Source organism: Urocampus carinirostris, chromosome 2, assembly GCF_059441175.1.
Source record: "Urocampus carinirostris isolate Australia breed hairy pipefish chromosome 2, RoL_Ucar_1.0, whole genome shotgun sequence".
Taxonomy (NCBI): Eukaryota; Metazoa; Chordata; class Actinopteri; order Syngnathiformes; family Syngnathidae; genus Urocampus; species Urocampus carinirostris.
Window position 1 is genome coordinate 60,285,001 of NC_142350.1, and position 61,784 is coordinate 60,346,784.

Here is a 61,784-nt window from a genome sequence, read left to right on the forward strand (position 1 = left end):
CTTCGGAGCCTCTGGGAAGCCTCTCTAAAATCCTCCAGCCTTTTCCCTCTCGGCCTACGCCTCTCCGCAAGAGGGTGTGCCGGCTTCTCTCATGGGCGTGGTAATGAAGCCCAACCTGGGCGTGCGATGTCTGGAAAACTCAAAAACAACACCAAGCGTTTCTACGTCATCAGGGCCTTGTTCACAAAACATCGCCTGCCGTCCTCCGTCAGAGTCATGTTATAAACAGAACTAAACAAAATATTCTGCATTTGGAACGGCGCGACCTGTCATTGAATTATAGCCTACTCGGTGAAAATCTTCATTGCACTCAATGAATGTAACTTGTATTCAATCGTATAAAATCCTTTATAGTTAAATGTATAAAATCCTTCAATACCGAGGGCATTAGGATTTCAGTGTCTTGCCCAGGGACACTTTGATATTTACCCCGGAGGAGCCAGGAATCGAACCTGAGACCTCTTTGCTCTCGTCCTAAGATACTACCGCCCCGAAAATAAAAGAGACTGCGCCGTTTTCCTTCTTATTTTGTATTCTTAGCCTCACAAGGATTTTTGATTTTCTGGATGTACCATTGGCAGCAAAATTGTACACAAGCCTTATGAAAAATAAATGCAGTTGTTATTTTCGACAAGGACTATTAAAAAAAATGCATGTTTATATAATAGTTGATGTATTTCATCTTATAATCTAAATCACTATTATTTTGATTTAATAAATCAAGTTTTTTTTGACCACAGTTTTTTACTTTAACACTAACCCTAAATAATACACATTTTTAAATAATAATAATAATAATAATAATTTCCTTTGTATTGTCATTCTTTGTAACAATGTACACAGAACGAAATGTCGATACACCTGACCCGTTGTAGCGAGTCGATGCAGCCGCAGCCAGAGGGCGCCGCCATTATACCAATTAGGTATGTCTCGGTCGAGGCGCGAACCAGCGACCTCCCAGTCTTAAAGCCCCAATGTTTAATATTTGAACACTAGATGGCACTGTATTGTCTTATAAAAACGAAAACAAGTGCCACAGAGCACAACGTAGCAGCAAGTTGCCAGAAAAATAGAGCAGTAACCTTAGATAGTGATTCCAAAATGTAAAAGAAATACATATTTATCGACCTATGCTTTCTAAAAACAGCAAATTAACATTGGTATAATATTTTTTGTTGTTTTTTTACTGAATGAAAGCTTTTTTGTACTGTAAGGAGGCACAAAATATTACAGGACCACAGAAGGAAACCTTAAAACTGCCCTCTCGTCTAGAAAGCTCTATTTCCCGAAGCATCCCGCTACGCATCATCCGATGCATCGTTTCGAAACTCTGGCAACCGGCCTGACATTTGAGCCGGCTGATAAGGTCTGAAACACAAAGCTACTTGGACAACGGGAACAAGAATAGAGCGAGATATTTAAATTTGGATTGGTATCCATTGATGAAGACAAGCAAAATAAAGTTGGAGAATATAATTATGGTTTATAGTAGATTATATGAGACTTTAAATAAAGTATTGCCTTTATTTCTTTGTACTGTAATTATCTTTAAAATATTAAATTTTGGGGAACTGAAAATCACAGACTTTATTGAATGTTTCGGGATTAACAATATATTGATTCTATTTAAATAAACAATAACGTCAAGTCAAGTCAAGTCAAATCATGTTTTGTACAGCCCTTAATCACGAGAAGTCTCAAATGACTGTTATTACACCTTCCCCTGATCTAAAACCTACATGAGGGCAAGGAAAAACTCAAAAACCCCAGCACGAAGAAATGAAGAAACCTTGGATGTTGCAAGGGTATAAACAAATATGTAGACATTATCAATGTGAATATAGGTCATGTGTCATGTCCTGCGCGGTTGTCATGGCACCCACTGAGACGAATTGGACTGATTGCACCGGCTGAGACGAATTGGACTGATTGCTTTTGGAGTACTTAAATGCTCCTTTTGGGACTGCCCGTTGCCAGACCATTGCTTTAACTTGTTGAAGACCTGTTCATGCCTGTTTGATCTGAGTAATGCCTAGTTTGTAATTTTGATTGCCTTTAAACCTGTTTTGTTTTGTCTTTGGTCCGTTTGTGTGTTGGACAACTTTTATTTCCTAATTAAAGTGACAGATCGTCTACGCATATGAGTTCCGACTTCCTGCTTCCCGGCCCGTTTCATGACATCATGAATAAGCTATAGAAAATATAGTGTTATTTTCCATCAATTTTAGAAAGCTATTTTTAAATAATTCATATTTTGGTCTGGATTTCAAGAAAATGTCAAGTTTAAGTAATGTAAAAAAAAAAGTAGGAATGTACAACTAAAAGGTTTAATTCTTACAAAACTGTTTGAAAAAATGTTTCAATGTTTTTTTTTTTGTGATGAGAAATCCATTTTTTCTTGGAGAGGGAAATATATTTCATATACTGTTTCCAGACTATAAACTGCACCTGATTATATGATGCACTCTCAAGATATTCCTTTATTTATTTTTTTTCCATACACAAGGCGCACCTGACAATAAGGCGCACAAAATTAAAACTACATTAGGAATAATAGTTGTGTTAAAAAACATCCAAAAATAAAATTTATATCATGAAACATAATTATTAGAAAATCGGGTTGCACAAGTAAAATGGCTTGATTCATTAATAAACGGTGATCGTATGCTGAAAAATGTTATTGTAATATGCGTTTTCGATTTTATCTAGCGCATTTTTCAGTCCATGAGAAGAATTTCCAGTTTGGAGGCGCAAAAAGTCCGGAAATTACAGTACTTTTTAAAACTGTCTCTATTCATTTTGCGGTTTTTTTCATATAGATTTATATTTTATCAAGAGCCACTGTTGGGATACAAAATTATTTAATCAATAATATATTAAAACTAGAAGGAAATCTTCAATTTTTTTCCAATCTTGTAAAAAATAAACAAAATATTCAATACATTTTCATCAGGAAATTCTTTTAAAAAACACATTTAAATATGATAACAAATGTATTGATTGATTATCAATTGATTGATTGATTATCTTTAAATAAGTATTTTTACAAAGAATATTTGGAGGATACACACTCTTTGTTATGACTTGGATGACTGGATAGATTTGAGTTTATTGTGAATTTTGAAAAAACATCTGTGTTTATTCGAGCATTTAAAAGATATGTTGAATTTGTTTTAAGGTGAGAGAACATGGAATGTTGAATATTAGGAACTTCGGATGATTTAGTAAAGATTTGATTTGCTATGCATTCATGGCGTAATCAGCAATGTTTCACGTGGAGAAATGACTCCCAAGTATAAATTTTGTGCTAACTAGTCCCTAACTAAGAAATTTTGACAAAAAGGAACATGGAAAAAAACTTTCCAAAGAACGAAAAGTCTCTATGAATAAAATCCATCAAAAACAATAGAAAATCCAGTCGGCGAGGTGATCATCAACCTTACCTGACTGGAGGACAAGGGCCTGCCGGAGGTTGAAGTGCACGTGGAGAAATAAGATGAATTGGAAGTAATGAAGAGGAACAGAAGGACCCCGTCTTAAATATGCCACCCATCCTCCTTCCACCTGTCATTCATCTCTTCCTCCTCCTCCTTGTCCTTTGTCTGGACACCTGCTAGTTGTTTATTGGACACGTTGATGATGTTAGGAGTCAACCTAACACCTCTTCGAACGGGGACACAATGGCTGAGGACAGCAAGGGATTAAAGGTAAAGAAATAAACTACAAGGGATATTGGATTAAGCTGTACGAAGATCCATAACCAGGGTTGGGTAGGGTTACCCTAACTTGATTACTTTCAATTACTTTTGGATTACTCCAATATCAAATATGCTAATAAAAGACCAAATAAACTAAATATGACTACAATTATGACTCACAACATGTGCTAAGCTTTCTCTCCTGGCTTTGATCTCTTTGATCTCCGGCAAAACTATTATAAAATGCGACAGAAACAAAAAGAAAATAAATCCAAACAGCTTGCCAACATCATTTTTGCCGTTCCATGTATTCCGTTACTCCCCAAGCCTGCACAAAATTTAGTCATTTTATTCATATTTAGTTTCTTTTGTCTTTTATTAGCGTATTTGGTATTGGAGTAATCCAAAAGTAATTGAAAGTAATCCAGATAAAGTAACTTTACCCAACCCTATCCATAAACATGTGGTTTATTCTGTTCTGGTATTGGACACCTGCAAAGGAAATTTCACATGATGCCAATTTGTTATTTGGACACCATTGTCACTATTGGCCAATCATATCGCTGTTCTTTAATTTCCACTCCCTTTTTTGTGGATCTGCTTTTGTATTAAAACGAGAAGGCAGACAAAAGGGCCTTTAGAAAAAAGAGCTTTTCTCTCTGTCCTCCTTCCGAGTTCAAAATCCATTGATTTCTTCTCTCCTTATTTCGAGTGTCTACGTGTCTTTATTCTCAACACCAAGCCAACAGAAACAACTTGAAACTTCTCTGTCATGATTGCTGATGCGGGGGAACCCGAGGCTGCCCCGTTGGCGCCAACAGCCCGGAGATGGCTGGGATGGGCTCCAGCCCCCCCGCGACCCTGATTGGCTGTTGGATTCTTTTTAAGCTCCCGTCTTCCTGAGAGAACCCGTTAGATCCTCTGCGAACCTGTGCTCCCAGCTAGGCAAGCTTTTGTGACTCTCCGACTCTATGATGCCCTGTCTGATTTCTGTCTGATACCCGTTGCCGACCTCTTTTCTGGACCCGTTTATGTTTTTGCTCCTCCGCCCCGGCCATCGACCTGTTTTTCTCGCTGTCTTTCTTCGCTCGACATGGAAGTGCCACTTCCGCGTTCCAGCTATCTGCTACCTGTGACTAACGATCATCGGATCATGGATGCAAGTCCTCTTTTCTTTTCTAAATAAAACGCACGCAATTGGGTCCCGTCTCCGTTCCTGGTTCTTAGAGCTATTAAAATATTAATACGCTAATGGCTAGAGTGATCAGACAGAAATGCAATTGCAGTTTCAGAAACCACTGCGCAGCGGGGAGAGAGAGAGAAGTGGTATCTCCCGTTCCAGGCGGTACCAAGACTTCCCTCACACCGTTTGCAGATAGCGAACGAGTTTTATTCAAAGTTCGCGCATGCGTGGAAGTTATCAATGACGTCACAAATACGTCTTTCCATACATACAACGAAAAATAACGGAAGTATATGTGTGTATTAAAGTCAGACTATTTGTGTGTGTTTTAATGATTACTCACACATTCAAAATGTAAAAATAGTAAATACAAATGAGAAAAAAACAGGTTAAAATGCGGGTTAATTTCATCAGGATCATTTGTAACCTAGAACACAGAGAAATACATAATTACCGTATTTTCCGCACTATAAGGCACACCTAAAAGTCTTATTTTTTGTCAAAAGCTGACCATGCGCCTTATTTATGGATCAACATTAAATCACAAGGTCTCGCAACTTACGCAACAGCCGCCGACTCGATTTTCCCCCGAACGTGGAGTAGTCCGCGGTGTATGCTGGGATTTATATACTGGCGTTTCATTGGCTAACCAATGTGTCAATCATCATTTGAATCGATCACTATTGGCTAAAGTTATTCGGAGCCTCGGATTGGCTAGAGCGCCAAAACAAACCCTGCAATTGGCCGAAAAAGATGTGTCAATCATCCGTTAAATCGATCACTATTGGCTGAAGTTATTCGGAGCCTCGGATTGGCTAGACCGCCAAAACAAACCCTGCAATTGGCCGAAAAAGATGTATCAATCATCCGTTGAATCGATCGCTATTGGCTGAAGTTATTCAGAGCCTCGGATTGGCTAGAGGGCCAAAACAAACCCTGCAATTGGCCGAAAAAGATGTGTCAATCATCCGTTAAATCGATCGCTATTGGCTGAAGTTATTCGGAGCCTCGGATTGGCTAGATGGCCAAAACAAACCCTGCAATTGGCCGAGTTTAGCAATGGCGTAGCAAGCTTAGCAAGCTTGCTAAAGTACACCATTAAGAAACATGTTTTATTAGTCTGTATTTGCAAATAATTTACTCTCCTGGATTTACTACACTCACGGTTGTAAGACGACCATGATTGCGTATCATTATTGAAGGTGAGAACTTAGGTGAGCTTTGCGGCTTTATATTTTCCCGGTATCTTTTTTTAGAACGATCTAGATGTTGCTGTGATGAGTTGAGTGAATTAAACTCAATTCCAAGTGTTTATTGTCATATGCACAGTAAAGTTGCGAGCGAAAAAGAAAATAGAAACTAAGAAATGTTTGGCATTTCTTGAATTCCAAGACTTTAACCAGGGATGTGATTTTTCCGCTAATTCGCGGAATTCCGCTTTTTTTAATCTCCAAAAATAAAATTTTAAAATTTCCGATTTTTTAATTGGTAAAAAAACCGATTTCGTCTCGACACCATTCCATTTTAGTGTTTCCGTAACTGAAATGAAACGTACTTGCGATTGGTTGAAGTCTCCGTGTTGACCAATAAACGTGCTTGTTATAAAGGTGTAGGAGTATGCCATTGTTCATTTCTCACACGTTTTTGCCGATTGTTTAAAGAAAGATGTCCGAGATCGAACGCAAAGATGCTCCGCGAGTTAAAGAAATTGCTAAGATCGTAAAAACAAGTTTCGATCGGACTGGTTAGAGAAGGAATTATCTACAAATGTTGGTGACCCCGACGTGATCCAATGTAGCGAGCAGAGACGGGAGTCGTAGGCGGAGTGTCAAACAAAGGTGCCAACGAAAGCTGCTTTAATGACATTTAAACTGGCAATAACAAAACAAACACGAGAGTGGCCAGAACCGGCCGAATTAAGAGCCCCCCTCGGAACTCGCTAACTAAACAATGGTTCCGTGGGTGAATTGTGTACAACCCGCTACAGTACTTTCATTTATAATTAACATCTTCTGCTACAACAAAGACATTTGTGGTTTGTTCTAATATGAGTTACTTTTCATTTGGTCATGATACAATTATTTGTTCATGAAATTTGAACTCTTCAACATGATTTATGTGTTAACTTAGTAATCACATGAGTTAGATATGATGATATTCTCAGTGATAGTTTTTAAAAGCAAAGGCAGTCCAATGTTTTTTAATGTGAGTGATTTTGAGTTGACTTAAACTGTAATTTTATATGGGATAGTTCAAAATACATTGAACATTTATGCTGTTGTTTTGTCTATTTCTTTGTCATCTGAGTGCATTGAAAGTACTTAAAAACACGGAAAACCCATGAGCTCCGGGGGGCTTCGCCCCACTTGTCCCCCCACCAAGGCACTGCCCTGGACCTAGCTGGGTGCCCGCGGCCCCCAGACCCCCGCCTAATTTTCAGATAATTTCACTTTGGTCAAATCACATCCCTGTTTAACCTTCCGAATGATATTTGAAATGACGCATTTAAGTGACATCGTACGGACACCGCATCCGCACGTGTCTACGACACGTATTGGCTTCTTTGCAAGCTTTGGGAATGTTAAGGGGGTAATCAGTTGGACTGAATCATCTGACTGTTTTGTCGTCGTTCCCATTGTAGCGCCTTATAATCCGGTGCGCCTTATCTATGGAAGATATAGGACCAAAAAGTATTTTTGGGGGGTGCGCCCTATAACCCGGTGCGCCCTATAGTGCGGAAAATACGGTAACTAAATATGATCTACTTTACACTGGTCTGAGACATTCTTGGGATCTACAATGAAATAAACTTTACACACAATTATGGTGGAGGAAGGTGCAAAGTCACCAGAATTTGCAAAAAACAACAACTAATTTTTATATCACAATTTCCTGTCACAGGTTACGTATCCTTAATTCTACTGTAGCAAGCCTAATCAACTTTAGCAGGTTATATTGGTGGTAATGTTGCATGCCTTTGTTTTTTTGGGCACCTTTGGTTATAGGCTCTCATGCCTGGTACAAATTTTAAGAATGTTTAAAAACCCTGTCAATGTGTGACATATTGTATGCATGTTATGATTGCCCATTGCCTTCACCAGTGCCAGCTCGTTTGGATCCAGCTGCTGCTCGTTTCCTGATTGGTTCCCCTCCTATTTAAACTCTACGCTCCCATTCACTCCTTGTCAGTCTGTCAGCAAACCTCTGCACATGCCAGGCAAGCACTATTTGACTCTGGCTCCCGTCTGTACCGTCCTGACCTGTATCCTGCTCGTTTGCCCCTGGCTTCCCGATTGTCTCCGGCTCCCTGACTTTTTCCTTCCTTTGACCATGCTTCGATCTCCCGTCCCGGCTACTGGACCTGTTTTTGCCCATTGACCACGCTCTGATCTCCCATCCTGTGTCATGATTACTAACTCTGATCACCTGGAGCAATCATGTGAGTGCCTTCTGATTGGCTGGCACTTCGCTCTTAAGCACGCTACGCCCAGACCTCCTCGTCAGAGTGTACTGTTGTAACTCTGTGTGACCTTCCTGATTTCCCGTTCGTCAAAGTACTCAGCTTACCTGTTTCCGCCTGCCTCTGATCCGACCTGTTTTCCGTCCCACGCTTCGATCTCCTCTCCAGCCCCGGTAAACTCGACCTGCCTGACTTCCGCACTCCGATTGGCCACTTGATTCGAAGCTATCTCTCCGGCTCTGCTGCTGACGTCTGACGGCCATCATGTCTCCCGCAAGCCCTGAACGCTTCCTTAAATAAAGCACTGAAACGAATGCTCTGGGGTTTCCTGGTCTGTTCTGGTCTCTTGATATCCTGGGTACTCAACTTGTTTCTGCCCATCGACCAAGCTCCGATCGCTTGTCCTGGCGACTTAACTCGTTCCGTAATCAGAATATCATGAAATTGTATATGGTCTTCAGTGTTTTTTGTCCCGTTTAACAACTACACCTTGGATTACTTTCTATCCTATCGTTATGGGTTTTAACTCACAAAAATGCGTTTATTCGAAGAATCAACTCCTTGCCCTGAAGAATACTCGTGCCCGCGTGATGAGTGGGCCCTATCGTGGATGCAGAGCCGGAGCTAAGGTGGGGCAATCATTTATACAACTGCCTTGAATAACGCCACTGAGTTGTTTACATATACAAATCATAACCTAATTTTAAAATGAATCATGAAAGAATCGACTGAAAGAACTGGTAAGGCAGAGAGGATGTGTTTGAGATCCACCAAAATTCACAGGTCTGTGAATGATAAATGGGCTGTTGCTGGACAACATATGCGAAATATGCATCCATAAATATTGCAAGACTTTTTTTGCCATTACGCAGTTGACATATGAATAGGTTCTGGACACATGACAGGGCATCAAACATTTCTGTCATGCCTTGCAAAGAAAAAACATGTGTTCATTCTTTGTATGTGTTAAGAGACAACGGTCTATGGCTTGATATAAGCTGAAGCTGTCGATAACATTTCCCAAATTAATTTGACATTTTTATTCTTTGTGAAGTATTAACCCAGTCTGTCTTCAAATGCCTTTAAATGTGGAATGACTTTATGAAATTAATGCATGGATATTAATATTTCAAGGCACTTGGTCATCCATCTATTTTTATTGTGATACCCTAACTTTACTTACAGTAATTTACGAAAATATTTTTAAGGGTAACGTTGTTTTTCTTTATGTGAAATGTGCAGGCTTTGCAAATTGAAACAAATAAAATCTTTCCACCTAGAAAGCTATTGAGATACGAATCAAATTGTCGTTTTAGGGGAGTTATTTCTTAGAACAGGGATCTCTGATCATCTTCCTCCCTCCACCTCACTATACCCCCTGCCCGCTTCAGCTCCATGGGGAGCAGAGCTTTCAGCCGCTCTACCCCCCAGCTCTGGAACTCATTGATGCCTGACCTCTGAAATTCTGTGACCCTGTCCACCTTTAAATCTGGACTCAAAACTAACCTCTTCAGACTTCACCATATGCCTCACTCACACCCCATATGTACAGGGACCTTGGGTGTGCTGAAAGGCGCTTCAAAATACTATGTGTTATTATTATTATTATTATTATAATTATTATCTTTAATCAGTGCAAGGGACATCCAGTTTGATAGACGTTAAAAAATAACAACTAATCAAGTTATTACTGTTGTCACTATGTTATTACTATGTTATTAACAGGTTAATTAATGGAAGTCAGGTTCAATAGACTCATTGGACCACACACAAAAAAATGCCATCGCTCGCCAGGGAAGTCCCACTTCCGCGTTCAGAGCGACCTGCTTCCCGCGTCCAGCAATCCCCTGATCGTGCGCGCAACCCCCTCCCTTTCTTCTAATAAAACCTGTAAGAAACGTTACGCGAGTGGGTCCTGTTTCTGTTCTGGTCCTGACAGTAGGTTTGTCAGAGTACAAAGAATTTGACATATAATGTTCCTGCGAATAGATTTCTGCCCTATCCAATTGAATCATAAGGTCACTAAAACGTCCTGAATTTAAAACATTCCTGTTTCTTATCCAACCGCCTTTGCATCATTTTGCAACAAACGTTTTAAAAGACATATTGTATCAAATTTTGTTGTTGTTGTTGATATATTTACACTGTTAGTATTTGTGTGTGTCGCGGTTGCCATTGCGCCCAATTGACCCCGCCAGTGTGGCGTCTATTTAAGCTCAGTGCTCTCACTCTTCCTTTGTCAGTCCGTCAACGAACCTCTACCCCGCAAGACGTGGGTTTTGACTCGGTCCTGTTTCCTGTTGGTATTTCCTGTCCGGTATTGTTCCCGTTTATCTTGCCCTGTTTAATATCGGTTTCCAGTTTCGTTTCGGGAAAGTAAAACCAGTCCATTGTTTTTTTTGGGTGGTGTTTTACTCACCAACTGTCATGATTACCCACGTGAATCACCTGTGCCCGCTCTGATTGCAGGCTCTGATTTTAAACCCAGTCCTGTCACTCTCCTGTTGTCAGTCCGTCTGCGAACCTCTGTTGATACAAGGCAAGCTTTTTTGACCCTGACTCCCGCCTGTCCCGTTTTTGCTCCCGTTTGTCTTCGGCTACGACCTGTTTTGATCCCGACCACGTCTGCTCCCACGTCCCGGCTTACGACCCATTTTTTACCCTGTCCTGGGTTACGACTCGTTTCCGACCCCGACCACGTCTCTGTCCAGTTTCCTCCCTGTGTCTCCTGTCCGGTTATGGTTCCTATTTATTTTTGTCCTGTTTAATATTTTCTCCAGTTTTCGTTCCAGTCTAGTTTGTCCTTTTTAATTTTGATATCCTGTTTCAATATCGATCCTGTTTGTCCCGTCATGTCCAGTATCGACCCCATCTGTCCGATATCTGCTCGGGCAAGTGGTATCGATCCCGTCGGCCTCTGGCTTCCTGTCAGTCCACGCCAGACTTCTGCCTAACGTGCAGTAATCCTAATTTCCCGAAAAATAAAAGGCTTGTGTGAGAAACGTCACACATTTGGGTCCTGATCCTGTTCCGTTTCATGATAGTGTGATGTTATTAATAAAATACCAGGAAGTAGAACAAAATAACTTTCTTTCTTATCTAAAATGATGCATTCGTGAACAGATGGTAATTTCAGTGCTGGGCTTAAAGGAATAATATATGTATGACATATATTACATATTGATAAGATAGGAGTGAAATGCCAATGCCTTAATCATATCGCTTGTGTCAATTTTTTATGGAGATGGTCACCTTCGTGTAAAAAGAAAACCTCTCTGAAATTAATTTCAATTCATCTAAATCGTCCCTCAAAGGTTTATTAGACACAATTAAAGGAACACTGTGTAATATTTGATCACTAGATGTCGCTCTAGTGTGTAGTCCTGAAAATACAAATACCAGGGGAAAGAAACAAAATACGGTACGGGGACTCGAAGTAACCAAACTACATCATTTTTCTTCTGATACACAATGTCTCTTTAAATAAAGGTGAATCGTTTCCTAAACTTGAAGGGGGATTATCACTTGTGAGGCCCCTTCTCAAGGTTTCTTATTTTCCTCGTGCGGAGGTTTTGAATTTTTCCTTGCCCGCATGTGTGTTTAAGATCAGGGGATGGTGTCATTGGAATCCTGTGCAGTCCTTTGAGACATCTTGTGATCAAGGGCGTCACAAATAAATGTGACTTGACTTTACTTTAACCTCTCAATAGGAAAATCATCTTTGCTTTGTTGTAAAAGTTATATATAGAGTGGAACCTTGGTTCTCGACCATAATCCGTTCCAGAACCCTGTTCGTAAACCGATTTGTTCGATCACCGAAATCATTTTTCCCATTAAAAATAATGTAAATCGTTTTAATCCGTTCCAACACCCTGAATGTTTACCATGAACGTTTAACGTAAACATAAAGCTAACCCAGGCTAATCGCGCGTTATCGTAATCTTCCGTACGAAAGATTACGCTAACATGAACGTGTAGAAATAAAAAAATCAGGTCGTTTACAAGTCATTTAGCACCCGGGTCTCCACAACAAGTGGTGAGCGGTTTATTGGAAAGGGGGCTCAGTTCCAACACCCTGTCAGTTGGGCTCCGTTCCAACACCCACATAAAGCTAACCCAGGCTAATCCTACGTTCGCGTTATCGTAATCTTATGAATAGGATTTCTTATTTTTGTGGTGGTCAGCAGAAGGCGCTCGCACACCTCCTTCATATTTGGCAATTATTTCTTTCTTAAATGCAATAGTTGTACGCACTACTTTTCTTTTTTCACCTGTAGCAACTTTGCTGCTTGCACTGCCTTTCTTCAGAGGCATATTTAGGGGCTAAAACACCCGTTCGCATTACCGGCGTTCGAACTCCGTTTTTTTGACCGAACAGCGAAGCAAGAATTTCTCGGAATTTTTGGTCGGACTCCGATTTGTTCGAACTGAGAGGCGTTCAAAAACCGAGGTTCCACTGTATCTCAGAAATTAGTTTTTGGGGGTAATGATAGTGTTTTATTTGTCTTCTTTTGGAGCTACAGTGCCGCAAAAAAGTATTTTCCCCCTTCCTGAATTCAGGTTTCAATTTTCTTTCTTTTTTAAATAAAAAACTTAACTAAATAAAGGTTCCGGTGTGGCCAGGTCAAAGTCCGGATTTAAATCCAATTGAGATGCTGTGGTGTGACCTTTAACTGGCAGTTCATGCTGTACTAAGCCTCCAATATAGAAACAATTTTGCAAAGAAGAGTGGGCCAAAATTCTTCTACAGCATTGTAAAAGACTCATTACCATTCATTGTAAAAGGTGGCCCAACTTGCTTTAGGTTCAGGGGGCAATTACTTTTTTACATAGAGCCAGATAGGTTTAGATTTTTTTGGAGCCCTGATAAACGGAATCAACATTTCAAAACTGCATTTGTATTTCTTTGGGTTGTCTCTGTTTAATATAAAAATTGGTTTGACGATCTGAAACCTGGGTTAGTCATAAATATGCAAAAACACAGAAATCAGTGACAAGCAATGTAAAGCAATAGTATCAAGATTCACTTGATTTAATTGGAAATTATTTGAATGCAACACAAACTTTTTCTTCTTTTTTCCGTGTTTTTTTCTACGTTTTTTTTAAATACCTTTAAAAAAAATCTCATTGTGTTTATTTTTTCCGGGCTGTTACTTTTTTCTGTTTGTTCTCTATTTAATTTTTTCCTACATTTCTTTCTTTTCTTTTTTTCTGGCTTTTTTCTAAAATTTTCCTTCTTTTTTCTTTTCCTTTTGTTTCTTTTTTTCTCAGCTTTTCACTACTTTTTCATTTTGGTATTTTTTTCTTTTTTGTTCTATTCCCTCCTTCCTTTAAGTCATTTTGTGCATAGTTTTACATAATGTTTGGTCATGTTGGGATTAAAGAAGCAAAAACAACCCGAAGAGCCATTTAGGACCCGAAAGAGCCGATTCCTTTTAGTGAGCCGAGCCGAAGAAGCCGGTTCCCCGACAAACTCTACTAACTTTACTCAACTTCGTTCTCCTTCAACTCCACTTCAAAATACCGCATTTACGACACAACGTCAGGTGAACCCGTGCATTTTACCTTCATGCACTGTAACTTTAACGTGAGTCGCTTCTTAATTAGTAATTTTGAGCCCTCATTTTTGTGCGCTGGCTAGATTTTCTTGTGCGCTGAGAATGTGCGAGCAGTGCGCAATTGCGCACGTGCGCAGCTTAGAGGGAACACTGGTGACAAGGTAGATACTTCTTCATGGCACTGTATGTTTTTCACCACACAATGACAATTAATTCCATTCATCCATTGTCTGCACCGCTTATCGTCAGTAGGGTCACGGGAGTGCTAGAGCCCATCCTAGCTATCTTCGGGAAGTGGGCAGGGTACACCTAGGAACAGACAACTCACTCGCCCATTCGCACCTATGGAAATTTGGCCCGGCCAGTTAACCTGACATGCATGTTTTTGGATTGTGGGAGTAAACCAAAGCGCCGGGTGGAAACCCACGCAAGCAAGGGGAGAACATGCAAACTCCACACAGGAAGGATTGATCCCATGACCTCAGAACTGTGCCGCACACGCTCTAACCACTGCCGTGCCGCAGACGATATTTTTTATTGTACCCTATATATTTTATTTAATGGAAATTTTGTTGTTAGATTGTGTCTTTCTTCGGACGCGATATGGACCTTGAAGGGCTCTCATACAGTGACCTCGTTGTAGTTTTTGTCACGGTTGCCATGGCGCCCAATTGGCCCCGCCCGTGTGGCGCCAGCTGCGGCTCATTAACAGACTAGCTTTCTGTCTTTTAAAGCTCAGTGCGCTCTCTCTTACTTTGTAAGTCCGTCAACGAACCTCTGCCCCGCAAGACGTGGGTTCTGACTCGGTCCTGGTTTCCTGTTGGTATTTCCAGTCCTGTATTGTTCCCGTTTATTTTTGTCCTGTTTAATATTGGTTTCCAGTTTCGTTCCCGTCTATTTCTGTCCTTTTTATTATTCTCTCCAGTTTTCGTTCCCGTCTTGTTTGGACTGTTTATTTTCTATATCCTGGTTCATTATCTATACTGTCTGTCCCGTCCTGTCCGGTATCGACCCCATCTGTCCGATATCAATTCGGGCAATTGGAATCGCTCTCGTCGGTCTCTGGCTCTGTCTTTCCACGCCAGACCGCTGTCTAACGTGCATAACTCCCCATTTCCGTAAAATAAAAGGCTTGTGTGAGAATGTCACGCGTTTGGGTCCTGATCCTGTTCTGGTTCTTGACAGTTTTGTTAGCCACCTGCTACTGCGTGTCATGCACATAGAATATTGCCCTCTTTTTTGAAGAATGAAGTTACCGTCCAGCAAATGCTAATATTTTGAGGGGGAAAATCCTGCCAACAATGATTTGTCTCTCAAAAAATGGTACAACTGAGTCACCAGGGTTGGGTAGGGTTACTTTAACTGGATTACTTTCGATTACTTTTGGATTACTCCAATATCAAATATGCTAATAAAAGACAAAAGAAACTAAATATGAATACAATTACTAAATTTTGTGTAGGCTTGGGGAGTAATACATGGAACGGCAAAAATGATGTTGGCAAACTGTTTGGATTTATTTTCATTTTGTTTCTGTCGCATTAGTTAGTTTTGCCGGAGATCAAAGAGATCAAAGCCGGGAGATAAAGCTTACCACGTGTTGTGAGTCATCATTTTATTCATATTTACCGTATTTTCCGCACTATTAGGCGCACCGGGTTATAGGGCGCACCCCCAAAAAAGAGTTTTTGGTCCTATATCTTCCATACATAAGGCGCACCGGATTATAAGGCGCTACAATGGGATCGTCGACAAAACAGTCAGATAGTTCAGTCAAACTTATTACCCCCTTAATATTCCCAAAGCTTGCAAAGAAGCAAATACGTGTCGTAGACACGTGCGGATGCGGTGTCCGTACGATGTCACTCAAATGCATCGTTCCAAATATTATTCGGAAGGTTAAAGTCATGGGGATTCAAGAAATGCCAACCATTCCTTAGTTTCTATTTTCTTTTTCGCTCGCAACTTTACTGTGCATATGACAATAAACACTTGGAATTGAGTTTAATTTAAAAAAAGACCCCTCACACAAACATCGAGATCACTCTGAAACAAGATACTGGGAAATATATAGCCGGAGTAGCTCACCGAAGTCGTTGTGTTCAATAATAATGTGCAACCATGGTCCTCTTATATCCGTGAGTGTAGTAAATCCAGGAGAGTCAAATATTTACAAATACAGAATGGTAAAACATGTTTCCTCTATGCCGTACACAACCAAACTTGCTATTCACATTCATCTTTTTCGGCCAATTGCTGGCTTTGTTTTGCCCCTTTAGCCTATGCGAGCCTGTAAATAATCAAAAGGATCCGCCCCCTTTACCTCCGAATAAGTTTAGCCAAAAGTGATCGATTCCAATGATGATTGAATACTTTGGCAGTTGATGATATTGAATGAGATAATGCCAATAACGTCCATAGCCGTCAATGGCGGTGACTAAGATAAATGTGGCATCGTAACATGTCTTTCCGTGTAGATATCGCGTTGCAAAGCGGATCAAGGAGCACAAAGGGACGATCTCCCGTGCGTCAGGATCCAGTTGCAGTACTTGATGCTCATCAGGGAAACCGTGAGCAGCTAATTTTAGAGGTGCCTGTTTTGTGCAGTCATGGGAGGCAGATGAGGCTGTGCCTCACCTGTCATCATGGAGAATGTAAAATCGGAAATAAAAAAAATGGTAAAATGTATTCAGTGTTACAGTTATTATACATACCGTAAATTCCGGACTATAAGCCGCTACTTTTCCCCCTAACTTTCAACCCTGCGGCTTATTCAGTGATGCGGCCAATTTATGTAATTTTTCTAACGGCCGCTAGCGGCGCTCGAGTGTTGCTACCATTAACTGCCCTGTCAAAGCTATATTATTATTATTAAAGCTTTGAAAACTCTCTCGGTGTACCGTCTTTCTTTGAAAATATGTGTAACCCATGTATAATATGTATTTGCAACTGTATATTTTTGTAATGTATTTATTTTAGACACTAATTCTGATATGTTTTTCACGCATGAACGAAAAATGAGGGGCGGAACAAACGCGGGGTGCCGAGTTTAAGTGGGGACCGCTAAAGGTGAAGGACAGACAAGGAAAGAAGAGGGGGTAAAAAGAAAAGGAGTTGCGTGAGTAAATGTGTTCATCTGATATATTTTTCCCACCCTTACCTTTTGAAATATACACTTTTTTCCTTGGATTACTTTCAACGGGACCCGGACTCTGCAGGTCTGCATCAAACCTTAAGTACCGGTATCATTTTCTGTTCATTTTGCCGGCTGGGATTTTTGGACTGTGGACTTTAATGAAGGACATTTAGTCTCAATCGCGGGACTTGAAGTCGGGTTTGTGTTAATTTTGTGTTTGTGTTACATGTTTAAATGTGGGCGCCTGCGGCTCATATACAGGTGCGGCTTGTGTATGTACAAAATCGGTTTTCCTCTTAAAATGTGGTGGGTGCGGCTTATAATCAGGTGCGCTCTATAGTCCGGAATTTACGGTAATTTCACAATTTTCGGATTTTTCTTCTTCAAAACGGATGCATTTTTATAACATATTGTGAATATTATTAATAAAATGAGTATGACACATGTTATGAAATGAAATGATCTGCATTTAATTAGCGCTTTTCAAGTCACGACTTCCCAAAGCGCTTTACAGTGTGCTTCACATTTCCCAATAGCGGCCGTGCAGCCATGTAAGGCGCTAACCTGCTTATTGGGAGTATTAGGGGTTCAGTGTCTTACCCAAGGACACTTCGACACGTAACACGGAGGAGCCGGGATTCGAACTGCGATCTCTTGATCCCAAGACGAGCGCTCTACCTCCTGAGCCACTGCCGCCCCCGTTACTGTGCTGATGGTCAGCAGATGTAGAGTGAGGTACGCAACTAGAGATTTTGAATTTTGCGGCACACATCAGGCCCAAACAATACATTTTAATGATAGAATAAGCACATGCTGTTCCCACCTTGTTCATGCAAGTGGGAACATTGGTTAGCCCTGATTAGCTGCTACTCTTGCACTCTTTGCACTATTGTATAATTATTTAGTATATCATTAGTACTTCAATACTCCAACTCAATACAACATTTTATTTATATCTGTACATTCAAGGAAACTGTGCGGGTCAGATGTATCGACATTTTGTTCTGTAGACACGTGTACTAGAATGACAATAAAGTAGATCTGAATCTGAAATTGTTTGTTGTGATGCTCTTTTGAGTCTGCAGTTTGCAATAGTCTTTGATCTTTGCAGCCCTTTGAGACTCTTTGATTAAGGGCTACACAAATGAACGTGACTTGACAAACGTTGCAATGTTCTATTTCTCGTCAAGTACCGTATTTTCCGCACTATAAGGCGCACCTAAAAGTCTTGTTTTTTTTCAAAAGCTGACCATGCGCCTTATAACACAGTGCGCCTTATATATGGCTCAATATTAAATTCGCAAGGTCTCGCAACTACGAGAAACAGCCGCCGACTCCATTTTTCGCGCTGTGCATACTGGGAAATATTAAACGATTGGTAGTTGCCGGGGCTCGTGTTGTATTTGTTTACTAAGTGGCAAAATGGCTACCCCATTAAACTGCTTAATTCATATTCAACAAATACAGTATTTGTCTGAATCCAGGGTTATGACTGGTGAAGATGTAAAGCACAATTTACCTTAAACAAACGCAGAATTATTCAGAATGTCACGTTTGAGAGAGAGAGAGAGAGAGAGAGAGAGAGAGCGAGCGAGATTCTCTTTCATACGTGCATTTGTATAAAAAATGGCTCCTGTTAAGAGACACGCGTACAACGCCGAGTTTAAACTCAAAGCGATCAGTCACGCAGCACAACACGGCAATAGAGCGGCAGCGAGAGAGTTAAACTTAAATGAATCGATGGTACGGAAGTGGAGAAAGGATGAAGATAAGCTCCGCCAAGTAAGGAAAACTCAACAAAGTTTCCGTGGCAATAAAGCAAGATGGCCAGAGTTAGAGGAGACACTTGAACAGTGGGTTGTTCAACAAAGAGCGGCAAGCAGAAGTGTCAGTACGATAACTATACGTATGAAGGCAACAGCGCTGGCACAAAAACACCGGACGTGTTGGATGGCCCATTCACTGAGATATGGTCAATTCGAACACAGCAGAAGAAGAATTCGAGGGATTCGTCGATGAGGAGCTTATAGAGTGATCTTTGTTTTTCTTTTGTGTGTTTACGTTTTACATTTTACAGTTATTATGTTATTGCTTTGCACTCGTTGTTTTTGCACATTACGAGTGTCACTTTATTGCGATTGCACTAACGTTTCATTTAAAATAACAGTATCAGACGTTTTTTTCTTTGCGTGTTGACTAAATGGACAAAAAATAAAATGATATGTCGATGTTGTTCAAAGATGTCAAAGATGTGTCACGAAAATGCTTTACCTCAGAGAAAATAATAAAACGGCTGTTTATTTATTTTGGGAGTGAATGGAGTTGTGGAAAGCTTGTTTGTTAATAAAGTTTGACCTTTTTGAATATTTTGTTGACATTCCCTTGAGCGTGGCAACATCTAGAGGTTGCATGAAGTAACTACATTCTCTACTGTAGTCAAGTCGTCACATTTATTTACCGTAAATAGCCCTTAATCCCAAAAATGTCTCGAAGGACTGCACAGGATTACAATTACAAAATTGCACAATTACCTGATCTTAAACCAGCATGCACTTATAGCGCCTTATAATGGGGTGCGTCTTATGTATGGCATAAGTTTTAAAATATATCATTCATTGAAGGTGCGCCTTATAACATGGTGCGCCATATAGTGCGGAAAATACGGTAAATTAGTGTTAGGGCATTGAATGACACACTTGCACGTTGACTCAAAAATAGTGTTTATTTTGAAAACATAGACATATTAAAATAGATATTTACTCAGAAATACTGGAAACTGTGTGTGTATCTCTTCTACACAGCAGCTTGGAGTTACTCTCAAGTTCCCTGACCGTGAGTCTATGAGAAGGTAATTTTACAAATGTTTAGCAAACAAACTAAGCCAATAAAGTGAAGAAAAATTGTGGATTCTCATCCTTCACGTGTTTGTTGATTTTCGGGTGATGAGAATTTTGGTAATTTAAGCGGCTCAAGATAAACTGCTTCTCAAGAAGTTTCTATTGGAAGAATATACTATGGAGACCACCGCAATACAAGTCTTCAATCGGACAATCTTAGCAGTAGTCTCTCTATGACATTCTAAAGCAAGAATATAATACCTTTTTTGAGGCGTTGTATAGGTCAACAGAAAACCGCAACTTCAGTTTACTGCTAGCCATCTGTTCGCTCATTTTTGTGTTATTAGCCAATTCTCAAAGATTCAGTTCAGTTTTTGAGGCGTTGTATAGGTCAACAGAAAACCGCAACTTCAGTTTACTGCTAGCCATCTGTTCACTCATTTTTGTGTTATTAGCCAATTCTCAAAGATTCAGTTCAGTTTTTGAGGCGTTGTATGGGTCAACAGGAAACCACAACTTCAGTTTACTGCTTGCCATCTGTTCCCTCATTTTTGTGTTATCAGCCAATTCTCAAAGATTCAGTTCAGTTTTTGAGGCGTTGTTTAGGTCATCAGGAAACTGCAACTTTAGTTTACTCTTGCATCTGTTCGCTCATTTTTGTGTTATTAGCCAATTCTCAAAGATTCAGTTCAGTTTTTGAGGCGTTGTTTAGGTCATCAGGAAACCGCAACTTCAGTGTACTGCTTGCATCTGTTCCCTCATTTTTGTGTTATTAGTCAATTCTCAAAGATTCAGTTCAGTTTTCGAGGCGTTGTATAGGTCATCAGGAAACTGCAACTTCAGTGTACTGCTTGCATCTGCTCGCTCATTTTTGTGTTATTAGCCAATTCTCAAAGATTCAGTTCAGTTTTTGAGGCGTTGTAAAGATCAGCAGGAAATCGCAACTTCAGTTTCCTGCTTTTACTTTGGTCTTGTGGTTTCTTGACATGAATCTGAACTTGATTATTTTGCTTTCCTTGGTACTATGTGTACAGCAAATGAAAGGCGCTTTGAAGTAGAATGTATTATTATTATTATTATTATTATTATTACAATGATGGGGGAAAAACATCCCGACAAGGCTAAGCTAACAAGGCTAGCCTTTGAAATTCGAGGAAAAAGTTCCTGTTTGGTCACTGGCCTCTCCATAGTTAGTTCTTCATTCTTCTTCTTTGTAGTACTCGTTTACGGTCGCACTGTACGATAAGTGACACCTAGTGGTCAAATATTACATAATGTACATTTAAGGTAAGACCATAAACATTTTTGTCTATGCTACATTTTATACTGTTTGTTTGCTCTGCCAATAAAATAATACATAAGATATAGGTTTATTTATTTGTAAATCTAACCGGTCATCACCAGACCGAAACCTCACACGCATGACTGCTACAAACGTAGTGGAAGCACGCCATAATAAAACAAACAATATGGTTTTGGTATAAAGCTTTATTCGCAATAGCAACATAGACATTTTAAATGTTTTCTGGTGATTAGTTTGGAGGGAACTTGGAATACAAGATGGACGTTAGCAGTTGAGCAGGACAAAGCTGGGCGGGCTCCGAACGGATTCCGTCTACGACGCCGCCGCGTTGTTGGGACACTTGCTCTCGCTGACCGATTTGGCGATGTAGCCAATGAGAGTGAGGTATTCTTGGAAGCTGACCTTTCCGTCCTTGTTCTCGTCCAGGCCGTTTTGCATTTCCTTGACGGCCGCGGAGCTGCTCGCGTCCTAAGATGAATCACAAGACGAGATGAAAGAGAAGGGAAATTTATCACTGTCCACGGAATCAAAAGGGTCCCGGATTACTAAAACGAAATGGAATGAAATACGCGGCAAACGCTCTGAGGTTGTTTTCATTCATTAAACATTGAAAATGTGCAGTTACATGTACTTATACCCATAAAAAACTCTAAAGATTTGAATTTACACCCTCTAGAACAGTCTTTCTCAACTGGTAGGTCGCGGGCCCGTTTTCAGTGGGTTGCCGGCAATGTTCCCTCTAATTTTCCACTGGCCTGAGCGTTCACACAAAGTCGGTGAGCAACGCTTGAAACAACAGTGAGGAACAGCAATCCCAAGTGTGGCAACTAAATCATTATCAAACATGTCCAAAACTTGACATCACGTTACATTTTGCTGAGTTTCCGGCAATGCAAAATTATTTTTCACTTTTGAATGAATTGACTCATGTACGATTGCAAAAGTTGCAGGGCCTACACACGTCATTTGTTTTTACAATTCTTTCACAAGATTCCCATTTCTTTATGCCTGGTATCTTTTGTCGCAAAATATAACATTTTTGGGGGCTTATTTAGTCGGTTGCACGATACACAACTGTATTTAATCACATTTTTAGTGGAGGTACAATGTTGGCAACAAGATTGACTTGGTATAATTGGAAATTATTTGAATGCAACACAAACCTTTTCTTCTTTTTCCCTTTTTTTTAATTCCTTTAAAAAAAAATCTCATTGTGTTTATTTTTTCCGAGCTGTTACTTTTTTGTTTTTGTTCTCTATTTACTTTTTCCTACATTTCTTTCTTTTCTTTTTTATGGCTTTTTTCTAAATTTTTCCTTCTTTTTTCTCTTCCTTTTGTTTCTTTTTTTCTCGGCTTTTCATTATTATTTTCTTTTTTGTTCTTTTCCCCCCTTCCTTTAAGTCATTTTGTGCACAATTTTACATAATATTTGGTCGTGTAGGGATTAAAAAGCAAAAACAACCTGAAGAGCCGTTTGGGACCCAAAAGAGCCGGTTCTTTTTAGTGAGCCGAGCCGAAGAAGCCGGTTCTTGAAAAACTCTACTGACTTTACTCAACTCCGTTCTCCTCAACCAGTGTATTTTTACCTTCATGCCATGTGCTGTAACTTTGACTTAATTCGCTTCTTAATTAGCAATTTCGAGCCCTGATTTTTGTGAGCTTGGCTAGATTTTCTTGTGCGCAGAAAAGCTCTGGGTAGTGCGCAATTGCGCACACACGCAGCCTAGAGGGATCATTGCACTGGATAGATTTTCTTGTGCCCTGAGAATGTGCGGGCAGTGCGCAATTGCCGGTCTTTTCCTTGGCAAAATAATGCTAAAAAGAACAAAAAACAGAGGGTCTATTACACTCCTTAACAGTAGATGGCAATAATGCCCTGCTCGATCTTTTCTACTTGTTCAGTCAATCGGAGCGTTTAAGAGGGACCACATTTCATTTTATCATGATTTAGTTGTTTTTATTTCCTTTTTTATGCCCATAATAATAGGTTCCAAGGAAGTGTGTGATATGGGTTAGGAAAAGTGGAAAACAGTGAAAATAAAAATTGAGTCGAGGAAAGAAACAACTGCGAAATACAAAAATGGTGTATGAGTGAAGCGCTGTTAGAAGGTACAGTTAAATGGCTTAAAAGTTTCATATTTTTTGCTGTTGTTCCGGTGGCGCAATGAGGTAGACGGCAGCAAGGAAAGTAGCTCTGACAAAAATCACTAAAGAGTAATGTTATACTTACTTGGAGAAAGACAGAAAAGGTATAAATTGTGACTCATATTAAAGACAAATTATTCAACAAAACATGGTCAAGAAGGGGAAACTTGTCGAGGAAAAGGGCGCTAAGGAGAAAAAGATCGAGGGAGCAGAAGGAATGGCGTCGATCGACGAGGGACGTGACTCGGCCATCCTCCACGAAATCCGTAAATTACGGCAAGAACACACTGAAGCAGCAAAGGAGAGCAAGAATGCGATGACAAGACTAGAAAAGAGCATCGAAGAACTTCTGGAGCGCACTGTGTTGCTGGAGCGGAGGGTGGAAAGCATGGAGGAGCTACATGCTAACACGGAAGAGCGAACGTCAAAACTAGAGCAATTAACGGTCTCCTTGCTCCAACAAACCACCAAACTAGCAACAAAGTGTGAGGACTTGGAGTCGAGATCACGACGGAACAACATTAGGATACATGGGATTCCCGAGGGTGCCGAGAGAAACGACACAATCGGCTTCATAACAAACTTTATTAAATCGAACATTCCGACAACCGAACATATGGATGTGCGCATTGAGAGGGCACACCGCTCACTGGGGAACAAGTTTCTAGGTAAAGCACTGCCACGGGCAATTATCGTACGTTTCACCGACTACATAGTGAAAGAATCCGTAATGAAAGAAGCATGGAAGCAGAAGACAACGTACGAAGGCAAGACCGTTTACTTCAACCAAGATTACACCACAGAAATCCAAAAAAAGAGGAAACAAGTAAGGGACGTTATCAAAAAGTTAAAGGAAAAGAACGTAAAGGCACAATCACCATATCCCGCCCAGCTGAAGATGTTTTTGGACTCAGGAATAAGAACATTCTCTACACTGATGGAGGCAGCAACATTGCTAAAAGAAATGGGGATCGAAGTGGAAGAGGACAACACGGAGACACTGCAAAAGATGTTGTCAAAGAACGTTTGGACCACAGTGACCGGAATCGAGAGGAAGACAAGGGAACACCCCCATCATAGAAGGTGACTTACAAGCTCCTATGGAGCAAAACGAAGCCATATTCGGATTTGGGGAGAAAGAGTAAGGACCATATATGCCCTTTCTATTATAAATTCAATAAGTTAGAAGTAAGTAAAATACCAAGTAAAATTGTTATCTTTAAATTAAAACAATGTATGTATATATATTGGCATAGAGCTACTTTAAAATATTTAGTTAGTTATAACTATGGACGACGGTACAAAAGTTGTTCACGCACTGAGTGCATATTTCCAGGAGGGTAGCCACAACTCTCCAATTGGACTCTTGGAAGACATGGGTTTTTGTTTTTTGGGTGTGTTTTTTTTCTTTTTGGTGGGAAATTATGTGTGCTTGTCAATATGTTTGTTAGTAATTTGGTTTGTTTTGTCAATGGAGGTGTTAGTAATTAATGTAGTGTTTCTGTATGCTTCAAAAATCAGTGAGACTCAATACAAAGCATGAGCAATCTAAATATTGTTTCATATAATGTACATGGGCTAAACCACCCCATCAAGAGAAAAAAGATATTGAATCAACTCAAGACATTGCAGAGCTCAATAGCCTTATTACAAGAGACACATTTGACCGAGATTGAACATAAGAAGCTAAAAAGAGAATGGGTGAACCAGGTGTTCTACGCATCCTATGGTAAAAGGAGGGGAGTAGCAATTTTACTTGGAAAAGGGGTGGCGTTTAAAGTCGAAAAAGAAGTGAAGGACAATCTGGGGCGATATATAATGATTATAGGGTCAATGGCCGGTAGGGAAATATCAATAATGAATGTTTATGCACCAGTGGAGGAAAAGGGGACTTTTTTTCAAGTATTAGCTAAAGTAATAACCAACTGTGCGAAGGGAATGTTACTTATAGGAGGTGACTTTAACACTGTACAGAATTGCAAAGTGGACAAGTATCCTTCAGTACATGGAACAAATACAAAGACGTCGAGGATGTTAAATAACATAACTAAAGAATTGGGATTGATAGATCCATGGAGAGAGAAGAATCCCCAAACTAAAGACTATACTTTCTATTCAAACCCGCATGGCAGCTACTCGAGAATTGATTACTTTTACATTTCAAGACAACATATGCATACAGTAGTAGAGTGTGGTATAGAGAATATTACTATAAGTGACCATTCTCCAATTACTTTGAAATTAAGTTTAGACAATGAACCCCATTTTCGGTATTGGAGGATGAATGTATCTCTCCTCTCAGATAAAAACGTAGTACAGGAAATAAAACGGTGTATAAAAGAATATTTCCAAATCAATGACAACAATGAGGTTTCTCCAACAATATTATGGGAAGGAGGGAAAGCTGTAATAAGGGGGAAATTAATAGAAATATCGTCCCGGCTGAAACGAATACGCTTAAAGAATCAGAAGGAATTGGAGGATAAGATTAAGGAACTAGAAGAAGAACATAAAAAAACACCAAATGAATCCAGATTACAGGTATTAAAAACAACCAGAAGCAAATTAGATGAACTTTTGACAAATAAAGCAGAAGGGGCTCTGCGCTTTGTGAACCAGAGATACTATGAAATGGGCAATAGAGCCAGTCGACTGCTAGCCTTCCAACTTAAAAAGGCCCAAACAGATAGAATTATATCACAAATAAAACATCCTATCTCTAAACAATGTTTAGTAAAACCCAAAGGTATAGCAGAAGCATTTGCAGATTATTATAAAGAATTATACAAGGACTCAGAAAATGACTTAGATAACTACACGGCACAAAACTTTTTAGGAAAACTACATTTACCAACACTAACAGGGGGGGATACATTAGAAATTATTCGCCCCATTACAAAACAGGAAATACAAGATACAATAAATAACTTAAAAATAAATAAATCACCAGGAACGGATGGATTCCCGGGGGTGTTCTACAAAAGCTTTAAGGAAGAATTAACACCAGTACTGCAGAAAGTATTTAACTATGCTCTAACAAAAGGAGATCCCCCCAAATCATGGTCGGAAGCCATCATAACAGTCCTGCACAAAGAAGGAAAAGACCCAATATTGTGTGAAAGCTATAGACCAGTTAGTTTACTTTGTAATGATCTAAAAATTCTTACAAGCATACTGGCAAAAAGAATGCAGAAATTTATAGCGAAATTAATTAGAAATGATCAAACAGGGTTTATTCCGGGAAGGCAGGGTGCAAACAATATTAGGAGGATACTAAACATAATTACGAGCACAAAATCTAAGACCCAACCCTCGATGTTACTGAGCTTGGATGCACAAAAAGCTTTCGATAGGGTGAAATGGAGCTTCTTACATCAATCACTTATAGCTTTTGGCTTCCCTCCAATATTTGTTGAATGGGTGAAAATTATCTATAAAAATCCGAAATCTCGTCTTAGAGTAAATGGTCACTGTTCAGATTTCTTTGAAATCAAAAGAGGAGTCCGGCAAGGGGATTGCTTAAGCCCACTCTTGTTTGCAATAAGCATAGAACCACTCGCAGAATCAATTAGACAAAATGAGCAAATAAGGGGGATATTGGATGAAGGAGGAACAGAACATAAAATATCATTGTTTGCAGACGACCTGTTGGTAATGCTGAAGGAACCTTCGTTATCAATACCACCACTGTTGGAGAGCCTTAAAATATATGGAGAAGTAGCTGGGTATTCAAATAATGAGAGCAAATCAATAGCAATGATGATATCAGGAAAATGTCCAACAGATGTGATTGAAAGGTTTGATTTTAAATGGACAAATAAAGGGTTTAAATATTTGGGGGTGACCATTACACCACATTCCACACAGCTGTTTGATGCAAATTATGGAATGTTGATAAAAGAAATAAGGAAAGATTTGGAAAAATGGGAAATTTTGCCCTTAAGTCTTATCGGCAGGATAGAAACAATCAGAATGAACATATTACCAAGACTATTATTTCTGTTTCAATCCCTTCCAATTCTGATCCCGGCATCCACATTTAAAATGTTAAATAAGTTAATAGCAAAATTCCTTTGGCAAAACAAGAAACCTAGAATAAAATACAAAACCCTGTTAGCTCCTAAAGAAAAGGGGGGCCTAGACCTACCCAATATTAAATATTACTATTGGGCAGCTCAAATTAAAGCACTCATCTTGTGGATTACTACAGACAAAGATGCGATATGGGTGGACATGGAGCAACGATCTTGTCCAAATATGCTGGTGGAATCGTTACCATACATATCAGTCACGAGGTGGAAGAAATTAAAAATCCAGAATGAATGGATTAAGGGAACTATTAAAATTTGGTCAACAATACAAAAAAAATTAAAAATATCAAGATCTGTGAATAGGGCTACCAAAATAGCGAAAAATCCAGACTTTAAACCTGGGGGTATGGAGGTAGGGTTTCAAAAATGGGCCCAAAAAGGACTGATGTTGATTACCCAAGTATTGGAAGCACAGGCAATGAAATCATTCGAACAACTCCAACAAGAGTTTGACCTACCCAGAAATGATTTTTACAAATATTTGCAACTAAGGCATTACCTCCAGAAACACGAGGAATGGGGGAAAATATGTAAGGAGCCAACTAAGGTAGAGGAATTATTAATATCGTATACAAAAGGACAATCAATAAAGGGGGTTATATCAAAACTATATAAAGCCCTGAGAATGGATCTCAGTAATGAGGACATGGCAGTTGAGGAAAAATGGGAACAAGAAACTAATGTAGCGATAAAAGACAACGAATGGGAAAAAACATTGAAAGAGGGACACAAAATAACCAACAGCCCGACATGGAGGGAGTTTGAATGGAAAGTAAAAATGCGATTCTTCTATACACCCTCTATCACTTCAAAATATAAAAATACCTCAAATCTATGCTGGCGTAACTGTGGGGGGGTCGGTGACTTTACGCATATTTTCTGGAATTGCCCTGTAATATTAAATTTTTGGAGAAGTATCCAGAGAGAAATAAAATTAATCACGGGCTGGGAGTTGCGGTTGGACCCAAAGGCTTACGTAATAGGAATTTTGCCAGAAGAATTACTATCTGGTCAACAGAAATATATACTAAGGGTAATGCTTCTGGTAGCAAAGAAAATGATCACAGTGTCCTGGCTGAAACCACAACCTCCTGACATAAAACAATGGAGAGACAAATTAAAGCAAATGTACATTATGGAAAAAATCACTGCAAAACTTCAACTGAAACTTGACCAATTTGAGAAAAGATGGAAGCCTATCACACAAATTTTACTTGATGTCTAAACACCTCCCCCTATTTATTATGTGTTTTTTTTTTTTTTTTTTTTTTTGGGTGTATATTTTGATTTATTATTTTATATATGTGTATATATATATATATATATATATATATATATATATATATATATATATATATATGTTTCTTTTTGTATGGATGTATTGTATGAATATTTATTCTTCCTTTCTATTAATAGTATTTTTTTTCTTCTTTGTTGTTTCTTCTGTTATTTATGAGTGTGTCAAGTGTATATATTTTGTGTTGATGTATGATGGAGGAATCAAACCTCTGTCAAAATTGGTGTGAGAAATAAAAAGTTAAAAAAAAAAAAAAGTTTCATATTTTTTGTCTTTTACCAGTATATCAATTTTTATTAACGACATTATTAAATAATTATTGATGTTTAGGCACAAGTTTTGTTAATAATTACAATTTATTTTAGTATATGGCTATGTTAAAGCAGTTTTAGGGGGTCACTTGTAAGCATTGCACGCTTATATTCAAGTATACGGGGTACCTAAAGTCTTGGTTTTGCTGGTCATTTTATTTTTTGAAACCATCGGCAGGGGACTCCCTGAACTGGTTGCCAACCAGTCGCAGGGCACACAGGGACAGACAATTCGCTCGCTCATTCGCACTTAGGTACAATTTGGACCGGCCAATTAACCTGAAATGCATGTTTTTGGAATGTGGTAGGAAACCGGAGTGCCCGGAGGAAACCCACGCAAGCACGGGGAGAACATGCAAACTCATGACCTCAGAACTGTGCCACACACGCGCTAACCACTGCGTCGCCGTGCTGCCCCACCCAAAGAAATTTTAATAATAAAAATAATCAAAAACCAAAATTAAGCTCAGAAAGACAAGCAAATCTGACAACCTAAAGCAGGGGTGTCAAACTCATTTGAACTCGGGGGCCACACAATAGAACAAACATTCTGTCGGGGGCCGGACTAGTAGATTAAAGAGAAAGAAAAAGAGAGATAAAGAAATAAGAGAAAGAGGGAGGGAAAAGGAGAGAGGGCGGGACAAAGAAAGAAAAAGAGAGAGAGCAAGAGAGCGTGAGAAACAAAAGATAAAAAGTCGTGAGAGAGGGGGAAAAGAAAGGGAGAGGAAGAAAGAAATCCAAAAAGAAAAAGAAAGACAGAAGGAGAGAAAAGAGAAAAGAATGCGCAAAGGGTAGGAAGAGAGAAAGAGAAAAGAGAGAGAAGGAAAAAGGAAGTTAAAGCAAAAGAGGTTAAAAGACAGAGAGAAAGAGACAAAGAGCAACAAATGAAGAGAAAAGGAGAGACATAAGAGTGGAAGAGACAGAGAGGGAGAAAAGGGGTGGAAAAGAGAGAGAGAGAGAGAGAGAGAGAGAGAGAGAGAGAGAGAGAGAGAGAGAGAGAGAGAGAGTAATAAATACAAGTACAGTGTCTTTGTGAGAGACACCTGGCTTTGGCAACATCAAGTTGACATATTTCAACCTGCAGCTTGTTTTTCTCTTGCGCTTCTCTGAGTGTTGTTTCACGGGCCGGATTCAATCCCTTAGCGGGCCTGATCTGGCCCGCGGGCCGCCTGTTTGACACCTGTGACCTAAAGGGACATTGCGTATTATTTAGCCCCTCCCTGGGATTACAAAAAAAACTTCCTTCTTTATAAAAACAATTGATTAGAATAATAGGCAATAATACATTACTTTATTCTAAACATGCATTTTTCTTTTAAATACTTGTAGGTCCAGAAAGTTGTTTTGTTGTTTTTTACATAATATAAATCTCATTTAAAGCGCGCTGACATGATTATCCAACATCTTGCTGCTACCGGTACCCCCAAAAACCTTGTCAAAGGTCGAGCGGAAAATTGAGGAGACAAATGGTGCAGTTTGTTCACTTTCAGTCACTGTAGTTTGTATTCTTCCTTGTACTTTGTAGCACTGGTTTTATACAATACAGCCACCTCTAGTGGCCAAATATTACACAGTGTCCCTTGAACTCAATTCTGCTTGCAAGTGTCCAATCAGGTCTGGGATACATGTCATGATTACTGATGTGACTCAGCTGTGCCCGCTCATTTGGCGCCAACTTTCGTGGGTTCTGATTGGTTCCCTGTCACTACAGTATTTGAACCCAGTCCTGTCTGTCCCCTGTTGTCAGTCCGTCTGCGGAACTCAGTGAATACTAGGCAAGCTTTTTTTGACCCTGACTCCCACTTGTCCCGTTTTTTGCTCCCGTCTGTCCCCCAGCTTCAACCCGTTTTGATCCTGACCACGTCTACTCTGCCGTCCCGGTTTTCGACCCCTTTTTGTCCCTGACCACGTCTTTTCTCCTATTCTGGCTTCCGACTCGCTTCCGACCCCACCCACATTTTTGCTCTCCTGTTCCCGACACTGCCATCGCTCGCTACGGAAGATCCACTTCCGTGTTCGGATCACAATCCGAGTACGAGAGCGACTTGCTTTACACGTCCAGCGAACACCGGATCGTGGGCGCAGCGCTTCCTCTTTCCTTCAATAAAACTTGTGGTAAACGTCACGCAATTGGGTCCTGTTTCCGTTCTGGTCCTGACAATACATATTGATTTCAATAAATAACCCACCATAGGTGCTATCATTCTAATTTGTCACTTTTATGAAATGTGTGTGAGCACCCCATATTTATTGCAAGATGTTTCAATAATTTAATAAATTCCGCAATGAGGATTATTTGCAAAAAGAGGATTTATGGTAATTTAAGTATTTCTTTAATTTCCTTTTTGAGAGGCTGCTGGTTTAGGATCTGAGGCCATGCATGGCTGCTTTAGAACGCCTCATTGTCACGGTCCAAAGAAACCCCACTGAGATCAATTTCAGCCAACAGAGGCTACAAGAAGATATAATTTCACACCTCCATCCTGTACTATTTTAATTGTTGATGTTGTGGTTGAGAATTGCTGTGGATTAGAAAAAGGGTTGTTGTGAATATACCTAAAATAAACCATCTATTTGATCTTTCGTAGGCAAGCTTCTGAATGAAACAAAAGGATTTTGGAGTTTTTATGTAGTTTATTTTTAGTAACGTGTTTCGGTCCCTTTCGTTTTTTTAATTCAGTTTCACTATAACGATTCACAGCCCTGCTGTCTTGCTCAAGGGCTCAAGTCAGGGATGCATACACCAGAATTAATTACCAGGAATGAATGCACACAAACTGATACAGTGGAACCTCGGTTCTCGACCATAATCTGTTCCAGAACCCTGTTCGAAAACCGATTTGTTCGATCACCGAAATCATTTTTCCCATTAAAAATAATGTAAATCGTTTTAATCCGTTCCAACACCCTGTATGTTTACCACGAACGTTTAACGTAAACATAAAGCTAACCCAGGCTAATCGCACGTTCGCGTTATCGTAATCTTCTGTACGAAAGATTACGCTAACAAGAACGTGTAAAAAAGAAAAAAATCAGGTCGTTTACAAGTCATTTAGCACCCGGGTCTCCACAACAAGTGGTGAGCGGTTCATTGGAAAGGGGGCTCCGTTCCAACACCCTGAAAGTTGGGCTCCGTTCCAACACCCACATAAAGCTAACCCAGGCTAATCCTACGTTCGCGTTATCGTAATCTTATGAATAGGATTTCTTACCTTTGTGGTGGTCAGCAGAAGGCGCTCGCACACCTCCTTCATATTTGGCAATTATTTCTTTCTTAAATGCAATAGTTGTACGCACTACTTTTCTTTTTTCACCTGTAGCAACTTTGCTGCTTGCACTGACTTTCTTTGGAGGCATAATTAGGGGCTAAAACACTCAGCATCGCACCCTAGCGTTCGAACTACGATTTTTTGACCGAACAGCGAAGCAAGAATTTCTCTAAATTTTTGTTCGAACTGGGAGGCGTTCGAAAACCGAGGTTCCACTGTATTTGATTTTCAGCCGGGATCCAAAAGTTATACTTTATCAATAGTTATTAAGGTTTATGATCTGACCCAAGATCAAAATGTCTTTACCTCCATGACACCACCAAGGTGCTTCTTGACCATCTTCTGGAAGGACTTCCCGTCCATGTTATCCTTGCCCCTGCTGGAACTAAGAAATGTGGTGACTAAGGTCTTGATGGCGGACTCCATGTCTGCAGAGAAATAAAAAACATATTCATGGGAATAAATACCAGTGTCCATTTGAGAAACATCAGTAACCAACATGTTTTTAAAATGAATTAAATTAGTCCTGATTGTTGATGATTCTTCAGGTAATCCAAAATACATTTCACAGAATAACACCTCATCTCATCTCATTAGCTACACCTCTTATCTTCAGTAGGGTCGCGGGGGTGCTGGAGCCCATCCCAGCAATCATCGGGCAGTGGGCAGGGGACACCCTGAACTGGTTGCCAGCCAATCGCAGGGCACACAGGGACAGACAACTCACTCGCTCATTCACACCTAGGGACAATTTGGACCGGCCAATTCACCTGAAATGCATGTTTTTTGGAATGTGGGAGGAAACCGGAGTGCCGGGAGGAAACCCACGCAAGCACGGGGAGAACATACAAACTCCGCACAGGAAGTCTGGAGCTGGATTTGAACGCAGGAGGTTCCCAAGACATGAACTGTGCCACACATGCGCTAACCACTGCGCCGCCGTGCTACCCTCAGAATAACATAAATCATATAATCAAATACTTCAATGCATACAGAAATATTTGAACAGTGATACCTCGAAGCCAAACAACCAATAAAACTTGTAAACGTAACGCAATTGGGTCGTGACTCCGTTCTGGTCCTGACACTATTTCCCACCATCTGCAAGATAACGCTATTATTTTTACATTTTTCTTTTATCTAAGAAACAACATTAAATATTCAACAAAAAATTCTAATTCTAATGTAAAAAACATTCTATATATATATATATATATATATATATATTGTGAATGACGTGCACCACCGAATCCTATACACTCGACCACCAACAGAATGGATGAAATTCAAGATGACACACTATTTTTAGTCATGGTACCAGAAACGAATGATAATTCTGTGTGCATTTTACTTATTACAATGACAATGAATTCTCTTCTAAATTTCTAGTCTGAGATTTATAAAAGACTTATTTTGTCAGGGGCAGCACGGCGGGGCAGTGGTTAGCGCGTGTGCGGCACAGTTCTGAGGTCGTGGGAACCTCCTGCGTGGGTTCAAATCCAGCTCCCGGCCTTACTGTGCGGAGTTTGTATGTTCTCCCCGTGCTTGCGTGGGTTTCCTCCGGGCACTCCGGGTTCCTCCCACATTCCAAAGACATGCATTTCAGGTGAATTGGCCGGTCCAAATTGTCCCTAGGTGTGATTGAGCGAGTGAGTTGTCTGTCCCCGTGTGCCCTGCGATTGGCTGGTAACCAGTTCTGGGTGTCCCCTGCCCACTGCCCGATGATTGCTGGGATGGGCTCCAGCACCCCCGCGACCCTACTGAGGATAAGCAGTGCAGCTGATGAGATGAGATGAGATATTTTGTCAGGTTCTGGACAGTTGCCATGGCGCCCAGCTGGCACCGCCCCTTGACACAGGCTGACTCGCATTTTCTGATTTCTCCTGTGGGTACTTAAATGCGTTCTTTTGAACTGCGCTTTGCCAGTTGAAAACTTGTTTATGCATGGTTATTCTTGTTGTGCTTGTTGGACTTTGTTGCACTCCAGTGTAACATTCTGAGAGATTCCTGCAAGTTCTGTTTAGTTCTGGAAATGCCTAGTTTATAGTTTTGCCTGTGTTTGACCCGTTTTGTTTTTTGGTCTGGTCCGTTTGTGTTTTGGACAACTTTTCTTTCTCAATTAAAGTGTGAGGACGTCTACGCAAATGAGTTCCTACTTCCTGCTTCCCGACCCGAATCATGACATATTTATTGTCATTGCAACATGTGTCCTGCAAAACCAAATTGACATTCGTCTCTGGGAACGTCAAAATAGTCCATCCACCCATCCATTATCTGCACCGCTTATCCTCAGTAGGGTCGCGGGGGTGCTGGAGCACATCCCAGCTAACTCCGGGCAGTGGGCAGGGGACACCCTCAACTGGTTGCCAGCCAGTCGCAGGGTACACAGGGACAGACAATTTGATCACTCATTAGGGACAATTTGGACCGGCCAATTAACCTGACATGCATAATTTTGGAATGTGGGAGGAAACAGGAGTGCCTGGAGAAAACCAATGCAAACACGGGGAGAACATGCAAACTCCACACACGAGGTTCGATCTCAAGACCTCAGAACTGTGCCGCAAACGCCCTGGCCACTGCGCCGCCGTGCTGCCCCAATCAAAATACTGTGATAATGAAATAAAACCTCCTGCCTTTTCAGAAATTAACTGTATAACTGGTTGTCCAGTGGTTACAATTCAGCTGTGAGCGCCGTGACACGGGTTCGATTCCCGTTGCTGTCAATGATAGTTTTTGACAAACTGTGTTCTTTTTGGGTAAAGTAAAATGCATTTTTTGCAAATCAAGTAGTGTAAATGATGAAAGAAGAAGCAGAGTGTGGGGGTTTAAATGAGCACAATGGGGTCGCTGATCTTTGACGGGGGACATTTGATCCTCCGGGATGCCTTCGGGGCGCATCTGGCTCGGATTACTCGCTACTGTACGCCTGCTAACACACTCCATTGCACATTCGTGCTCAAGAAAGGGATAAAAACTTTCATAAGGAGGTCAAAAAATAAAAATAATAAACAGCAAGTATGTTGAAGCAGTAGCTGTCTGCCTTACTGTCATTTTTAGCAAGCTACAGTAATAACAATGGGCATGAACAGGATTTATATTCTTCCCTTATTCTTTTAGATTGGTTGCTAGGCAGAATATGTGCAACACACGGCATTCGATTTGAAATTCCATTTGTCTTTGAGCATTTTGATTATATAACTTCCCATTATAGCCGTTAATTTTATACGGTTGGTATTGTGACTTAATGTTATGTAATCTAAAATGCAGATTGATTTTAAGAATAGATACTGATTTTTTTTGTGTTATTTATATAAACCAGGGATGTCAAATAGGCGGCCCGTGGGCCGGACTAGGCCCGCTAAGGGATTGAATCCGGCCCGCGAGATAACGCTGAGGGAAGCGCAAGAGAAAAACGAGCTGCGGATTGAAATATATCCACTTGATGTTGGCAAAGACAGGTGCCTCTCACAAAGACGCTGTAGTTGTATTTCTTTCCTTCTCTCTTTCTTTCTCTCTCTCTTTTTCTCTCACTATCTATCTATCCTTCACTCATGTCCAGTGTTCCCTCTAAGCTGCGCGTGTGCGCAATTGCGCACTGCTCGCACATCCTCATCGCACAAGAAAATCTAGCCAGCGCACAAAAATAAGGGCTCAAAATGACTAATTAAGAAGCGACTCAAGTCAAAGTTACAGTGCATGAAGGTAAAAATACAAGGGTTCCCCTGACGTTGTGTCCTAAATGCGGTATTTTGAAGTCGAGTCGAAGGAGAACGAAGTTAAGTAAAGTTAGTAGAGTTTGTCGGGGAACCGGCTTCTTCGGCTCGGCTCACTAAAAGGAACCGGCTCTTTCGGGTCCTAAACGGCTCTTCGGGTTGTTTTTGCTTCTTTAATCCCAACATGACAAAATATTATGTAAAATTATGCACAAAATGACTTAAAGGAAGGGGGGAATAGAACAAAAAGGAAAAAAATACCAAAACGAAAAAGTAGGGAAAAGCTGAGAAAAAAAGAAACAAAAGGAAGAGAAAAAAAAGAAGGAAAAATTTAGAAAAAAAAAAACAGAATAAAAGAAAAGAAAGAAATGTAGGAAAAAAGTAAATAGAGAACTAAAAGAAAAAAAGGAACAGCTCGGAAAAAATAAACACAATGAGATTTTTTTTTAAAGGAATTTTAAAAAAAAGTAGAAAAAAACACGGAAAAAAGAAGAAAAAGTTTGTGTTGCATTCAAATAATTTCCAATTATATCAAGTGAATCTTGTTGCCAACATTGTACTTATTAAGTACAGTTCTGTATCTTACAACCGACTAAATAAGCCCCCAAAAATGTTAATATTATGTGACAAAATATGTCACGAAATAAAAAGAAATGGATATCTTGTGAAAGAATTGTAAGAACAAGCGACGTTCGTAGGCCGTACAACCTTTGCAATAGTTACATGAGTCAATTCATTCAAAAGAGAAATAATTTTGCATTGCCGGAAACTCAGCAAAATGTAACTCGATGTCAAGTTTTGGACATGTTTGATAATGATTCAGTTGCCACACTTGGAATTGCTGTTGCTCACTGTTGTTTCAAGCGTTGCTCACCGACTTTGTGTGAACGCTCAGACCCCTGGAAAATTACAGGGAACATTGCTCATGTCTCTCCTTTTCTTTTTCTTTGTTCCTCTTTGTCTCTTTCTCTCTTTGTGTCTTTTTACTTTCTTTTGCTCTCTCTTCCTTTTTTCCTTTTCTCTCTCCTGTTTTCCACTTCTCTGTTTCTACCCTTTCTCTCTTTTTCCTCCTTTCTCTCCCTCTCTCTTTCCCCTAGACTAACAAATAGAAGTGACTCTCCTCCACAATCAGAGTCATCTATTTATTAAAGGCAGCTGCCATGTATCCTTTGAATCACCCATGTGGAACACATCATTATCCCGGCATTGCGGTGGAGGCCTGGCTGCAAGATTTCCACAGAAGAAATGCAAAATGGCTGACTAACAGAGGAGGAAAAGACTGAAAATAGCCAGTAAGGACGACTGGCTGCTTGGAGCCATCTTTGTTGTTCTTTTTGGTTGCCTAGCAACTGTAGATATATCTCCCATGTCACAGTACAAAGTTTCCACTGAGTACACAACACTGGCCCACACCCAGAACACAGATACACACATTAGTGTACACACATCCTAAGAAGTCAAAAACAAGAGGTCGATCGCATTGACTTGTGTTACCTAGTAAGCGAGGCCCGATTTTCATAAGGGTTGTATTTCGTAGACGCCCTACTGTAAACACAACATTTGAGACACTCTTCCTCTACGCACAAGTCCGTCTGTCTTAAAGCCTGCGATTAATCATTTTGAATTATTTAACAGTGTACTATAATAACCCTAACCTATGTTAAACGTATGGTATGCGTAACAAATGTTGCCCGCCAGATTATTTTATGTGGTCCTGTGACCCAACCTTGACCCAGAAAGCTTATGTAATTATCATACCTGTCAAACTGTACGTTTTTGCCGTACAAAGTACGTTTATTATGCATTTTAAGACGTGTACGACATACGAGAAAATCTGTACGGAAAAACGCAATTCTGTCAATTATGGGTACCATCCGGTAAACACCGACTATCACGAAACGGCAAATTTAAGTCAAACGAGTTGGCCGCGGTAGCCTCTATCTGAATATCATTTTTTTTTGTTGCAAACGAAGCGAGCGGTTTGATGCTACTGTGCGCATGCGTCTGCCCGTTTTTGCACCCGTTTTTCCACCTGTCCGTTACTCATCTCCCCGTTTGTCTCCGGCTACAACCTGTTTTCGATCCCGACCACGTCTGCTCTCTGGTCCCGGCTTACGACCGGTTTTTGATCCCGACCACGGTTTTTGATCCCGACCACGGTTTTTGATCCCGACCACGTTTTTTGCTCTCCTGTCCTGGCTATCGACCTATTTTTCTGTCCCGCTACGGAAGATCCACTTCCCTATTCGGATCAAGTTCCTATTGCGTCCAGCGAGCACCAGATCGCGGGCTTTCTATGCAATAAACTTATGGTTAACGCTACACATTTGGGTTCTGATTCCGTTCTGACAATTCTGTCCTGACAGAAAGACATCTCGCATCTTGAATTTCACATAGCTCGAGTAACTCGTATATAGTATAACTGTATTTAAATTTTCGTGACTTGAATATTTAATGAATTAGACTCACTTTACATGAAGGATAAGTTACATTTATTTTACATAGCAATTTAATTAGCATTTAATTAAGTTACATCAGGACCTTTGAGGGCAGCCATGACGCAGATGTGGCCCTCGATGAAAATGATTTCGACACCCCGTTCCTAACACTTTGGAATAACATGATGAAGGTAAAAATTCCTGTGTTTATATTGTGTGTTTATGTATATTTAAGCCACAGGGCCCCATGATTTACAGACCAGCGCCCATTAGCAAACACTGCAAGCTTATTGAGATAAGCATGGAATGATCGAAGAGGCTCACACTAGGCCACAGGTGTCAAACAGGCGGCCCGCGGGCCGGATCAGGCCCGCTAAGGGATTGAAACCGGCCCGCGAGACAACGCTCAGAGAAGCGCAAGAGAAAAACGAGCTATGTCCACTTGATTTTGCCAAAGCCAGGCGCCTCTCACAAACGCTGTACTTGTATTTCTTTCTTTCTCTCTCTCTCTTTCAGTATCTCTCTCGTCCTCCATTTTTCTCTCACCTTCTATCTCTCTCTCTTTCACTCGCTCTGTCTCTCTTTTTCTTTCTTTGTTCCTCTTCTTCTCTTTCTCTATCTGTGTCTTTTTACCTTCTTTGGCTCTTCCTTCTTTTTTTTCCTTTTCTCTGTCTTTTCTCTCTCTCTCTCTTGCATCAACCTCCTCTTTCTCCCCTTCTCTCTTTCTCTCCTTCTCTCTTTCTCTTTTTCTATTTCTGTTTGGATTTATTTTTCTCTCTCTTTCTTTCCCCTTGTCTCACTATTTCTCTTTTTATCTCTTTTGTTAAACATTCTCTATCTCTCGCTCTCTTTCATCCCTCTCTCTCCCTTTCTCTCTTTCTTTGTCCCACCCAATCTCTTGTTATCTCCCTCTCTTTCTTGTATTTCTTTCTCTCTTTTTCTTTCTCCTCAATCTACTAGTCTTTCTTTCTTTCTTTCTTTCTCTTTTTCTTTATTTTGTTGTTTCGTTTTTCTTTCTTTCTTTCTTTCTTTCCTTCTTTCTTTCTTTCTGTCCATCTCTCCTTTTCATTCTTCTTCCATTCTTAAAATGAGTTTGACACCCCTGCACTAGGCATTCGTGTTTTTTTGCAAAACAGAAACAATATTTTTATTATTTCTACTTGTAGTCAGTCTTTTCCTCCATCCATCCATTTTCTACGTGGCTTTTCCTCGCTAGGGTTGCAGAGGTTCTGGGGCCCATCCTGGCCATATTCAGGCAGTGTGTACAGGACACCATGAACTGGTTCCTAGCCCAGACAAGTCACTCACTTACTCACACCTAGGGACAATTTTGAGTCACAAATGTTTTTGGATAGTCGAAGGAAAACGGAGTGCTTGGAAGAAACCCAGTGAAGGATTTTATACATTTGACTATAAAGGATTTTATACGATTGAATACAAGTAACATTTATCAAGTTTAATGCAAGGTATTCACTGACTGGGCTTTAGTTCAATGACAGGTCACGCTGTTCCAAATGCAGAATATTTTGACTAGGGAATTTTGATAACAGGACTCTGACTGAGGACGGCAGGCGTTGTTTTGAGAACAAGGCCCTGATGACGTAGAAACGCTCGGTGTTGTTTTGAGTGTTCCAGCTCTTCTCCGAGATGGTGGAGCCCAGGGGGCTTCGTTGGCGCGCCCATGGGAGGAGTCGGCACGCCATTGTGCGGGAAGAGGATGGCCAATGAGTAGAGAGCTAAAGGACTTCAGAAGAGGGCTTCCCAGAGACTCCAACGACACTAATTCGTCTGTTTTCGATGGAGTACACTTAGTTAAATTGTTAATGAAATTAAACCTGCCCCCGTGTGAAAATGTCGGCTTTCCTGTTCATCTTTTCCATCAAAAAACGAGCGCGCATAAATTGTTGGGTGAATGTAGGGTGTGTTTGGTTAATGGAGTCAGATAACTAATTCGAACAATTTGGTAAACGGCATATTTAGATATTTAATTTAATAACAATATTAATATTTAATAACACCAGGCAGGCATGGGCAGATCATGCAAACTCCGCACAGGGAGGCCTGTAGCTGGAGTTGAACCCTGGACCTATGCACCGTGGGGCTAACCACCCGGCTCTTTTCCTGTCCTACAAAAATGAATAAAGGCGCAAAGTTAGGGATGAAAGTGTCAAAAACGATGCGGGGCCAAAAACAACCCAACATAGAAGAAGAAGGTGGCGGCCATGAACAAAAACAATAAAACTTGCGAATGCACTGATTGTTTTCGACTTGTGTCATGGTTACTGATACAAGGCACCTGTGCCCGCGCCTTTGGCGCCAACTGCCTCGGACGCTGATTGGCCGCTTGTCTCTTTTCAAACCCCCGTCTTCCTGTCACCCGTTGTCAGTCCGTCTACCAACCTCAGCTACGCTAGGCAAGCCTTCCGACCCTGACTCTTTCCTGTTCGGATTCCTGTTTGATTCCCGGCTCCGACCCATTTTCTGAACTTGACGTTTTTGCTCCCCCGTCCCGGCCACCGATCTGTTTTTTCCGGCTCTCGACACTGCCATCGCTCGCCACGAAAATTACACTTCTACGGATCGTGTATCCTATCCTTTCCCTTCTTCCTAATAAAACTAAGAGAAACACACGCAAGTGGGTCCTGTCTTCGTTCTGGTCCTGACAAGTTGTTGTTTTTATTGGGCAAATTTTCCCCAGTGTTTTGAAACTAAGTATAAGAGTTTTAAACAGACGAAGACTGTACTGATAGATTGTTCCAATGCAATGTTCGAATTCAGAACGATGAAGTCATGGCCGTGATTCGAAAAACATGAATGGGACTGCTAATTTTATGCATGCCACTCATTGACAGGGTTGGGTAGGGTTACTTTAACTGGATTACTTTCAATTACTTTTGGATTACTCCAGTACCAAATATGCTAATAAAAGACAAAAGAAACTAAATATGAATAAAATGACTACATTTTGTGCAGGCATTTTGAGTTAGTTTTGCCGGAGATCAAAGAGATCAAAGCCAGGAGAGAAAGCTTACCACGTGTTGTGAGTCATCATTTTATTCATACTTAGTTTCTTTTGTCTTTCATTAGCATATTTGGTATCGGAGTAATCCAAAAGTAATTGAAAGTAATCCAGTTAAAGTAACCCAAACCCTGCTCATTGATGTGCTATCAGGTGAGGCAATTGAGGCTGTGCCGTAAAAAAACCATATTGAATGGGTATATTTAGGACGGCACGACAGCTGGGTAGTTGGTTGCACAGCCCCACGGTGCGGTTTGCATGTTCTCCTCCTTCCTGTGTGGGTTTCCTCAAAGCACTCCAGTTTCCTCCCACATACCAAAAAAACATGCATGGCAAGTTGATTTGTGACTCCAAAATTGTCCCTCGGTATGAATGAGTGTGTATGAATGAGTGTTTACGACCCAAACACCCCTGAGATGAGCCCCTGTACCCTCCTGAGGATAAGTGGTGCAGAAAATGGATAGAGGGTGTCGTCCACAATATGAAAAAGTTATATTTGTTGACGCCATATTCCCACTGAAATCATCATTGCAGCCTGTGTCAAGCTACTCTAATAAACCCTCCCCCCCATCTTTTTGGGGGTGAAAGTTGGCATTGGGACTGTATTCGAAACACTCCTGTTCTTACTTTCACCATTTTCTTCCTAGCATGAATGAACACAACGAGAAGGAGCGTGAAGTCACTCCCCTTCTCCTTTCCGCTAGCCTAGTATGCTTCGTGGCTGAGAATGAATAAATGAATGAATGAATGAATGAATGAATGAATGAATGAATGAATGATAACTTTATTCGAACATTAAAATAAAAACAGAACAAAAACAATGAGTCAACAACAAAATAATATTACATAATATGTTCAAAAAGGGGTAGTCAGAAGCAAATGCTTATATTCCCTACCATTCATCTTCCCTATTAAACACACCAATTATATAACAACAATTTTAATACTATTAATAATAACAGTTATAAAATAACAATAGCAACAATGACAACAAAGTTAACCGTAGTTCTAGACGCACTATTCCCAATCTCTCGTATCACTCATACCCCATTTTCTTCATCTCTGTATTCCGCTAGGAATGTTTTTTTTGTATTTAAATTTGAACAAGTGAATAGTTGGATATTGTTTGATCTTGTCTTGCAAAGATAAAAGTGCTAAAAGTGAGATAAGAGCAGATAGGCGCGGTGAAAATATAGAATATTGTCATGAACCGGAATAGGACGAGAACCCAAATGCATGACGTTTCTCACACAAGCCTTTTATTTTACGGGAAATGTGGAGTCATGCACGTCGGGCAGCCGTCCGGCGTGAAATGACAGGATTGATATAAAAACAGGACGTCAAAAAACAGGACAAACCAGACGGGAACGAAAATTGGAGAGAATAATAAACAGGACAAAAATAGACGGGAATGATACCGGACAGGAAATGCAGGCAGGAAACACATCTTGCGGGGCAAAGGTTCGTTGACGGACTGACAGAATATATAAATATGTAAAGGCTCTTTGAACTCATTAGGGCATTGTAAACAAATACTTAATAAAAACAATATTTAAAATTTTTATAAGACATCTCATATTAAGCTCCCTGCCGTAGACTTCACATTTTTTTCATTTACTTCTCACAAGTACGCCGTCAAACTAGATCACAAGAAGACTGTAATAGTGTCAAACGGTTTTGTTCCAATTTCGTAAACAGTCTATTTTTCCTACCAGTCTTCAAAACCACATCATGAGAACATACAAACTCTGCAATATTCAAGAGTTTTGCTTTTATTGTTTACGCTACTTCAAAAAGGGAAATACAGGTTAAAAAAAAACGAGAATTTTGACAACCCTTTTGCAAATGGTAACAATGCGAAACAGTGACCTTGAACGAGTCCACAAAATTGTCATGGTTGCCATGGCGCCCAATTGGCCCCGCCCGTGTGGCGCCAGCTGCGGCTCATTAACAGATTGGCTTTCCGTCTTTTTAAGCTCAGTGCGCTCTCTTTTACTTTTTCAGCCCGTCCACAAACTTCTGCCCCGCAAGACGTGGGTTTCGTCTCGGTCCTGTCCCTGTTGGTATTTCCTGTACGGTATTGTTCCAGATTATTTTGCCCTGTTTAATATCGGTTTTCAGTTTAGTTTCTGTCTATTTTTGTCCTGCTAATTATTTTCTACAGATTTCGTTCCCGTCAAGTTTGTCCGTTTATTTTCGATATCCTGATTCATTATCTATCCTCTCTTTCCCATCCTGTCTGGTATCAACCCCATCTGTCCGATATCCACTCTGGCAATTGGAATCGATCTCGTCGGTCTCTGGCTTCCTGTCTTTCCACGCCAGACCGCTGCCTAACGTCCATGGCTCCCCATTTCCCATAAAACAAAAGGCTTATGTGAGAACGTCACGCGTTTGGGTCCTGATCCTGTTCTGGTTCCAGACAAAAATTGGAGTTAATCATAAATCCGTGGAATGCGTAACAACGTGAAATTCTATTAAATCGTTTCATAAAAGCAGTGATCGTTTGCACAGAAGGGAGTCACGCTTTTTTAATGAATGCCTTTGAAAAGACTGGACCTGCCCTCAGTAGTAAAATGAACATGTCATCAGTTTTCCTTAAATGGCTTGTTTTAAAGTTTCAATATTTTTTCCCTCCTCACTTTTGCTTTTATTAGCTAGTTAAAAAGTTCTCATTTTTGGGGTCATTGTGTAGTAGCCTAGCAGCAAAGTTGCATACGCGCACAAGACAGGCTCCTTGTGAGCACATTAGCACGTGGTTTACCCTCAAGCGTGACTCACGGGGCTTGAGCAATGCTTCGTTTAGATTGTGGTCGAGGAATTCAATGCGATAAAAAAAAAACCTTGGATACCAGAGAAAGGAGGTAAAAGATCATAAAATGTGGAGCCCGGAAAACGGTTCAAAAGTCTGGAGTCGCTTTGTGTTTCCTTTCTTTTGGGAATATGTTTAAGATGGTAATTGTGGTGAGAAACCGTGTTTTTGGTTTGGAAAAAAAGAACTCAAGTAACTAAAAATATATATCAATGTGAATTGATTTCTCTACAGCAGTGTTTCCGAACATTTTCGGGGCAGAGGAACCTTTTTCGAAAAGGTTTGAAAAAAAAAAAACACTAGTTTCATTCATTTATTCATTCATTATTTGCACCGCTTATCCTCAGTAGGGTCACGGGGGCGTTGGAGCCCCTCCCAGCTATCTTCGGACAGTGGGCAGGGGGACACCCTGAACTCACTCACTCATTCACACCTAGGGACAATTTGGACCGGCCAATTCACCTGAAATGCATGTTTTTGGAATGAGGGAGGAAACCGGAGTGCCTGGAGGGAAACCCACGCAAGCATGGGGAGAACATGCAAACTCCACACAGGAAGGTTCGATCTCATGACCCAAGAGCTGGGCTGCACACACAGTAAAAAACTGCACCGCCGTGCTGACCCACGAGCTTCATGTTTTTTTTTAAATCTTTAACGATCCTGCTAAATCATTAAAGTGACAGTACAAAATTGTTTTATCGTTGGCCACTTTGATTTAGAAGGTATTCATTTTGCTTAATCATTTTGCTGTAATTGTTTGGGTCTGGGCAGCACGGCGCAGTGGTTAGCACGTGTGCAACACAGTTCTGAGGTCATGAGATCGAACCTCCTGTGTGGAGTTTGCATGTTCTCCCCGTGCTAGCGTGGGTTTTCTCCGGGCACTCCGGTTTCCTTTCACATTCCAAAAACATGCATGTCATGTTTTTGTTTTAGTTTTTTAGGAAAATAAAAAAATATTTAAAATTTGCAAAATAATGTGAAAGATTTTAACTTTATTTACTTCATCTTTCCGTCATGATTACTGATGTGACTCAACTTTCTGATTGGCTCTCTGTCAGTATTTGAACCCAGTCCTGTCTGTCCCCTGTGGTCAGTCCGTCTGCAAACCTCGGTTTTTACAAGGCAAGCCTTTTTCGACCATGACTCCCGCCTGTCCCGTTTTGCTCCTGTTTGTCTCCGGCTACGACCCGTTTTGATCCCGACTACGCCTGCTCTCCCATCCTGACTTACGACCCGTTTTTGATCCCAACCACGTCTGCTCTCCCTTCCCTGCTTACGACCCGTTTCTGACCCCGACCACGTTTTTGCTCTCCCGGTCCCGGCTATCGACCCGTTTTTCCGTCCCTCACACCGCCATCGCTCGCTACGGAAGATCCACTTCCATGTTCAAATCAAATCCGAGTACGAGATCGACTTGCTTCCCGCGTCTAGCAAACACCGGATTGTGGGCGCAGCCCTTCCTCTTTCCTTCAATAAAACTTGTGAGAAACGTAACGCAATTGGGTCCTGTTTCTGTTCTGGTCCTGACATGAATATGGTCTACAGCATTTTTATTGTACCAATTTTCTTGTGTTTTTTATCATTTGCCACATAATTAAATCAAGTTTATGCTAACTTTAAGAAAAAAATTATAATTATCCGCAGCACGGCGGCGCAGTGGTTAGTGCGTGTGCGGCACAGTTCTAAGGTCTTGGGAACCTTCTGTGTGGGGTTCAAATCCAGCTACCGGATTTACTGTGCGGAGTTTGTATGTTCTCCCCGTGCTTGCGTGGGTTTCCTCCGGGCACTCCGGTTTCCTCCCAAATTCCAAAGACATGCATTTCAGGTGGATTGGCCGGTCCAAATTGCCCCTAGGTGTGAATGAGCAAGCGAGTTGTCTGTTCCTGTGTGCCCTGCGATTGGCTGGCAACCAGTTCAGGGTGTCCCCTGCCCACTGCCCGATGATTGCTGGGATGGGCTCCAGCACCCCCGCGACCCTACTGAGGATAAGCGGTGCAGCTAATGAGATGAGATGATAATTATCCGATTATTTGACTAATCATTTCAATAGTCTCTGACTGGTCAACTAGTAAAATGGTTCTTAGTAGCACAATGGTTGAAAAAGTCGAGAGATGCCAAGAATAATTTGAATCTCAGCCTCTACCCGTTTGCTCAAGTCACATTGTTTGAATGTCACGAGTGAGTGTGACCCGACAAGACTGACGGGAACGCAAATAAACTCATGCGTTGTACACAACTCAGTCGGTCTGTCCGATTCCTGAGTCAAAAAAGAAAAAAAAACAGTAAGAACCAGTTCAGGGGAAAAAGCACTTTAGCAACGCCCTTAAGGCAAACTGCTAACTTTGTTACTTTGAATAGAACAAAGATTCGGTCTAAAACGCATTTGGTTCGGAGACTTTTATTGCTTTCGGTTCAATGTTCCGTGGATGATTCATAGAGGGGGGTTCATTCCTAAATGTGTTCACTCTTTGATTTTCAAACGTTCTAATCTTTGTGGACTAAAATAAAAGGCAGAACCATGCAGTGGAATTTAATCTGATTGGGAGAAAATAATGAAAGAACTGAAGATCTTTTGTGCCGTTTTGATCGGGACAAACGTTTACTGTTGAAAAGTGATACACCCGGGCAGATAAACAGATTTGATGGCGCTGTTTCACGTGATCTGGTATTAGAATTGGTTTCAATGTCTGTTTCACAAAGGGTAATTAGCATTAGATATTAAGAATGGAATAGAATAGAATAGAATAGAATAGAATAGAATAGAATAGAATAGAATAGAATAGAATAGAATAGAATAGAATAGAATAGAATAGACCTTTATTGTCATTGTTACAAAAGGGTTGAACATATTGTGACAACGAAATTGGACGTGGCACTCCAGTTTCACATTTTACTGTGAGGATAAAAGAAAACAAAAAAGATAAAGGAACAAAGAAGATAAAGGTTATAATTTACACAGTATTTACACAAGAAAGTGTGGGCATGTAGGGTGCAAAACAGGCAACATTGTGCAAAGTGAGCATAGGCATGAATACAATTTTACATCTGTTTGAGGTAGTGTGTTTGCAAGAGTTTCAGTTTTTTGTGCGGTGTGTGTTAAGGGTGGTGATGGCTCTGCTAACTGCTAAACCAGGGGTGTGCAAGCTTATTGAGTTGAGACCTGAAAAGAAATCACGGGCTACAAGAAGAGAAAGTACCGTATTTTCCGCACTATAAGGCGCGCCTAAAAGCCTTTGTTTTTTTCAAAAGCTGACCATGCGCCTTATAATGCAGTGCGCCTTATTTATGGATCAATATTAAGTCGCAAAGTCTTGCAACTAATGCAGCAGCCGCAAACTAGATTTTCCCCCGAACGCAAGTAGTCCGTGGTTTATGCTGGGATTTATTTTCCGGCGTTTGATTGGCTAACCAATGTGTCAATCATCATTTGAATCGATCACTATTGGCTAAAGTTATTCGGAGGTCAAGGGGCGGATCCTTTTTATCACTTACAGGCTCGCATAGGCTAAAGGCGCAAAACAAAGCCTGCAATTGGCCGAAAAAGATGAATGTGAATAGCAAGTTGGGTTGACGGCATAGAGAAAACAGTATTTTACTATTCTGTACTGTATTTGTAAATATTTTACTCTCCTGGATTTACTACACTCACAGATATAAGAGGACCATGGTTACACATTATTATTGAACACAACAACTTCGGTGAGCTACTCCGGCTATATATTTTCCCTGTATCTTGTTTCAGACTGAACTCGATGTTTCTGTGATAAACGGTGCAGATATTGGATGGAATGGAGTGTCTATTTTTAAATTAAACTCAATTCCAAGTGTTTATTGTCATATGCACAGTAAAGTTGCGAGCGAAAAAGAAAATAGAAACTAAGGAATGGTTGGCATTTCTTGAATCCCAAGACTTTAACCTTCCGAATGATGGAACGATGCATTTGAGCGACATCGTACGGACACCGCATCCGCACGTGTTCTCGACACGTATTTGCGTCTTTGCAAGCTTTGGGAATGTTAAGGGGGTAATAAGTTTGACTGAACTATCTGACTGTTTTGTCGACGTTCCCATCGTAGCGCCTTATAATCCGGTGCGTCTTATGTATGTCAAATATAGGACCAAAATCTATTTTTTCGGGGTACGCCTTATAGTGCGGAAAATACGGTAATTGATTAATTAGAATTCTTTCCAAAGAGGTACCTCTACTTACAAATATAATTCGTTCTGGGAGTCGTTTCATAACCTGAAATTTACGCGAGTAGAGACGCATTTTGTGTCACGACCAGAACAGACAGGGGACCCAAATGAATAATAGTAAACGTCCACACAACACTCTAATAGGGAATCAGATGCATAATGCATGTAAGATATCAAACAATAAAAATGTCAAAGTTCTTGGCGCGCTGGAGATACAGTATAGAATGTTTACACACGAACTAAGAAGTAGAAGCCAGAATTCTTCTTCAGGTTGGATTCTGGGTGACCCCTGTTCTGTACTCGGAAAAAGGTGCACACAATACAAAATGTAACTAACAGCAATGCGCGGATATTTTTCGACATCCCTAAAAAAATGTTCGTATCTACCGTTTTTCGTACGTCAAATGGTCGTAAGTTGGGGAGAGTCTGTGTATGCAGTGTTGCAAGAATAAGATTTAAAATGATACTTATTATCATTAATAACAACGTTGTGAACATTGTCTATGACCAGATTAGAAATGGCACTCCAGTATGAACATGTAATAAAAGTCATAAAATAAAAAAGAAAGGGGTGTGGCCGGGGATGCGGACGCACTAGACCTGAGGGACGTTTTTTTCTTTTTTACTTTTTTTCCAATCAAGTGCATTTGCACCTCCACTACACTAGGGGGCAGTGGCACTCTCATTGTCAGGGTTTGGTTTACATTTAACCTCCACGCCATGATATAGTGTGAGCATTAAATATGAAATGTAAATTTGAAACGGAGGGAGGGGAAGCATAGGGTTAATGGGATTCAAGTCACAGACTATAACAAAAGTTTTAATAATCGTGCAATGTTTATGAATGGAAAAGAATAACGCATCGTAATAATAGTGCAATGAGAAGATACATAAAATTTAACAGCAGCAAAAAGAACAAAAACGAAAATGCAATTGAATGTGTCATCACCAAATTGATTTTACTGGTATAATCTAGAAAAATGCTGTCATTATATAAAACAACTAAAATATACTTTGTATTCATAATGTTTATGTTATATGCTTATAAAATGCCAAACATTTGTGTGTACCGTATTTTCCGCACTATAAAGCGCACTGGGTTATAGGGCGCACCCCCAAAAAATAGTTTTTGGTCCTATATTTTCCATACATATGGCGCACCGGATTATAAGGCGCTGCAATGGGAACGTCGACAAAATGAAATGAAATGAAATGATCTACATTTATATAGCGCTTTTCAAGTCAAGACTTCACAAAGCGCTTTACAGTGTGCTTCACATTTCCCAATAGCGGCTGTGCAGCCATGTAAGGCGCTAACCTGCTTATTGGGGGTATTAGGGGTTCAGTGTCTTACCCAAGGACACTTCGACATGTAACACGGAAGAACTGGGAATCAAACCTGCGATCTCTTGATCCCAAGACGAGCTCTCTACCTCCTGAGCCACTGCCGCCCCAAACAAAACAGTCAGATAGTTCAGTCAAACTTATTACCCCCTTAACATTCCCAAAGCTTGCAAAGAAGCAAATACGTGTCTCGGACATGTACGGAAACAGTGTCTGTACGATGTCACCAATCACTCAAATGCATCGTTCCAAATATCATTCGGAAGGTTAAAGTCTTGGGATTCAAGAAATGCCAACCATCCCTTAGTTTCTATTTACTTTTTCGCTCGCAACTTTACTGTGCATATGACAATAAACACTTTGAATTGAATTTAGTTTAAAAATAGACTCATCACAGAAACATCAAGATCGTTCTAAAACAAGATCCCGGAAAAATATAAAGCCGCATAGTTCTCTTGCAGCCATCACGTTCGATAATGATACGTAACCATGGTCTTCTTACAACCGTGAGTGTAGTAAATCCAGGAGAGTAAAAAATTTACAAATACAGAATAGTAAAAAATGTTTCCTCTATGCCGTAGTGCAACCCAACGTGTGATTCACATTCATCTTTTTCGGCCAATTGCAGGCTTTGTTTCACCCCTTTAGCCTATGCGAGCCTGTAAATGATAAAAAGGATCCGCCCCCTTTACCTCCGAATAACTTTAGCCAATAGTGACTGATTCAAATGATGATTGACACATTGGTTAGGAAATGAAACGCCAGTATATAAATCCCAGCATACACCGCGGACTACTTCGCCTTCGGGAGAAAATCTAGTCGGCGGCTGCTTGCCTTAGTTGCAAGACTTTGCGACTTAATATTGATCCATATATAAGGCGCACTGTATTATAAGGCGCATGGTCAGCTTTTGAAAAAAAAAAAAGGCTTTTAGGTGCGCCTTATAGTGCGGAAAATACGGTATATATTGTGTTCCTCCGATGACATCACAGCTCTATAGGAAACAAGCCAGATGAGTCAACTTTGAGACTGAATTTCTCAAATCCCCCGGCGCGTGGAATATTTTGCAACATATATTCGTAATGGTGGGTAGGAACACTACAAGTACTGTGCCTGATTGAAATTAAACAAATTCTCTTTGTGGATACCTTTACAGGAGCTTGTTGCTTATTGCTCAGACCTCTGTTTCATGTTGATGATATCTGTTGTTTGTTGCAACATCGATTGCAGCCTGGTCATCCTGGAAGGGGGTCACCTCATGTGGGGTCCCTTCTCAAGGTTTATTTATTTTCCTCATGCTGAGATTTTTGAGTTTTTCCTTTCCCTCATGTAGGTGTTAGATCAGGGGATGGTGTAAAAATAGCTTGTAGTCTGGAAGCCCTTTGAGACCTCTTGTGATTAAGGCAGGCCGGTAGCCCAGCAAACGCACGTAACGCGCACTGAACGGGTTGATTAACCTGACATGCATGTTTTTGGAATGTGGGAGGAAACCGGAGTGCCCGGTGGAAACCAACGCAAACACGGGGAGAACATGCAAACTCCACACAAGAAGGTTCGATCTCATGACCTCAGAACTGTGCCGCACACGTGCTAACTACTGCGCCGCTGTGCTGCGCCAAAATAAATCAAGGTCGTGAAATAAAAGTGTAAAGTGTTAATAATATGCGCTAATATGGTTAAACCAGGCAGCACGGCGGCGCAGTGGTTAGCGCGTGTGCGGCACAGTTCTAATGTCTTGGGAACCCCCGGTGTGGGTTCAAATCCAGCTACCGGGCTTCCTGTGCGGGGTTTGTATGTTCTCCCCGTGCTTGCGTGGGTTTCCTCCGGGCACTCCGGTTTCCTCCCACATTCCAAAGACATGCATTTCAGGTGGATTGGCTGGTCCAAATTGTCCCTAGGTGTGAATGAGCGAGCGAGTTGTCTGTCTCTGTGTGCCCTGCGATTGGCTGGCAACCAGTTCAGGGTGTCCCCTGCCCACTGCCCGATGATTGCTGGGATGGGCTCCAGCACCCCCGCGACCCTACTGAGGATAAGCGGTGCATTAGATGAGATGAGATAAGATGGTTGAACCATACAAAAGCAGCATAAACCAAATTTCCAGAGAAAAGGAGTGAATCTGCCTTGTGCCCCGGCCTATCTCCGGTCTCAAGGTGCCCCCCTAACCTCCCAGTGGTATGTTTGATTATGCCTCATCGCAATTTGGTGAACACTTGAACATGGCCTCGAAACGGCAATAAGAATCTGGAGCAGAGAAAAGAAAAAAACAAGATGAAGCACATGCGTCTCTTGCCGGTAGTCAATGTAAGAATAAAAATAGAAAGAAAGAAATAAAGAAAGAATAAAACTGCACTAGTGGCAGTTTTTTATAGCTTGCCACTCCTTGCACATTTGATCTCTGCACTATTGTTACTTACAGGGTTATTACTTACAGTGTTATTGTTTACAATATAATGGTACTGTGTACCTGACTTGTTAACCTGACTGCCCATCTTGCACATCTGGTTAGCGTCTCTTCTTGCACTATCGGCACTATGGTAAATAACACAATACAGCTTTATTTATATCTGTACACTGAAGGACACTGAGGGAAACTGTGGGAGTCAGATCCATCGACATTTCGTTCTGTATACACGTGTACTAGAATGACAATAAAGTAGATCTGAATCTGAATCTGAATCTGAAAAAAAACTCATTATTGTACGCACTGTTTTAAAGGGCGCTGTCATGTCCTGCACGGTTGTCATGGCACCCAGCTGGCCCCGCGCCTTGACACCGGCTGAGACGCATTGGACTGATTGCTCTTGGAGTACTTAAGCGCTCCTTTTGTGCCAGATCATTGTTTAACCCTCTTTGAAACCCTGTTCATGCCCATTTGATCTGAGTAATGCCTAGTTTGTAATTTTGATTGCTTTTGAACCTGTTTTGTTTTGTTTTTGGTCCGTTTGTGTGTTGGACTACTTTTCTTTCCTAATTAAAGCTCCGGCGCACTGGCCTATTAAATGCGAGTCTCACGCGACCGCCTTTTATACTAAAACAAGTGTGCGTATTTAAAAAAATAAAAAATAAAAAGCACTGGGAACAAAACTGAGTTTGATTGTGGTATTTATAACAGGTAAAGTAAAACACCAGAATACAGATGCTCCCATACCTCCGAACATTCGAGTTACGAACAACGGTACATACGAAAAAAAATTTCAGGGTGTCCAAAAAATATCCGGACATTGCTGTATGTTAGATTTTGTATTGTGTGCACCTTTTTCCGAGTAGAGGACATTACTGTAGTGCTTCTTTCTGCTTCGGATTCTACTTCCTGGTTCGTGTAAACATAACAACCTGTACTGTATCGGTAGCACGCTTAAGAACCTTGACATTTATATTGTTTAATATCTTGTGCATCCATTCAATACGGTTAGTGTAAAGTGTAAAGAACAGGCGGGACGTTTCTTTTGAGATGAAAGTCGAATAAGAAAGCTTGATGCGGTTGAGAAGATGTCACGGTTGCCATGGCGCCTAATTGGCCCAGCCCGTGTGGCGCCAGCTGCGGCTCATTAACAGATTGGCTTTCTGTCTTTTTAAGCTTGGTGCGCTCTTTCTTACTTTGTCAGTTCGCCAAAGAACCTCTGTCCCGCAAGACGTGGGTTCTGACTCGGTCCTGGTTTGCTGTTGGTATTTCCAGTCCGGTATTGTTCCCGTTTATTTTTGTTTTGTTTAATATCGGTTTCCAGTTTCATTCCCGTCTATTTTTGTCCTGTTAATTATTTTCTCCAGTTTTCGTTTCCGTCTTGTTTGTCCTGTTTGTTTTTGATTTCCTGTTACATTATCTATCCTGTCTGTCTGTCCCGTCTTGTCCGGTATCGACCCCATCTGTCCAATATCAACTCGGGCAATCGGAATCAATCTCGTCGGTCATTGGCTTCCTGTCTTTCCACGCCAGATTGCTGTCTAACGTGCATGACTCCCCATTTCCCGTAAAAATAAAAGGCTTGTGTGAGAACGTCACGCGTTTGGGTCCTGATCCTGTTCTGGTTCTTGACAGAAGATGGTCGCAGCGCTTTTTTTTCCAGTCCACGGAGGAGGACCTGTTCCAAAAGTAAGTTAAACTGAAACGTATTTATCTTTATAATGCATATTATTTTATGAACTGTTTATTTTTTTAGTACAAAACAATACAGGTTACCTATACAAGCCTTAAACATACTTATATAAACCTTAAACATACAACATATAGAACTAAAGCAATTTAAGTGTCAGGACTAGCAGGAAACAGGACCCAATTGCGTTACGTTTCTCGCAAGTTTTATTAAAGGAAAGAGGAAGGGCTGCACCCACGATCAGAAACCTGCATCGAATAACTTTGTGCATCCGGACTCTCCCGAGCGTTCTAAGGTCGTGCCTTTGCATATCATTTTCCAAAGTAAACGCACAGAGAACACAAGAAAAATGGAGAAGTGGTTAGGAATCAAGCCGAAACCTCAACCCCAGAAGAAAGATTCAAAAGAAGCTAACAAAATTGATGACGCTACAAAACGTAAACGTACTTTAAAAGCATCGTGGAAAGAGGAGTTCACGTGGCTTGTAGCAAACATTGCATGAATGAAGATGAGTAAATACAGGTACAGTGGAACCTCGGTTTTCGAACGCCTCTCAGTTCGGACAAATCGGTGTTCGACCAAAAATTTTGAGAAACTCTTGCTTCGCTGTTCGGTCAAAAAATCAGAGTTTGAACGCCGGTACGCTAGGGTGTGTACGGGTGTTTTAGCGCTAATTATGCCTCCAAAGAAGGTCGGTGCAAGCAGGACAGGTGAAAAAAGACAAGTTGTTCGTCCAACTATTGCCTTTAAGAAAGACATAATAGCTAAATATGAAAGAGGTTTACGAATTTCCGATCTTGCTAGTGAATACAGCATGGCTAAATCTACTATCAGTACGATAGTAAAGAATAAGGAGGCTGTGATGCGGCTAAGGAAGTTAGCGCTATAAGCGAGCAACTGCCGCAAGTTTTGGAAGAGGTTGAAAAACTTTTGATGATTTTTCTCTCCCCACCGTCCACCACAAAGGTAAGAAATCCTATTCATAATCCTTTTTTTATTTTTTTACACGTTCATGTTAGCGTAATCTTTCGTACGGAAGATTACGCTAACGCGAACGTACGATTAGCCTGGGTTAGCTTCATGTTTACGTTCTTGCTAAACATTCAAGCTGTTGGAACGGATTAAAACAATTTTACATTACTTTTAATGGAGAAAAACGATTTCGGTGATTGAACAAATCGGAATTTCGAACAGGGTTCTGGAACGGATTATGGTCGAGAACTGAGGTTCCACTCTACATACCGATCGCAGATGAAAAACTGTGATGTCATATACGTGCAATGAATGTTATTAGTAGATTTATAATAAACTTCATTTTAAAGTGTTGTTCTGTTATAATCTGTTTATCAATCCTTAATACTTTTCAACAGTGGGTTTTTTTTTTGCGATTAGGCGTCTTATTGTGTTTCAAGTTGTGAAAAATGGGACAGGCAACTTAATGGCCGGGCGGGCAACTTTTCAGTCCGCTAACTTTTTGTCAAGAGTTTCAGACACTGGCTATACAAATGCACATCACTTGACTTGACCTTTTATTGAAGTAACCAGTAACTACTGTTTTTCAGTAAACCATGTTGAAATGTATGGCTGTGCAGTTTTGTTTAAAAAAAAAGCCAACTCAACCAAGCTTGAAAAAAAGGTGTGGCAGTTACACTTCCTTTTAGTCATCACCCATGCAGAACAAACTCAAATATATAACAAAGTGATCTTGATAAGGAGGGGAGGAAAAACTACACGATCTGACCTCCGTTTCTCGGGTCGCATGCACCAAAACTGCGGAACTGAGACGGCTTGGAGGTTTAATACCAGGGGGTCTTGAGGGGGTCTTGGAGTACCCCAAACGAGTACATACAATGCACACAATGAGCAAAGGCAGGACTCAGAGTGACACCGGCCTCATAAATAAGTCACCCCGACATGGATTAGGTTTCCCTGAACGTGTAAAGAAACAGGGCTTCGTTTACCAGCCAGGAGAACATGATCCGCAAAATGCGCAACAAAAAAAGGGGGATGCATCATTTACAATCTCGTGTTAAAGCAAGATAAAACATTGAAAAAAATGGAGAAACCCACCCCGACAGTATAAAAGTAGTAAAAGGGGCGCACTCACCGTCGAGCTTTGCAGAGGGAGGGAAGAAAAGACAATAAGCGCAGCAGCTCCTTTTTCCTCTGAGCTAGATGAAGCTGCAACGCATATCTTTTCCGTGATTTAACTTCTGGTTGAAGCGGCCAACTTTTTTTTTTCTTTCTTTTTTTTTTCCACTGTCACAGGGCGTGGAAGAAGGAATGCGGACGGGGGCGCTCGGCGCTTGCCTCGCTCCAGAAAACCTCCACATTCTCAATCATCCCGGGCCCGTGGAACCAAATTCCAACAACGCTACACAATGTCTCCTATTCTTTTCAATGTTTTCTCTTCATTTTCGACTTTTTCTTAAATATCTGACACGTTGTAGCAAATGTGTGCGTGTGTGTATTCTTGCAGATGCAAAAAAAGTGCCACACCCTGGAACTTGAGCAAAGAATGGAAGGATCTTGCACGTTAGGGAGGACAAGTTTGACACAGAAAACCAAAATAAATACCATAAAGAATGTGTTAAACATGCTAAAACGTACACAAACACACATTATTTCCCCCCCCCCCCGGCCCCCCGACCTAAAAGGAATCAGGTTTCAAATTAAGAGGAATGCTGTGCTGTATAAAACAGATCTTAAAGAGACAGTGTGTATGATCAGGGTTGGGTTGGGTTACTTTAACTGGATTACTTTCAATGACTTTTGGATTACTCCAATATCAAATATGCTTATAAAAGACAAAATGAAATGAAATGATCTGAAATGATCTGCATTTATATAGCACTTTATCAAGTCAAGACTTCCCAAAGCGCTTTAAACGGCCGTGATCTGTGCAGCCATGTAAGGCGCTAACCTGCTTATTGGGGGTAATTGGGGGTTCAATGTCTTACCCAAGGACACTTCGACATGTAACACGGACAAGCCGGGATTCGAACTGGGATCCCTTAATCGTAAAACGATCGCTCTACCTCCTGAGCTACTGCTGCCCCCAAAAAGAAACTAAATATGAATAAAATGATGACTCACAACACGTGGGAAGCTTTCTCTCCTGGCTTTGATCTCTTTGATCTCCGGCAAAACTAACATAAAACGCGACAGAAACAAAATGAAAATCAATCCAAACAGCTTGCCAACATCATTTTTGCCGTTCCATGTGTATGATTTAGCACCTTCTTGTGATTAGCTGTCAACCAGAGGCCCCGCAACCACTAGGGGGCCCCCAAGAGTGGTTAACATACTTCTACAGAAATACAACAAAAGTACTACACAATAACGAAAAAACTAAATATAAAATATAGTGCTTCAAAACAGGGACCACATATATTTGCTTTCATTCTGAAAATAAAAAAATGTATAGAATTACTACAAAAATACTACTACATTCATACTATATTACAAAATACTACTAGGGAATTATTTACTCCAAATATAGTACAAAAAAGACAACGACAGTAATATTACAAAAATACTGAAGAAATATGACAAAAAATACTACTAAGGACATATTACAAAAAGTGCAAAAATTCGACTAAAATAGTTCTTTGAATATACATCAATTATATTTCTACTGAATTACTAAAATAAATACCAAGACATAATACTATATATAATATAAAAGACTACTAGAGAAATATTACTACAAAAATACTACTCTAAGAGGTTTACAACAGAAATACTCCAAATTACACCTATAGCGATACTACAAAAAATATCCCATGAAAAATAAAACTATAGAAACACTGTACTACAACAATAGTACAGAAATGCTACAGATATGCAACCATCGTTTTTTTTTACATGAAAATAATACAAAATATAACAGGGATAGTACAAAAATACTACAACAATAATACTACAGTGATACTACAAAAACATTATAACCATAAAATTACAAAGAAAATTGTACACATGTATGTCATGATTGCCAAACTCAAGACACTTGGGGCAATCGTTTAGCGCTAAGGAGCGCGCTCTCTGATTGGCTGGCACTCCCCTCTTAAGCAGTCAGCACACAGAGGGGAGTGTCAGACTGTACTTGTGTCTCTCTGTGTGTTTCAAACCAATAAAGATTCCTTCAAAACTAACGCAATTGGGTCCGAGATTCCATTCTTGCTCGTGACAATATACAACAATAATCTACTTTTGAAATACAAGAAAAGTACTACAGAAATACTAAAAAAAATACTACTATCGAATAACTACATAAAAATTACTTCAGAAATACTACAATAATAGTGCAAAAATAAAACTACAGTTACACTACAAAACACTGCAGAACTTCAGTAAAAATCCAAAGGAAATGGCGCTGTGTGACTATTCAAGTGCATTTTTAAATGTCATCACACTGGGGATTCACAATTACCAGTAGGTGGCGCCAATTCCTCTTTTTAATATCTATTTTTGTACAGTCAAACTCATTTGAGTGGGGGTTACATGCTAGAAAAAAAACTCACAGGGGCCAGACTAGTAGGTTTAAGAGAAAGAGAGAAATAAAGAAAGAGGAGAAAAAGAGAGATAAAAAGGGAGAAAACAAGAAAGACAAGGTAAGAAGGTAAGACAGAAAAAGGAGGAAAGAGTGATAGCACAAGAGAGAGAGAGGGTGGGAATAAAGATAAAAAAAAGATATAAATAAAAAGAGAAAATAAGTAAGAAATAGAGTGAAAGATCAGAAGAATGCGAGAAAAGAAAAAGACAAAGAGAGAAAGCGAGAAGAAAAGAGTGAGCATTAGAAAGAGATATATAAAGAAAGGGAGTGAGAAAGACAGAGAAAAAGTGAGAGAAAAAGGAAAGAGTTAAAGAGAAAAATGAAAGTGAGAAAAATTGAAAAAGGGAATAGAAGAGAGAGAAAGAGAAAGAGAGCGGGAAAGAAAAAAGAGAAAGAAAGAGAGAGAAAAGAGAATAAAGAAAGAGAACAAGAGAGAGAAATGTATATAGAAAGAGAGAGGGAGTGAAAAAGGCGGGAAAGAAAAAAAAGAGAAAGAGAGAGAGAGAGAGAGAGAGAGAGAGAAAGAGAGAATAAAGAAAGAGAACAAGAGAGAGAAATGTATATAGAAAGAGAGAGTGAGTGAAAAAGAGAAACAGAGAGCGAAATACTACTACTGTTGCTTTGTGAGTGGTGCCTGGCTCGGCTGACATCAAGAGGACATATTTAACACTACATCTCATTTTTCTCTTGCGCTTCTCTCAATGTCACCATACGAGCCTGATTAAAACCCTTGGCGGGCCTAATTAGATCTGTGAACTATCGTCACCTAGAGGGAGCTCACATAATTGTCCGTCATCTTGCTGCAACGGGCACCGCCAAAACCAAAAACCTTGCGAATGTCTGGGCAAAAAAAGAGAAGAAAAGAAAGTCGGGACGGGAGAGCAGACATGGTTGGAATCAAAACGGGTCGTAGCCGGAGACAAACGGGAGCAAAAATGGGACAGGCGGGAGTCAGGATGGGAAAAAGGCTTGCCATGTAAAAACAGAGGTTTGCAGACGGACTGACTACTGGGAACTGACAGGACTGGGTTTAAATACTAACAGGAAGCCAATCAGAGAACACAGCGGTTGGCGCCAAATGAGCGGGCACAGGTGATTCACATCGGTAATCATGACAGTTTTCCTCTTGAAACATATGTTTACACACTGCTCTTTTGAAACATATAATTCCTATTTAGGTAACCCAAAAATATTTCAGGTTAATTGGCCGGTCAAAAACTGTCCCTAAGTGTGAATGAGCGAGCGAATTGTCAATGACGTCACACTAAGGGTTTAATCTCGCTCTGCAAAGTTTACGGTAAATAAACTCCGGTCATTAGAGATAGATAGATAGATAGATAGATAGATAGATAGATAGATAGATAGATAGATAGATAGATAGATAGATAGATAGATAGATAGATAGATAGATAGATAGATAGATAGATAGATAGATAGATAGATAGATAGATAGATAGATAGATAGATAGATAGATAGATAGATAGATAGATAGATAGATAGATAGATAGATAGATAGATAGATAGATAGATAGATAGATAGATAGATAGATAGATAGATAGATAGATAGATAGATACTTTACTTCTCTGTTGGGCCCCTGTCCAACAGGCAGAAGTACAATTGTGTTCACTGTCACTTTCAACTGGTAATTAAGACCTCAGGAAGGATTCTTAGCGCTACCGCTATCTAGCGGACATTTGTATGAACTACATTCACCCACAATGAAAGAAAAGGAATAAGGTGATGTGGTTGACCACTATACAATAATGGTAAATGGTCTGCATTTATATAGCGCCTTTCAAGTCACTGAGGACTTCGCAAAGTGCTTTACAATGTGCTTCACACTCATTCATTCACACACACACTCATTCACCGATAGCGTCGTCGGTCATGCAAGGCTCCTACCTGCTTATCGGGAGCAACAACAGTAAATCAATTAAAGAACTCCTATTAAAATAAATGTTTTTGGGTGCCAATTTTTTCCACATTGTCCCTTTATATAAAACACCACGACAGAAATACTACAGAATCCTACAAAATTACAACAAAATAAAATACTAAATTAAGTGTTTTAAAACAAGAACCACATCCTTTATATTCTTTTGCTTTTATTCTGAAAAGAAAAGATATAGAGATACAACAATAAAACTACTAAGATAATACAATCACTTGCTTTACCGTGGTTTACTTGTCGCGGTTTTTCTACTTTGCAGATTTTCATCTTCAGGGTTGGGTAGGGTTACTTTAACTGGATTACTTTCAATTACTTTTGGATTACTCCAATTCCAAATATGCTAATAAAAGACAAAAGAAACTAAATATGAATAAAATGATGACTCACAACAGGTGGTAGGTAGGCTTTCTCTCCTGGCTTCGATCTCTTTGATCTCTGGCAAAACTAACATAAAATCAGGGTTGAGTAATGTTACTTTAATTTGATTACTTTCAATTACTTTTGGATTACTCCAATACCAAATATGCTAATAAAAGACAAAAGAAACTAAATATGGATAAAATGATGACTCACAACACGTGGTAAGCTTTCTCTCCTGGCTTTGATCTCTTTGATTTCCGGCAAAATGAACATAAAATCAGGGTTGGGTAGGATTACTTTAACTTGATTACTTTCGATGACTTTTGGATTACTCTAATACCAAATATGCTAATAAAAGACAAAATAAACTAAATATGAATACAATGATGACTCACAACACGTGGTAAGCTTTCTCTCCTGGCTTTGATCTCCGGCAAAACGAACATAAAATCAGGGTAGAGTAAGGTTTACTTTAACTGGATTACTTTCAATTACTTTTGGATTACTCCAATACCAAATATGACAATAAAAGACAAAAGAAATTAAATATGAGTAAAATTATGACTCAAAACACGTGGTAAGCTTTCTCTCCTGGCTTTGATCTCTTCGATCTCCGGCAAAACTAACATAAAATGCAACAGAAACAAAATGTAAATAAATCCAAACAGCTTGCCAATATCATTTTTGCCGTTCCATGTATTCCGTTACTCCCCAAGCCTGCACAAAATTATAGTAATTTTATTCATATTTAGTTTCTTTTGTCTTTTATTAGCATATTTGGAATTGAAGTAACAAAATGTTGTCTTGAAATGTAATTGTAATGCAAAAAAGTCAGAAAATGGGTTTATAAAGGAGTCATTTTGTCACTTAACTTGTCGGGAAGAACCTCCAACAAGAATGAGGGTACAATAACAAAGTGGTGGAATATGCTTCTCCGTTTGGCGAAGTGTAACAGGTGTAATAATAACTTTTGTTTTATTGAAATTCCTGCTGAAATATGTTGTATAGT

The 61,784-nt window shown here is 40.3% G+C and overlaps 2 protein-coding genes across 2 annotated transcripts in view; both read right to left on the reverse strand.

The window, feature by feature from the left end:
- Positions 1-3,501, reverse strand: part of s100t (S100 calcium binding protein T) — a 6,989-nt gene extending 3,488 nt beyond the window's left edge. The window contains exon 1 of the mRNA XM_088328111.1: positions 3,444-3,501. The gene's annotated coding sequence lies outside the window, so the exon portion shown is untranslated. The remainder of the gene's footprint in view (positions 1-3,443) is intronic.
- Positions 3,502-21,342: 17,841 nt separating this feature from the next.
- LOC148372793 (protein S100-A13) lies at positions 21,343-56,286 on the reverse strand. The gene is made up of 3 exons (XM_088328112.1): positions 56,014-56,286; positions 32,595-32,716; positions 21,343-21,643 (listed from the first exon to the last, which is right to left on the reverse strand). Exons 2-3 carry the CDS (start codon positions 32,712-32,714, stop codon positions 21,488-21,490), a joined length of 276 nt encoding a protein of 91 aa, XP_088184238.1. The 5' UTR covers positions 32,715-32,716; positions 56,014-56,286; the 3' UTR covers positions 21,343-21,487.
- Between the last annotated feature and the right edge of the window lie 5,498 nt (positions 56,287-61,784).

Coding starts and splice junctions, on each gene's coding strand:
- LOC148372793 (XM_088328112.1), bottom strand. CDS start 32,714: ATGGAGTCCGCCATCAAGACCTTAGTCACCACATTTCTTAGTTCCAGC. Junction 21,644..32,594: donor ACCTTGGTGGTGTCATGGAG/GTAAAGACATTT, acceptor GATTCATCTTAG/GACGCGAGCAGCTCCGCGGC.